General features: G+C 43.7%; 1 protein-coding gene across 1 annotated transcript; it reads left to right on the top strand.

Moving 5' to 3' along the window:
• The first annotated feature begins 6,732 nt into the window (after positions 1-6,732).
• peak1 (pseudopodium-enriched atypical kinase 1) lies at positions 6,733-39,890 on the top strand. Its single transcript, XM_072434535.1, has 6 exons — positions 6,733-6,781; positions 19,531-19,896; positions 20,480-23,524; positions 31,489-31,730; positions 34,315-35,105; positions 35,827-39,890. The coding sequence occupies exons 2-6, from the start codon at positions 19,670-19,672 to the stop codon at positions 37,141-37,143; spliced, it is 5,622 nt and encodes a 1,873-aa protein (XP_072290636.1). The 5' UTR covers positions 6,733-6,781; positions 19,531-19,669; the 3' UTR covers positions 37,144-39,890.
• The last annotated feature ends 32,199 nt before the right edge of the window (positions 39,891-72,089 follow it).

Below are 72,089 nucleotides of genomic sequence, written 5' to 3' on the forward strand. Positions count from 1 at the left end.
ACACCAGTCCAATTTGAGACCGAGACAAGTCCGACTAGAGACCAACACCAGTCCAACTTAAGACCAACACCAGTCCAATTTAAGACCGAGACAAGTCCAACTAGAGACCAACACCAGTCCAATTTGAGACCGAGACAAGTCCAACTAAAGACCAACTCCAGTCCAATTTAAGACCGGTCCAACTTAAGACCGAGACAAGTCCAACTAAAGACCAAATCTAGTCCTATTTAAGACCAAGACAAGTCTTATTTAAGACCAAATCCAGTCCAACTAAAGACCAAATCCAGTCATAAATAACATAATGTGTGAATAAGTACTTATATGTATATTTTGACTGTTTTGAAATAAGATTTGCAAACTACAAGCTAGGAGTTGTTGTTGTTGTTGTTTCTTCATTTTAAAGTGTCAAAATCCCAGTCTTTTTCTTATTTTAACTAAAGCAAGACATATTAGGCTGGTTCCATTTACAAATCTTATTTTAAGCCCATAACTCAAGACATTTCCCGGCACATTTGACCCCATCCCCGATGCTTAGTTGAAATATCCCCTGTGAAACCGCACATCGTGTTCCTGTGAAGTTGCCTCAGTCTTTCGCGATGCCGTTTCTGAGCTCAAAGATTATGGCGGCTCTTGTTGTCGAAACGTGCATTTGTCAAACACAAGCTCGGTTACACACAAAGTATCTCCCGTGACTTTGAAACCGCACGCTCAGGATTGCACTGGATCAGATTTAATGACAACTGTCTTTGTGGAGTCGTTTGTGGGTCGAGTCTTTAGGCTGGTCCTCGACGATCGTCCTTCCTGTTTCACTACAGCTCTGCGAATGAATGACCGGAGGAGGAAAGGAACGGAATTGGAAGGAATAAAAGTTGTATTTTAGGCTGCCCCAAATAAATTGTATGTTTGCTGTAACCCGACGCGACATTTTTCAAGTGGGTCGGTAGATAGGTAAAAACATTTTTTTTCAATTTGAAGGCAAAAAAATAATATCCAAATCGTTGCCATTTTTTTTTTCTGCTAGTGACCCGCAGTGCCCACCAGAGGTCGGGCTTCAACAGTCAATGAGACGTTCTCCTTCGTGTTAAGTTTCATTTCTTGACGGTTTTTGCAACATTTTCGGCTTTGAAATATTTCTAGCTTGTTCCAGTGATACAAAATTATTCAACACGGCGCTTTTTTTGAAAAAAAACGGTTGGCGAGATATAAGACACACAAAAAAAAAATGGACAATTTTGATCAATTTTGACAAAATGCTGATGTATTTTTTTCAGTCGGCTAGTTTTTTACCGGGTCGGTCGGGTTACGGTAGACGGACATATTTTTTTGCTCTGCCTCATTTGAAGGATATTTTTGACGGTCACTTGTGCTGTATTTACGGTTGTGCACATTCGCGTTCAGAATACATAAACGACTTTAATCTGCTGGGGTTTTTGTTTGTTTGTTCATTATTTTTTACTTTATATTTTGCATTGTCTTAAAGGTGCACTATGTAACTTTTCTAGATTATTATTGCGTTGCCTCGTATGGCTTTGAACATTTTTATCGTGCACATATTCAATTACAGGTGTTTTTATTGCTGAAAATTACGGTACAAACATGTGACTTGGTTGTGTTTAACTGGAGTTGGACTTACCGTAATTTCCGCAATATAAGGCGCACTGGATTTCAAGGCGCACTGTCGATGAATGGTCTATTTTCGATCATTTTTCATAAGTTGCATTAAGTGAAACAAAACGTGTACCACACAAAATCTCTTCCAGGTCAGAGGTCAGAATTAATCCATGTATAAGGCGCACTGGATTGGTTGTTTTTTGAGAAAATTAAAGGCTTTTAAGTCATTTTTCAGTCCCCGTGATATGTTCGTCCCTTCGTTTTCCTCGTAATCAGAGGCTGCGTCCGATTGTCCATGCTCTTCCCTACAGAGGGCACTATCCAGGGCTCACGCCATTTCGTAGTGCCGTCCGAATGTCCAGCAGGTGAAAAACTCCTGTCCGAAAAGTTGTGTCCAGCGATGGTCCACGATGCATTGCGAGATTCGTTCAGTTTGTTGACCGGACACAACTCGACTGAATGAATCAGAAAAGCTGTTAAAACGCACCGTTGACTCGAGAATATGAACGAAACGCTCTTAAATAAACCGTTACGCCGCAAAGTTGCTAGCGTTAGCCGCCTACCTTGGCTCGAGTCGCCATCTCGGGCAAAAAGTTGAATAATCCAGTCCGTTTGTTGTTCAATGTGAGATCGATGACTTGTATTTGTCCATCAATTTGCGCGTGGCGGACGGATTTGACCAGTATTTATTGCAGAAATCTTTTTTTTATCAGAGTTTATCAGACTTTTGTTCCCCTCGGACGCCAGAGTCACTTGACCCGCAGCCAGGAGAAGGTAGCGGGCCTAGCGTCCGAATCGCTCCGTGATCGAGTCGAGTCTGAACGAGGGATCAGGGTGACGAGTGCGGACATTCGGGCGCACGTATTCACGGGTTTCAGAGTGATGCAAATCTAGCACCGTCGCCATAGCAATTAAGTTCTCCAAAACCATAAACGAGAAGCTGAAGGCTGCGTATCGTGTATCGTTTTATAGTTCACTCAACCGCCAAAGCAAGTTCCGGGTTTGGCAATAAAACGTGTCTGATTCGGATATTTGAGCAGTTTACGCAGATTTCCTTTTAGAGTTTCCAATTGTTTACACTAGCGACTGGATCCAAAATGGTGGCAGGCGGCGTATAAGTCACATTCACGCCTTCCAAGCTCCGCCCTCAGCTCACCTGCAACCCGGGGGCAATTGTTAGCCCATGTGAAGACACCGAAATCCATCGTTGAATTGGTTTCTGATCTTTGGTTCCGGAGATGTCAACCGTGTTTGTGGCAATAAAGGCAGAGAAAGAATAACCAAAGAAAGGAAATAAACCGATTGAACGGGCCTCCTGCATCCGGGTACGGAACTCGCTCGGCAACATCGTGCAAAGGGGAAAACATTCGACCCAAATCGAGGCTCAAATACTGAACTTTGGAGTGTGTAAAACAGACGCAGCGTGGTGGAGCGGGAATACAAAGGCACCTCGACCCAATCCGAAGTTACAAATTTTCAGCCAATGCGTGACAAAAGAACCACAAAAACGATAAAGGCCGTGTATCGTGCGCCTACACAACCTTTAAATGGCAATAATCCAAAATGAACCGTGTCGTCATTTGATAGTTAAATTTGCAGCAAACGTGGCGTGTTGGTCAAAAGTCGCACTTAGCGTAGCATCCATAGCAGACATTCAGCAGACATTGAGCGCGTCGCATTACACCTCCAGTCAGTCATGCTTTGAAGCCGCCGCAGACGCTCCATTATGAGAAATCCAAACTGTCATTACGCTCCGACTGCTCACCTGCGGCTCTGTCATGCGTCTGCCAATCGGGGACGAGCGCCGGGACAGAACCGGCCAATCAGAGGGCGGCGTCGTGAGTCCAACACAGGGGAATGTTCAGGTAGAAGTCGGAGCAGCTGTTGTTTACAAGGGAATGAGTTCATCCACGAGGAAAAGAACGGGACGAGCTTTGTTTTGTCCGCAAAGTGCACTTTATTGTGTTGTTTACGGGCGTAATCCTTTTGGAAGACAGTTTGAAGTCATTTTCTGACAACAACAAAAAAAGTCAATATTTAGTTACTAAAACGTCTCAGACACGTCCAGGCCATTTTTCAGTGGTCAAGAGAATTCCTCGAGTCCATTATATCTGTATTGGACCTGTGCTAATCACAAATGCTATTCGTCGATTAGCGTGACAGTAATGGCAGACATAAAGAAAAAAAGAAGAAAAAAGTACAGAGAGGGCGATTCAAGGGGAAATTATTTTTGTTTGACATGTAGCTGATCACCAGAAGAAGTTAAAGATATCAAAAGTAAAACTAAAATATAGCATTAAATCAGTGTCAAAGAATAAAATACTATAAGATAAGATAAGATACTCCTTTAATATCCACACAAGGGGAAATTTGGTTGTTACACTGCAGTAGAAACAGGAGGAAAGACAGATTATAGGAAGTTTCAAAACACACTCTTAATAGAAGTAGAAAAAGCTTCAGTTGTAGTCATCTGGACTCAGTTTGAAAAAAATTGACGTTTCGACTCTCAGGACAAGTTGCCGACTCAAAAACAGAGCAATGTAGTTTATTCGATCCAATGCAGTGAAGAAAGCTGTAAAGAACGGTACATAGGTGAGACAAAACAGCCTCTACACAAGAGGCTTTATCAGCACAGAAGAAACACAAGTTCAGGACCTCAGAGTGCCGTGCATCTCCATCTTGAAGCCTCTAATAACTCGTTTGAAGACGGTGAGGTGAAGGTTTTAAGCAGGGAGAAAAGATGGTTTGAAAGAGAAAAAAAGAAAAAGAAAGACCTTCTTTAAACAGAAATGGAGGGCTAAGGTTTAATCTTTCTGTTATTTATAATGGGTTACTGAACCCCTGGAAAGGTAGAGGACCAGGACATTTAGATGCTAATCAGGTACTCAGGGTGGTTGAGCCAGGGTCTCACAAAGACAAAGAGGATTCTAATAGCCCATTAAGATTCTGAATAGGCTAGCTCGGTAGATACAAGGGGGAGTTTCTGTTGAAACAAACAACTCTTTCTACTTCAGGAAGGCTCCTCCCAATGGGTGGGTCTTACCACAGAACAGTATTAATATCGGAGTTCTCGATCTAAATTCTTTTATTGACAATGACTCTTGGATGAGAGTCGAAACGTCTATTTTTTTTCAAACTGAGTCCAGATGACTACAACTGAAGCTTTTTCTACTATGGAACACGCCTGGACGAATGAGGGATTACACCGACACACTCTTAATAGAACTCTTATGAACAAAACAAAAAAACTCTTATAACAAAACTCCTCTCCTATCTTAATAGGGAATGGAGGGGGGGAAAGAAAATAAAATAAAATAGATAAATAAAAATAAAAATAAAAAATAAAGATAACAATCAGTTAACAATAATAATTATAAAATAATGATAATAGAATAAAATAAAAATAAAGTAAAAATAGCTAGCACAAGACTATAGATCAATAGTCAATAAAGATAATGTTTTCAATGCTTTTTTTCTAGTATTTACTAGACCCTAACCCTAACCTTAAAACGGCGCTAAAACGCGGTCAAATAGCGGCGCAGTTTCAGGAGCCGCGGCGCGCGGCCGGCACAAAAATAACATGGCAGTTTCGGCCGCGCGCCGCAGCTCTGCAGACACTCCCTAAAAATATAGCATTAAATCGGTGTTAAAGAATTAAATACTATAAATCAATAGTCAATAAAGAGGATATTTTCAGCTTTTTTTTCTTGTATTTACAAAAAAAATTATGGCATTAAATCGGTGTCAAAGAATAAAATACTATAAATCAATAGTGAATAAAGAGAATATTTTATGCTTTTTTCCCTTTGTATTTACAATTTAAAAATATAGCATTAAATTAGTGTCAAACAATAAAATACTATGAATCAATATTCAATAAAGAGGATATTTTTTTAATGCTTTTTTCTTGTATTTACAATTAAAAAATATAGCATAGCATTAAATCAGTGTCAAAGAATAAAATGGTATGAATAAATAAATAGTCAATAAAGAGGATATTTTATGCTTTTTTCATGTATTTACTTCTATAAGATCGATCATTAGCTTTCATTTTTTACAATATTAATCTAAAACTGCTTATATTGCGTGCGTTGTATATTGCTTTATTATGGCATTGCTCGGCGGGAAACGTGCTATGAAGTAATTACCAAACGCGATCTTATGTAACGTTTCTACAATCTCATTATGGTGGTGTTCCCGCCCCTGAGGCGATCGTTTCTCTCACACCAGCGCTGATTAAAGACATTATTTCCACTTTTAGTCAGGTAAAACTGTGACTAGATTTCGCTCAACTGTACGTTACATAAGGAGAAAAGCCTTTTACGAAACTCAAGCGTTTTAAACTGATTTCGCAGCGTTTTGGATTGTACGTCTTTTGCGGGTTTGACTGTGTTTGAAAATGCTTGAATTCTCGTCGCTATTTTTATGGGACCTGGAGTCGGCCGCGCGCCAGTTATTTCTTTATTTATTAAGTTTATTTCTTTAACGTGCTTGAAGCTGGAGAGGAGGATTATGGAAGATCTTGTCACTAGGGGGCGATGTATCAATATATGGATCGTGAATGTTGTTTAGAAAGAAAGGCCAAATTTGAACATCGAGCATATAGCTGGAAATTCTTCTTCTTCTTCTTCTTCTTCTTCTTCTTCTTCTTCTTCTTTTTCTTCTTCTTCTTCTTCTTCTTCTTCTTCTTCTTCTTCCTCTTCCTCTTCTTCTTCTTCTTCTTCTTCTTCTTCTTCTTCTTCTTCTTCTTCTTCTTCTTCTTCTTCTCCTTCTCCTTCTCCTTCTTCTTCTTCTTCTTCTTCTTCTTCTTCTTCTTCTTCTTCTTCTTCTTCTTCTTCTTCTTCTTCTTCTTCTTCTTCTCCTTCTCCTTCCCCCTCTTCTTCCTGCGCTCTCATAAATGCTCTTCAGTTGAATCAGTTTTGTGTTTCGCTGGCTCTGAACAGTAGCTTTCTTTCACAACGTCGCCACCTGGTGCCAGTCGAGCAGCAGTGCGCTCGCCGCATTATCCCGCTCGGCTCCAGAGTTCCTCGCCTAATGTCCCGCCCCGTGCTCGCCACAAATTGACTTCATTCTTTGTTTTTCTCTGTGATTTCCGTAGGTCGCTGTAGGAGATCTGCGGCGCTGCACCGTCCAGAGCCATCATGGAGTCTACGGCCTGAATCTAAGTGTCGTGAGTACGATTGTATCTTCATGTTTGTTTGTGACGCTGTGTTGGAAACGACGAGTTTGTTTTGCTCGAGTTCTTTAGTCGTCGCAAATAGAAAAGTGTCAAAAACACACTTTATTTGGATAAATACTGTAAACTCAGGCCTGTCATGATAGTTACTATATCAACGACTTATTCAACATATGACTCATTTACCATGTGTATCTTTTCTTTGGATTTATGAAGATATTTGCGTTGTAGTCGATCTCGTGCGCTGTGGTCGATCTCGTGCTTTGTAGTCGATCTCGTGCGCTGTAATTGATGTCGTCCTTTGTAGTCGATCTCGTGCTTTGTAGTCGATCTCGTGCGCTGTGGTCGATCTCGTGCGCTGTGGTCGATCTCGTGCGCTGTGGTCGATCTCGTGCGTTGTAGTCGATCTTGTGCGTTGTAGTCGATCTCGTGCGTTCTAGTTGATCTCGTGCGTTGTGGTCGATCTTGTGCGTTCTAGTCGATCTCGTACGCTGTGGTCGATCTCGTGCTTTGTAGTTGATCTCGTGCTTTGTAGTCAATCTTGTGCGTTGTGGTCGATCTCGTGCGTTCTAGTCGATCTCGTTGGCTGTGGTCGATCTCGTGCGTTGTAGTCGATCTCGTGCGCTGTGGTCGATCTCGTGCGTTGTAGTCGATCTCGTGCGTTGTAGTCGATCTCGTGCGTTCTAGTCGATCTCGTGCGTTGTGGTCAATCTTGTGCGTTCTAGTCGATCTCGTGCGCTGTGGTCGATCTCGTGCGTTCTAGTCGATCTCGTGCGTTCTAGACGATCTCGTGCGTTGTAGTCGATCTCGTGCGTTGTGGTCGATCTCGTGCGCTGTGGTAGATCTTGTGCGTTGTAGTCGATCTCGTGCGCTGTGGTAGATCTTGTGCGTTGTAGTCGATCTTGTGCGCTGTGGTCGATCTCGTGCGTTCTAGACGATCTTGTGCGTTCTAGACGTTCTCGTGCGCTGTGGTAGATCTCGTGCGTTGTAGTCGATCTCGTGCGCTGTGGTCGATCTCGTGCGTTCTAGTCAATCTCGTGCGTTCTAGACAATCTCGTGCGTTGTAGTCAATCTTGTGCGTTGTGGTCGATCTCGTGCGCTGTGGTAGATCTCGTGAGTTAAACATAGTGCATCTCATTGAAAGAAGCTTTTGGGTTTTGATCTTTATCAACTGCAGTAAAAACTCTCCACCACAAACTTTTGCAGACATTTATACCTGAGCTTCCTCGTGCACAGCCGCTCTCCACACAGTGTATATATATTACACCCGGATACTAGGACACCTTTCATCCACATAATCCTCATAATGCATCATCTTCACACTGGACGTTTGCTTTGACGTATACGACAGCGTGTTCATTTCAGAGCGGCTTTTATTGTGGCCAGCCTAAGGCACATCTGTGCAATATTCATGTCCTAATGCCGCTGTGAACAGTGTGTGAGATGAATGGGTCTTAGATAGCAGGGAAGATAGTTTTGATATTATTCCCCAAGAAGTTTCAGATTGATTCTATCTTGGTTTTATTCAATTACAGCTGCAGTCCATTGATCATACGCTGCTGGAAGCATCCAGATCATTTAGAAGTTGGGTAACACTTCCATACAAAAGTCTGCATCGTGTTATGAACAAAGAAGATCCCACGCAGCGCTCTGAGCTCCACTCACTCTCTACAACATCCTTTTGCTGTAAGAAGAGATTCAGAGTTTGGAGGAAATATGATTCAATGTCGGTGCCGTTTATGTTCCGCAGATTAATATTGGAATCCAGATTAGTTTGGATCAAATAGAATAAAAATAGAAAAGGGCTGAAACAAGTTCATCGAAGTTTCGCAACAAATCGATTCTTGAGTTAATCGTCTTTGCATTCAGTAATAAAATGATCCAAAACATGCAACGCGAGACATATACTCCTCCAGAATGTTCTCAAGCGCCGTCACGTTTGCTTCATCTGGGTCAAATTGAGTAAAAATGCGATACTAACTAATTGAAAGAAAGGTGGATCTCGTGCTTTGCGGTGGATCTCATGCTTTGTGGTCGATCTCGTGCTTTGTGGTCAATCTGGTGCTTTGCGGTCGATCTCGTGCTTTGCGGTGCATCTCGTGCTTAGTAGTCGATCTCGTGCGTTGTGGTGGATCTCGTTCTTTGTGGTCGATCTCGTGCTTTGTGGCCGATCTCGTACGTTGTGGTGGATCTCGTGCTTTGCGGTCGATCTCGTGCTTTGCGGTCAATCTCGTGCTTTGCGGTCGATCTCGTGCGTTGCGGTCGATCTCGTGCTTTGTGGTCAATCTGGTGCTTTTGTGGTCAATCTGGTGTTTTGCGGTCGATCTCGTGCTTTGCGGTCGATCTCGTGCTTTGTGGTCAATCTGGTGCTTTTGTGGTCAATCTGGTGTTTTGCGGTCGATCTCGTGCTTTGCGGTCGATCTCGTGCTTTGCGGTCGATCTCATGCTTTGCGGTGCATCTCGTGCTTAGTAGTCGATCTCGTGCGTTGTGGTCGATCTCGTTCTTTGTGGTGGATCTCGTTCTTGGTGGTCGATCTCGTGCTTTGTGGTCGATCTCGTACGTTGTGGTGGATCTCGTGCTTTGCGGTCGATCTCGTGCTTTGCGGTCAATCTCGTGCTTTGCGGTCGATCTCGTGTGTTGCGGTCGATCTCGTGCGTTGCGGTCAATCTCGTGCGTTGCGGTGGATCTCGTGCGTTGCGGTGGATCTCGTGCGTTGTGGTGGATATCGTGCTTTGTGGTCGATATCGTGCTTTGCGGCCGATCTTGTGCTTTTTGGTCGATCTCGTGTGTTGTAGTCGATCTCATGTGTTGTAGTCGATCTCGTTCTTTGTAGTCGATCTTGTGCTTTGCAGTCGATCTCGTGCTTTTTGGTTGATCTCATGCTTTGTGGCCGATCTCATGCTTTGCGGTCGATCTCATGCTTTTTGGTTGATCTCGTGCTTTGTGGTCAATCTCGTGCTTTGCGGCCGATCTCGTTCTTTGCAGTCGATCTCGTTCTTTGTAGTCGATCTTGTGCTTTGCGGTCGATCTCGTGCTTTTTGGTTGATCTCGTGCTTTGTGGTCGATATCGTGCTTTGCGGCCGATCTCGTGCTTTTTGGTCGATCTCGTGTGTTGTAGTCGATCTCGTGTGTTGTAGTCGATCTCGTTCTTTGTAGTCGATCTCCTTCTTTGTAGTCGATCTTGTGCTTTGCGGTCGATCTCGTGCTTTTTGGTTGATCTTGTGCGTTGCGGTCGATCTTGTGCGTTGCGGTCGATCTTGTGCGTTGCGGTTGATCTCGTGCACAAAGCAATGAAAAAGACGCACAAAAACAAGTAGCAAGTGCTGATTTGTTCACCGCAACTCGCTGCTTATGCCACACTTTTGCTCATTCCGAGTAAGCGCTGACCCAAGCCTCGCAGCGCGTTACATGAGATCTTAGTTTTATAATCCTGTTTTTAATGAGGCCCGTAAGGTGCGATTTCACACTCGACTGTAGAGCGCGGAATCGCTCGGCTCTCGTGTCTCTCCGGGGGGCTCCAGCTTCACGTTTGAGGCGTTGTTTTGAATACTTTTCACCGCTGGAAAGACAAAATATCATATCTGAAACCGCGCGAAGAAGCGTCTGGTCTAGCGGTCGTTTTCGTTGCGTTCTGGTGCACTTTACGGTTTTCTCCGACCGTTCCCACGTCACTTATGATGATGACGCCTCGGATTAAAGGTGCGAGACGTAGAAAAGATGTTCTAAATTAAGACAAAGCAAGAATTACACCAGCTTTATCTCTGGTCTTGTCCTGGTTTATCTCTGGTTTAGTCCTGCTTTATCTCTGGTTTAGGCCTGCTTTATCTCTGGTTTGTTCCTGGTTTATCTCTGGTTTAGGCCTGCTTTATCTCTGGTTTGTTCCTGGTTTATCTCTGGTTTAGTCCTGGTTTATCTCTGGTTTTGTCCTAGTTTATCTCTGGTTTTGTCCTGGTTCATCTCTGGTTTATTGCTGGTTTTGTCCTGGTTCATCTCTGCTTTAGTCCTGGTTTATCTCTGGTCTATGAACAATCACATGAAGAAACATATCATTGTGTTAAAATATTCCTATTCAAAACTGCAATCCTTTTTCTCCCTGTGGCCCTCAGAGGCAACTGTTGTTGTGATTTTGGACCTTACAAAAATAAATTGATTTGATTTGATTTTTTACTTTCAACACCTCAAATATTGTGTTCCGTTTACATGAATTACTGGATAATACTGGATATTGTGCCTGGTCTGATGGGAAAAGCACCTTCACAAACACCATCAGTACCATCGTTCACATTAAAGTACCATCGTTCACAGTAAAGTACCATCGTTCACAGTAAAGTACCATCGTTCACAGTAAAGTACCATCGTTCACAGTCGTTCACAGTAAAATACCATCGTTCACAGTAAAGTACCATCGTTCACAGTAAAGTACCATCGTTCACAGTAAAGTAGCATCGTTCACAGTAAAGTACCATCGTTCACAGTAAAAGTACCATCGTTCACAGTAAAGTACCATCGTTCACAGTCGTTCACAGTAAAATACCATCGTTCACAGTAAAGTACCATCGTTCACAGTAAAAGTACCATCGTTCACAGTAAAAGTACCATCGTTCACAGTAAAAGTACCATCGTTCACAGTAAAAGTACAATCGTTCACAGTAAAAGTACAATTGTTCACAGTAAAAGTACAATCGTTCACAGTAAAAGTACCATCGTTCACAGTAAAAGTACCATCGTTCACAGTAAAAGTACCATCGTTCACAGTAAAAGTACCATCGTTCACAGTAAAAGTACCATTGTTCACAGTAAAGTACCATCGTTCACAGTCGTTCACAGTAAAGTACCATCGTTCACAGTAAAGTACCATCGTTCACAGTAAAGTACCATCGTTCACATTAAAGTACCATCGTTCACAGTAAAGTACCATCGTTCACAGTAAAATACCATCGTTCACAGTAAAGTACCATCGTTCACATTAAAGTACCATCGTTCACACTAAAAGTACCATCGTTCACACTAAAAGTACCATCGTTCACACTAAAAATACCATCGTTCACAGTAAAGTACCATCGTTCACAGTAAAAGTACCATCGTTCACAGTAAAGTACCATTGTTCACAGTAAAGTACCATCGTTCACAGTAAAATACCATCGTTCACAGTAAAGTACCATCGTTCACACTAAAAGTACCATCGTTCACAGTAAAGTACCATCGTTCACAGTAAAAGTACCATCGTTCACAGTAAAAGTACCATGGTGGATACTGGATACTCTGGTCTGACGGGAAAAGCACCATCACAAACACCATCAGTTTCACGCTGTTACAGGGTTAAAGCTTCTGGAGACATGTTTCCATTTGAGCAGAATTCTTCTTACATAATCACAAAGTTGAATTATTGATTGAAGAGATTGGATTTGGCTTTAAGAATAAGAATAGCGTTCGCCTTCATTTCACTTACGTATAAATAATAAAACGGTCGGAGCGTCGGAGCGTTTTGTTGCAGTCGGAGGAATCGAGTTGAACAAACACAAGATAGTTGTGGAATAATAATAGAATAAATCAGAGTGACTGCGATTATTATGATTATTAAAAGTGAAGTCAAAAATTTTCTTTCTTTAGATTTTTTGTACCATTTAGATTATTTTTCATTATTTCTATTATTATTTATTGTTATTGTCATTTATTTATTTACTTTATTAGTTTTATTTATTGTATTTTTTTCATTAATTGTATTTGTTTTATTTCTTTTTTTATTTATTTTGTCCTTCTCCGTCTTTGGTCGACTACAGTTCTAGTGATTGGTTCTTATTGGCTCTTTTGCAACGTAAAGATTGTTTTTGAGTAATAAATGGCCCATTTCATGTAATATATGTCACATTATTAATTGACATCACTTAGAAACAGAATTCTACAATGAAGACGCAAATCAAATCACAATTATTTTGTAGACGTAGATATTGTTTCCAAAATAGTTCAACTCCAGTGCTTATTTATTTTATTTTATCTTATGTTATGTATTTTGTATAGTGTATATATTTCATTTTATTCATTTTTTAATGTATTTTACTTATTTTATCTATTTGATAAATTTTATCAATTTTATTTATTTTAATAGAAGATCATTTAACCCTTGGTGCTCCGTGCGATCGCCCATGAAGAAGCTGGTGTTTTTTTGTATTTGTCCGTCGGCGCTTCCTCCCACGCGACGCTCGTTTCCCGCTCGTTTCCCGCCCGTTTCCCGCCCGTTTCCCGCCGTCTTTCCGGAGTCCAGAGTCTTGTTCTTCCCCAGGGGACCAAACCCAGACTCTCCCATGGCTTTCACTGGACTCTGTTGCCCTGGTGACCGTTGGATCAGTTCAAAGCCATATTAAGGGTTGTGTGGAAGTGTTTTAGTGGCGTCGAGTGACATTCTGTGTAAATACATGTTGTGAGGTCTTTTGTCTGTCGCCAGCAGCAGCAGTAAAAGGTTTCACCAGAGTTTGGGGCTTGGAGTTGTTTAGTTTGGGTTTAGTTCATGTTGAAGCGCAGCACTTCTCCAAAGTGCAAGCGCTTTAAAAGGTTTCACTCAGTAAATGTGCGGGACACTGTCAACTCATCCACAGATTCACATGGGGCATTTTAACTTCTTCTTTCGGTTTTCTTGAAATGCATTTTTCTCACGGAGAGACACAAAGATCAGCCTTCAAAGTCGGTTTTTTTTATTATTATTTTTTTCACTTTTTTTTTTAAACTTTTTTTTATTTTATTAGCATTTTATTTTAAATTGATTTAATTTATATTTAATTAAATGCATATTATTTTATTTAACATTTATATTATTTTATTAACATTTATATTATTTTATATTAAATGTATATTATTTTATATTAAATGTATATTATTTTATATTAAATGTATATTATTTTCAGGGCCAGTGCATCTACCTGCACTTAATAAGATCTTGATGGAACAGAAGGATTTGTAAGTGTCTAATTTTCCGCAGGATTGATTTAAGTTTAAACAAAAATAGGCAAACAGTTTTATTCGTCAGATCTAGTTTACTTAAAAACTTACTATAATATATGCAATATCCCCGCCCCATTTTTCAGATTTAAATGTCATTGTGACATTAGATGGAAATTATAAACCTAAACATTTTTATATTTTTTTTGTGCAAAATTCACAATATATTTATCTTTACTGCTTTTTAGTCCAATGAGTCGTCCGACCTGCAGGCGGCGTTTTAAGTCGTAACATGGTTTGATTGGGCACTTTTGACGGACTTTGAGCAAGTAATTATCAGAAAAACGGTTTGATTTTCCCAGAGTAAATGTACAATATGGTACGCGCGCCATCAACGGTCCGCTCTCCGCGCTTTGAGAACCACCGACTCCACCATTTGTTTTTTTACACACACAGTTACACACACTCTCTGGTGTCTGATTTAGAGAGAGAGAGAGAGAGAGAGAGATGACTAAATACAAGCGTTATCAGGTATTATTACTTGTCAAATAATGATGTCATTTAAATGGATATTTAAACAGGAAGTGATATAATTATGACAATGTATTTTTTTTTTCAAACGATAATAAAAAGGAGACAAATGACATGTCCACACAGAAGGAAGGATGTGTCCAGAAGAAACGCCCAAAGGATGAGCCAGAACCAGACACAATCAAAACCACCAGGAAGTGTGACGTTTGTGAAAAGATTTATACAGTTGGACCTCGTCACCACTTCCTGTCGGGAAACGCCAGCTGTAAATCAAACAGAATCCAAAAGCAGGAACCAAACTGCAGCAAAGACCAGTGAACTGTAAATGCACTTCCATTCAACAGAAGTGACAAAAGCTTGACAAAAACACAGCAAGAAGTGACAAGGAGCGACAAAAATACAACAAAAAGTGACAAAAACACAACAAGAAGCGACAAAAAGGGACAAAAATGTGACAAAAACACAACAAGAAGTGACAAAAACATGACTAAAACCACACTAAGAAGCAGGAACTAAACTGCAGCAGAGACGAGTGAATTGTAAATGCACTTCCATTCAACAGGAGTGACAAAAACGTGACAAAAACACAACAAGAAGGGACAAAAATGTGATTAGAAGTGACAAAAATAACAAAAAGTGACAAAACACATTAAAAAGTGACAAGAACACAACTAAAAGGGTCAAAAACACAACTAAAGGGGACAAAAACGTAACAAGAAGCAACAAAATCATAACTAAAACCACACTAAGAACAGGAACAAAACTACAGCAAAGATGAGTGAACTAAAAAAGCACTTTCATTCAACAAAAGCAACATAAATGTGACAAAACACAACAAAAAGTGACAAATACATGACAATAAGTGATGAAAACGTGACAAAAATAACAAAAAGTGACACTACACAAAAAAACGACAAAAATACAACAAACAGTGTTAAAAAATACAACAAAAAGTGCCAAAAACACTACAATAAGTGACAAAAACACAACAAACAGCAAAAAAATACAACAAAAAGTGACAAACAACAAAAAGTGACAAAAATGATATATATTAAAATAAATCGATAAACAAGTCGATTACCTTATTTAAAGTTTAGTCAAATGCCCCGGCCTAACAGAAGTCAAACAAACAGATGCATAAACTAAGTGCGTACACAACACGCCACTCAGGCGCCGCACAGACGCCGCACAGACGCTTCTCAGAGGAGGGAATAGTTGTGATCGTTCCACACAAAAGCGTCACTTTTCACACTGGTCATCATTATCTTTTGACAGGTCAGGATTTTTGGAGTCTGCATGTTCTCCCCGTGTTACCGTGGGTTCTCTCCGGGTTCTCCGGCTTCCTCCCACCGTCCAAAGACATGCATGTGTTAGGTAAAAATTGGTAACTCTAAAATTGGGCCTAGTGAATGAATGTGAGAGTGAATGGCTGTCTGTAATGTCTATGTCTCTGTGTTGTCCCTGCGACAAGTTGGCCACTGTCCAGGATGTACCCTGCCTAAGGCCCGAAGTCACTGGGATAGGCTCCAGTCACCCGCGACCCCGAAAGGGAACAAGAGGTAGAAAATGGATGGATGGATGGAGGTCAGGATTTAGGACGTTGTTTTGTTCCACAGACGTCCAGCAGCTGTCGCACACTCGCTCGGGTGGAAAAGAGGCGAGCGCGCGGAGACGTAGCCTAGATCACCAGGAATAAAGCTGTTGTCGCTCACGGCGATGGACGTCGACATGAGGAAAGAGAAAATGTCTAAAGAAATGTCAAATCTCGCTTCGGTGGGACATGAACGACGAGGACAACGATCATGATTATTGACGTCACGACCAAAACGACAATAAAATCCGACATTTTCTTTCCTCGTTTTCTCAACACGTCGCCGCTCCACAATTCTTCATGAAATCAAACTTTCTGAACGATTCTTTTAAAGTGCCCCCTACAGGCCGCACAATGCAGTTTAGAATTTATGAAAAATGTTATCACAGAATAGCACATTTTTGAGGTTTATAATTTCACTTCCTGTTTGTAATTGATGACATCACACAAGGAAATTACCCAGCAAACACTGGGCCAAAACCCATCTAATGTCACCATTAATTTTATTTGACAAATAAAGATATATGAGAGCGACTTTATTTTATTGAATTCATGTTTAGAGAGTCAAAAAAGTTGTTTCTTGAATGAGTTGTCCCTGATGTGATGTCACTTCCTGTCATTTTCAACAGATTTTTCCACGTTTTCTCCACAAATACCTGCTCAATTGGTATAAACTATAATTTGTATGTACGACAGGTATAAACACACCAAATAAAGTCAAATTTTAGAAAATTGTAAAAACTTTTTGGAGGAAAAGCTGACCAGAAAGGACCATAGAACATACTGACTAAGAAAATCAGTCAATGTTTTTAAATCTGTCCTATTCAAATAAACCAATCAATAAATACAAATATAAGCCTCAAAATATACGTTTTTTGCCAGTTTTGTAATATTGATTACTTACAGTTGTCAAAAGTATCGGAAATCATATACTAAAATACTTTCTTTTCATTTTTCTTCATTTCTTTTCATTTAACTAACAAAGACCTAATTTAGTTTGAAAATTTTCAAAACTCATTTTCATACATTTGAATGCTTTTTTTATTGATTATGATATTTTTATTGGTCATTTACAGTTGTCAAAAGTATCAGAAATCATATACTAAAACAATTACTGACACTTAAGTGTAGAGTGTAGAGTGTAGTAATTTTAGCAAGTATTGAAAAAAATCCCATAAACCGGACAAAATTTGAACAGTTTTAGAAAAATCTTTAGTTGAACAAAGCTGTTTTTTTGTGTTGAAAATTACATTCTATTGTCTGAAAATAGTCTTTAGTTTGAGACGCTGTTACCGTGACAACTCTGTGTGTATTCATAAATGCTCCTCTTTTGTTTTCTATGTCCCTAAGCCCAATCACGTCCGTCGTCGTTCAGTTTTTATGCAGGTGTTTATTGTTGGATTTCTAGTCGCGCTGGTCCTCGTTATCCACGATCTGTTAATTGACTTGGCGGTGCAGTCGTCCCGCGGGAGGAACTCGTTTGATTGGTGCAGAGCCGTGTCTCGCGGGGCGGGTCCAGACAACTCTCCTGAACGTGGTATTCAGAAAAGTTAAAGGGTTTTGACTGAGGACGATGGGAAGATGTGCAAAGTTTGCCCCCTTCTGGAGACTTTTGAGTACTGCAGTGTAATGTTGTCCACTTGTCAGTAAACTCAAAATATACAAAATACAACAAAAAGCGGCGAAATACAACAAAAAGCGGCGAAAATACAACCAAAAGCGGCGAAAATGCCACAAAAAGCAACCAAAATACAACAAAAGGTGACAAAACACAACATAAAGGGACACTACACAACAGAAAGCGACAAAAATGTGAATAAAAGTGACAAGAACACAACTAAAAGTGACAAGAACACAACTAAAAGGGACAAAAACACAACTAAAGGGGGCAAAAACGTTACAAGAAGCAACAAAATCATGACTAAAACCACACTAAGAACAGGAACAAAACTAATATTGTCCACTTGCTTGGTTTATATCCTGGTTTTATTCTCTTTTTATGTCTCTAAACTGTATGGATTAAACATTTTCAGTAGTTTTGACTTCCTGAGCTGTTGAAATGATGCTTGTGGTGGAATAATATTACTTTTTCCTCCACACAATTCATAAATTAATGGAATATTTCAGTTGCAAAAACAGTTTACACAAGGTTGTCGCTTGCAGTTTGCTCTTTGTATCGTAACTTTGTTTGCTGAGGCCAAATGCAATCCAAATATTACTCAATCCGGCCTCGATCAAATCTACTTAACATGATTGTCATTTATTAATATATAAGAGATTGCGACGACAAGTAAAATACTTTTCGACTGTTAAATGTCGATATCTGTCAGTAGAATAAAAAAAAGACTCAAAATATTAAGTCTTTACTAGTTCACTTCAGTCACATTTAGTTTCAGATATTAAATATAGTGAAAGAAACTAAAATGATACTTTAAAAAACAGAGTACTGTAAAATTTTGACTGTTATGTATAGATTTTTTAACACATAAGTGAAGGTTTCCACGTTGTAACATGAGATATTTACACAGAAATTAATTTAACGTGTGCTTTTTTCCAAACGGTGCCAGTAACACGGCTCGTTAAAGAAATAAAATATACTTTAATCTTCCAGAAAAGTCATTATTATCACCATCTTCATCTTCCTCCTGCAAACGTAAACCACTGACTTCTTCTTCTCACCGTGCAGCAGCTCCGTTTCCTTTTGGGAACTTAAACGCTGGATAAACGCATTTCTCTGTGTGTGTTTTTCACAATAAGAGCGTGTGCCTTATGCAGTAAAAAACAGTAGCAGTAAAGAGTAAACTAGCACGTTCCTGCTCCACTTGTGGGTCAGACCTTTGCTCTTATAGGCCGTAAAAACCCATAAATGAGCTGCATCGTTGTATTGGCCGTAGAGTTCAAAGTGTGTGTAGAAAGTAGAAGTTTAGTCGCTCTGGAGTATAAGTCGCACCAGCCAAAAAATGCATAATTGAGAAGAAAAAACATATATAAGTTGCACTGGAGTATAAGTCGCATTTTTGGAGGAAATTTATTTGATACAATCCAAGACCAAGAACAGACATTTCATCTTGAAATGCAGTTTAAAATAATAACCAATGAGAGAACATGGTGAAAAGGTGTACGTATGCTAACGCTAACACCTTCAGCTACATGACGTATGCTAACGCTAACACCTTCAGCTACATGAGGCACAGACAGAACTGTGGTAAGTGTCTGGTATGTTAACGTAACATATGAACAGTTATTCAGATAACTATAGCATAAAGAACATGCTAACAAGTTTAGCAAAGCATCACTTTTACCCCAAATCACTAAATCCATTGAATTCTTCTTCCTCTGTGTCACTTCTAAACAACTCCACAAACTCCAGAGGAAGAGGAAGTGCAGATTCTTCTTCTGCGTAGCTTAGAGCCTAGAGCGCCCTCTTGTGGTTGTCAGTGTGAAAATAACAAATAGTATCACATATAAGTCACATCACGGCCAAAACTATGAAAAAGGTGCAACTTACGGTAATACGGTAGTCTAAATGTTACACTATTCCAGATTTACTACCATTTCTGCCAAGAACCACTCCTCAACTAAAGGGATTCCACCTCCAACTCTCTTTTAAAAATGTTAAATATGATTCAAATTAAATAAACTCCTCTTGACGCCGTTGGGATCATTCATATTCCGTCTCTTCCTCAGGTGCAGCGGGCTCCTGTGTTCACCTGAATCCCTCATTATCCCTCGCCGCTCGGCGCAGCCTGCGGTTTGATGGAGGGCTTTCCTGTCCACTGACCCCGCCCCACGCCCCCCTCCCCATCACCCCTCCCCCCCAGCAGCCATGTCCGCCTGCGGCGCGTTCACCGAGCACGTGTGGAAACCGGGCGAATGCAAGAACTGCTTCAAACCCAAGAGCCTGCACTGCCCGACGGCGAGCGCGGGAGCCAGGCCGGCCCCGGAGCCGCGATCTCCCGGGACGCACCCGCAGGGTCTGCCACCGGGGGGCACCAGAGCGAGCACCGGGCTTCTTCCGCACAACGCGCAGAGGGCGGGCAGCGGGTCAGCCAGGTCGGTTGGACTGTCATTGCATTACATCTGGAACCTTGACTTGTTTGAGGTTTTAACCATGTCGTAAAATCGTCCCCTCAAACCCGGAGTCGTATTTAGCTTTATTAATTAATCCTGCTTCTCATATCCTTCGTTAAGCTTCACTAAAACACTTGATTTCCATAATGTCAAAAGTAGATATCCAGAGAAGGACTATAATGGTTTTTAACTTGAATAAACTTAATGATCTTTGGGTAAGTGTAGCAAATCGAATTGTGGTCTACACATGTATTGAGCAGGGGTGTCTAAACTATGGCTCGGGGGCTAAATGCGGCACTCAGACCAATTTTTGTCGGCCCTCAGGCTTCCTGCTAAATTTACCCGAATAACGAAAATTGTACTTTTTACTGTGAAATTGGAAATCTTCTGCCATCATAACTTAAATGACTATCGGTCACTTCATGTAGGCCCTCGACGTGTGCATCTGTTTCAAAAGTTTGGACACCCCTGGTATAAGAGCAACATAATCGTTTAACAAGATCTGATTGATTACTCGAAATAGCACAAGTCTCATTCAAACTGTTTTATTTCTTTTCCACTTCAGGACAGGACAATTCCGACCTCCTGTGGCCAAGAAGCCGACCATCGCCGTGAAGCCCACGATGATGCTCCCGTCCTCTCCGACTTCCCCGTTGTCGCCATCGTCTCCATCGTCGGGACTCGATTCAGACGGAAGCGTAGTCCAGTCGCCCACAAACGCCCAAGTGGAACTGGGCAAAAGCTCGGCCTTCACGGTATGGAACCACAACGGACTGAACCAAAATAGGCCGAGTAATAACAACAACGAAGGCGAAGGAGGACGGCGGGAGATCGAAGGCTACGGACCGTTTAGCCCGCGAACGCCGAGCGGGAATAACAATAGCAGCGGATTGACCGATGTTTTAAAGGAAATCGCCGGTTTGGGGCCTGGTTTGAGTTCGCCTCCTCTTTCTAAAGACTTGTTCTGGGGGCGAATAAATACATCGTATCGGAAATCGTTGGAAAGAGGGCTACCGGCTGCAAGTTGTTTAGCCATGGGAAGTAGCATTAGCGGAGGAGACGGTTTTGGCGGTCCTAGTTCGTCGCAAAAACGCGTCTCGCTAAGTGACAGTACGGAGATCATTAGCCGGGAGGGAGGGCGGTTTTGTTACCCAGATTTTTCCAGCGAGGACGACGACGACGACGACGATACCGAAAGGGACGACGAACACGAAAGCTGGGACGAGAGTGACGAAGAGCTGCTGGCGATGGAAATTCGCATGAAGGGTCAGCCGCGCTTCGCCAATTTCCGAGCCGCCACGTTGTCCCCTGTCCCATTCGCGGCGAGTAAAAAGTGGAATACTGTCCCGCTGCGAAACCGGTCGCTCCAAAGGATCTGCGCGGTTGATTACGATGACAGTTACGACGAGATTTTGAATGGTTACCCCTCCATGAACTCGAACGGGAGTCTCATGCCATACGAACATCACGATTTGCAAGGGAGTGGGTTTCTTTCCAACTCCGAGACCACGACCTCTCCCGAATCGTCTTCTTCCCAGACCGAAGACTCGCGGACGACTTTGAGCAGCGGTAGCAGCGCCCCCTGTCCAATAAAAAACGGTTTGCAGTCGCCTATGTCGCCAAACGGTCAATGCACTTCTCCAAAAAGCCCAGTCAAAGTTACTGAAACGCACACGTCAGTTTTGGCGATTAGGTTAGAGGATAAAGAGGGACAAGAGGGTGCACCCATGCCCCAAGCCATCCAGGGACAACCTGTTACAATTAGTTTTAGTCCGACAGAGGAGAAAGCGAAGCCATACCGTGTTGTCAATCTAGAAAAATCCCTCATCTGTAAGCCTTACACCGTAGTGGACGTATCCGCATCCATGGCGAGCAAAGATGAACAAGTTTGCAATTTGTCGCCGAAATCTCCCAACGTGTCGAGTCCCACCGTCCCGACGCTACTACCTAGGACCTTTTCCGGCCAGCCACTTTCGCCAACCTCTCCATCTTTCGCCATTTCGCCAAGATCACCCATTTCCGTGGCACCGATCCCCACCTCCCGCAAAAAGACCGGCAACATACGCTACCAGGAAGTGTGGACGTCGAGCACGAGTCCAAGACAGAAAATCGCCAAAGTGGATTTCGGAAATGGATGCAATTCTGGAGCGTCCGTTGCCGCTCAATATTACAATCACAAATCCGCGCCGACCTCTCCTATCGCTGGGGTGTCCTCGTCGCGCACTGTCCCGGTCAAGTCTCCAAACTTATCCGAGATCAAATTCAATAGCTTCAACAATGCGGGGATGCCTCCGTTCCCCATCATCATTCGTGACGAGCCAGCCTATGCGCGCAGCTGTAAGAACGCTGTAAAAGTCCCCATAGTGATCAATCCGAGCGCTTACGATAACTTGGCCGTGTACAAGAGCTTTTTAGGAGTTTGCGGCGAGCTGCCCCCACCTAAGGGTGCCGGGAGTCGAGTGGCGAGTCACACTTATGAAGAAATCGGGTCATCTGAAAGTGTCCAGTCTTCATCCACCGACAAAACGATCTCCGGTAGAGGAACATCAGAGGGAGCTTCGTTTGAGGACAAGAAATCGCAACCAGAATTTGCCGCGGCGTCAAACGTACAGGCGAGGTGCAATGTAGAGTCTAGCACCGTGTCCAGCACCAGCTCTAAATGTGGCCGCGTTCAACTCATCTCTTTGACGAGTTCGCCGGCAAATTTGGCCATTGCTAAGAGTAGTCCGAGTGCTAGTGCGTCATCGAGGATAACGGTAGATTGCAAGAAAGATGACAATGATTTTAGTTGGACGTATCGGTCTGCGGGGAGCCACAGGGAAGAGGCGAGTGCTGTGCTTTCGCAAATCGTAACGTCAATCCAGCCTCCACGGACGCCCCCGGATTCGCCGACATCCGCGGACAAAAGCATGGAAGAGTTGTACTCGCTTCCTCCCGACGCTATGAAAGACACGCTGACGAGACCGAAATCGCTCTTTACCGCCGCCGACGTCGGGTTAAAGTCCAAAAAAGACACGCCGCCTAAAGTATTGTCCAAATCCCAAAGCGCATCGGCGTCGGTTTCCCTCTCTAGTCCGAAATCGGAGCAAACTGCACCCTTCCCTCCGCCCAGATCAACGTCGTCGCCGTACCATGCCACCAACATACTGCAACGGCATTTCGCCAATTGGACTAAGAGTTCGGGTTCTCCTTCGAGACGGACGGAGGGTGACGGAGATGGACGCGGCGGTTCGGAAAGCTCCAAACCAAAACGCTGGATATCTTTCAGGAGTTTCTTCAAGAGGCGGAAAGAGGACGACGAGCAGAAAGAAAAGGGTGAAAAGGCGGAAAAGGAGAAGGGCAAGTTGGTGGGACTCGATGGGACGGTGATACACATGCTGCCGGCTCCACCCGTGCAGCAGCACCAGTGGTTCGCGGAGGCCAAGCCAGAAGATCCGAACCAGAAACCAACGATAATATTCACCTATAAACCGGAGAGTGGGCCGGGAGAAGGAGAGCTGAGGATTGAAGAGGTGCCAGAGACGGCGCTGCTGAACCCGGAAGACGGTCTGAAGTCTGCGAGTCCGAGAAGAACGCCGTCGCCGTCCAACACTGGAGGAGAACCAGCCAGGTATGCCACGTTTTACATGTCAAGGGCTGAGAAACTAGTCATAGGATTCAACTTCCTGTTAATAGGCAACATATTGAGGTGCGGAGTCGGAGCTTTAGCGACATATAATCGCAATTGTTGTTTGGGAGGTATGAAAAATTCGTCTGTATCGTCTGGAATTGAAACTTTTAAAAATGACCTAGTTTCATCTCCAAAACAAGCGTATAAAGTGATATTTCTGCACTTTTGTTGTTAAATGTGTGGTCCGTTGAAGACATTTACAGGCACGTTTTAGCACGTTCCCGATGCATTTTTAAAATATTGTTTGAATGTCAACATTTTGATCGACAAAATTACATCAGTTTTATATTTTTTTCAGGAGAGAGAAGTGACTTTTTGTAACTTAAGTTTATTCAAATCAGTTGTGAAAATAAACACTCCTTCACAGAGAGGTTATTATTTTATCAAATATTCTGTCCTTGGAGAAGTGACTTTTTTACCTCCTTAAAAGTTCAGAATAGGGCAGGGAAATCGGGAAGTCTTTTTAAATGTTTTTCAAGACATTTGTGTTACCTAATTTCCCCGATAAAGCTGGTGGTAAAAGAAAGGACATCAGTCGCTCTATAATGATAAACACTGACACTAGCAAAGAACCTGCACATACTTTATATTGATTTAACTGTCCGAATAGGCGATAGTAGCAGTTAACGTATATCATCATCTATAGGGCTTAGAATATATACTCTCAGGTCACTGGACTGACTCGGGATTCTGTCTTGCGAAGTCATTCAGTAAAAAACATTTTTACTCACCAACATAGACATTTTGGTACCTAACACTATTCATATTTTATTAAATGTGGCAACAACATAAATGGAACAGTATCTAAATGTGAAAAGCTCCCGGTGCCTGATTTTTTCTACTTTTAATACTCCTTTTCCTGTACTTCCTCTCGCCTCCTTCGCGCCCCGAGCTCCGTGAACTCTTTAAATATTACACCGCTCAACGCCGTCAAAACTCGGCCCAAATCTGTCGACTTTCCGCCGCGCTTTTGCTTTTCCCCTTCACATCAAACGTTTCGGGGGCGTTCCTTTGTTCTTAAGTTTGTCTCGCTCTAAACAACAAACACATATATTTGCATCCGTCGCTATTTTTAAGCTGCACCCAGAGATATTGAACAGCATGGCATTAAACTCATTGATTTTCACAATGCAGGTCAGATCTGTGGAGAGGTGACTGCAGTTTGTTAGAGAGGTTTTATGACGTTCTTGTGGACTGTAGGGCTGTAATCGGCCAAAGAAACTCATGGTCGACCTCAGACTCGCTCTGTCCGTCAAGCGGTCATCAGAAATGGGCGTGGCATCGGCAGAAGATGTGCGACTTTATGATTTATGATCCAACCGTATATACGACACGAAAGTCACAGACGAGGCAAGAAAAGTATTTGTATTGAGTAAATTCACACATCAATCCCAATTTTACAGCTTACAACGCACTCCGAGAGGAAAAATTACTTAGTGCGTCTTTACGTGAAGTTTATTTGAACGAAAAAAAACAATAAATCAACTAATTGTGACTTGTCGACTATAAGAAATTAATGTATTTTGACTGTACAAATGTACTGACTACAACACAAAAAAGCCTTTTTATTACGGCGACAGTGGCTCTATTAAATGACAAAAAAATACATTCAGTTGTTTGTTTTGTTTTTTCTGTAAATATTCTCTATCTAGAAAGAAGCCTTCAGTCGTTCTGGTTAATAATGTACCGTATTTTCCGGACTATAAGTCGCAGCAGCCAGAAAATGCATAATATTGAAGAAAAAACATAAGTAAGTCGCACTGGAGTATAAGTCGCATTTTTGGGGGAAATGTATTTGATAAAATCCAAGACCAAGAACAGACATTTCATCTTGAAATGCAGTTTAAAATAATAACAGATGAGAGAACATGGTGAATAGGTGTACGTATGCTAACGCTAACACCTTCAGCTACATGACGCACAGACAGAACTGTGGTAAGTGTCTGGTATGTTAACGTAACATATGAACAGTTATTCAGATAACTATAGCATAAAGAACATGCTAACAAGTTTACCAAAGCATCAGTTTGACCCCAAATCACTAAATCCATTGAATTCTTCTTCCTCTGTGTCACTTCTAAACAACTCCAGAGGAAGAGGAAGTGCAGATTCTTCTTCTGCGTCGCTTAGAACCTAGAGCGCCCTCTTGTGGTTGTCAATGTGAAAATAACGAATAATCTCACATATAAGTCGCTCTGGAGTATAAGTCGCACCCCGGCCAAAACTATGAAAAAGCGACTTATAGTCCGAAAAATACGGTATTTAAACAAGTCGACTACTAAAATATAATTGTTGTTATATATTGTACATTATAATAGTGTTAGTTGCAGCCCTGAATAAATATAGTATAGTTTATAGTGACGAGTGAATGAAAAATACTTTAAATCGTGTTGCAGCCGTAATAATGTATTTTACAGAGACAAGTGAGTCATTTTCTGAGGGAAGTTGTGTGCATTGTAAACTATTGAGTTACTGATAAAAGCACCAGCCACGGCTCCACCTTTAGCTCCACCTTCTCACATTTCTCACCCTTTAACCTTTTGTTTACTGTGAAGCTGTTAATGAGTGATGAGCGCGAGCCTTCGAGTCAGACGGGCCTTCGCTTTTCAATCAGGAATGCGCCCGAAACGACGCCGTAAACAGAACCCGTATTACATGCATTCGGAATTAAATGAAATACTGATGTAAACCAAGTGGTGGGAGTCCGAGGCTTAAGGTGAATTTGAAAAAAAAACTCTTGATATATTCGTTTGAAACTTCTTCTGTCGTTTAAGTACATATAACCTGCGATTTAATGTGTAAAAATTGCCAAAATTTCACACATTTTGAAAATTTTAATCTGAAAAATGGATAGAGCCTGGATTAAATGTATTTCTTAATTTTATTGACATACCTGTATTGGATCCAAAATTAAATTATACTGAGGGTATTTTGGATATTAAAAATCCCATGTCCCATGTAAATCTATGAATAAAAGTGGATTAAATTAAATAATACAACAATTTTATTTTGTTGCAGATTGGCCCGTTTTAAAACAAAAATAGTCTGTAAATCAGGCGAGATTTTAGTGTCATTCTTATCTCCAACTTCCCTTCACCTTACACCGTGTTGTACTCACTTCCCACTTGTTTTATTGCTGTTTTCGAGCGCCGAGCGAAGGGTTAACTCGACAGGAGCGCTCCGATTGGCTCAGAGCGAGTGCGCGCTCCCGTGTTCTGTCGGGACACTGCCTTTTACACAGGTGAAGACGCTCAAAGGAACCACTTCTGAGGCCGAAAACGCAAAAACAACCAAGGAATTTACTTTATTTTTTTACTTTTTTGTTTTCTACAATTGACTTAAGGCGAAATAATGTGACGTCTATAAAGCTTTACAAATGGGGAGTTGCGTGAGCCAGTACAGTGGGTAAGTCGCCATTCAAAGTGCTTTATTTCCCAATTGCGTTGACGTGGTCGGTTTCTGTGGCTTTAGGGCTTGTGTTTTAAGGATTTGCCGCTATGACAGAGCGAAAGTTGTGTCGTTTGAGGGGTTTTTTGCGAGGCAGATCTGAACAAGTCAAGTCCTGACCCCCAAACACGCAGCAAGCATCGAGGTATTTACCAAGCGAAGACGAGGGGAAAGTGTCTGAGCGGAAAAACATAAAACTCATTTCTGACATTTAAACTGAAACGGGAAAAATCTCACGTGAACGAAAGTCGCGTTTTTTTATTTTTTTTATTTTTTATATGTATATTTTTGCTTTTTGACGAGACAAACAATGACAACAGCAACACACAAATTATACAGAAAAAAAACAAAATATACAACTAAAAATACAACAAAAATACAACAAAAAATACAGCTAAAAAATACAACTAAAAAATACAACTAAAAATACAACAAAAAAATACAACAACTAAAAAAATACAACTAAAAATACAACTAAAACATACAGCTAAAAAATACAACTAAAAAAACAACTACAACTAAAAAATACAACTAAAAAAATACAACTAAAAATACAACTAAAAAATACAAAAAGTTGCATTGTGAAGTGTCATTATTCTGCAGTCAGGCTCAGTCAATTATCAAAAGAAAAAATAAGAGGAAATTTGTTGAAAAATGTTGTCTTGCTGCTGATACTTATTATAAAAGATGTATTTCGTATGCCATAAGTCTTTAAACTGTCTTTAAACCTATTTTTCTGTTGTTGTTTTTTTTGTATATTGTATTTTATTTATGTATATCGCTTTGCATAATAAAATATTAAAAAATATATATTAAAAAAAATACGCAGTCAGGCCAGGACCAACACTTTTTTTTTTTTTTTTCAAATGGATAAACGTACGAGAACAAACACAGAGATTGAGGACAAGACCAAAAAAGAAAATATATAAACCAAAATGTGTAGAGATTCACCAAAATCAGAACAAAAAATAAAAATCATAGCTTGTAAACCCCCCCAAAAAACGCCCCATTTAGTCCACAGTCTGTCGAATTTGTCTATTTTCAAATTACAAATGTTTTTATAACAAAAACGGCGGGATCGCCAAATCAAAATGACAAAAGGAATAAACGGTTCGTGGATTTTTGTCAGTCTTAAAGCGCCACCTACAGGTCGGAGGACTCATTGAACTAAAATGCAGTCAAAAATTATACAAATGTTATCGCAGAATAGCTTTGTTTAGGTTTATAATTTCACTTCCTGTTTGTAATTGATGACATCACACTAGGAAATTACCCACTGGGCCAAACTCACCTAATGTCACTTCTTTTTTAATGTTACAAATTAAAATATATGAGATCAACTTTATTTTGTTGAATTAATGTTTAGAGCGTCAAAAAAGTTGTTTATTTTTGTAAATTCTGCATAAACTTTGACTGGAATGAGTGTCCCTGGTGTGATGTCACTTCCTGTCATTTTTTACAGATTTTTTAACATTTTCTCCACAAATACCTGCTCGATTGGTATAAAACTATAATATATATGTACAACAGGTATAAATACACCAAATAAATTGTACAATCCTGTAAAATCCTGTCATTAAGTCTTTTTTAACTGGCAAAATGTGTGGGGAAATACTGAAATGTGAAATGGACGATGAAGACGATAAACATTACAATCCCGACGACTGGACGCGGTTACGTTCAGAAAGTATGCAGTATGGATTCTTTTGAGCCGATCACATTCGCCAATTTCGATATTTATATTGCGAATTTGACGGCGCGATGGTCCCGCCCTCTTTTACGGTCGACAAAGAGACTCTTAAAAGTGTCTGGTTCGGTTCAGACGAAAAGCCCGAGGGGGAAAACATTCAAGCAGCTTTTTAACTCTGTCGTCTTTCATCACGGAGCTGTCAAAATGTGTGGAATGTGCTCCAACTTGTGCATTAATCTGCCGTTCACACTTCATTTTTTTAAGATTTTAAATATAATTCTTATTTCAGCCTAACCACGGTTCGTAATTGCTGTAAAATTAAAGGTGGAATGGACGATTTTTTTCAGCAAATTTTTTATCATATTCCCTCGTGGCGTGGATAAATCATTTGTCCTGCCACGTATCAATCATAAAACGCACCTACCGCTCACCTGCAGCCGCGTGCTGTTCGTACCCACGTTTCCGCGTGCCTAAGCGCATGGATCTATCATAATATAGTTCCCTCAGTGTACGGGGCAAAATGAAGACGGAGAAAGACAGTTCGAGCTGACGCAGAAGTGGACAGAAATCTACGGGAGACGAGAGATGCGATGCGCTCTGTTGCGCTAATAAACAAACGCACGTGTGTTGTATCAGTCCGCACGGGGGAGTGCGCATGCGCACTTCCGCCTGCGTTCTCAAATCGCCGAAAAATCGTCCATTGCGCCTTTAAATCCAGGACTAAAACAAATTCATCTTTACCGTGCGTTTGTTTTTTATGTGTTGTTAAATAAAAGAAAAATAAATGTAATGTTTAATTAGTCACAGCTAATCAGCCTGTGAGATCATCGTCAACTAATTTAATAATTATTTTCTGAACTACAGTAAGACTCTAAACAGGCTGTGTGTTGAGAGAGTTTAACGACAAAGTAAGAATAACCACAAACTGACACAGGAAACGCATAAACAGAGTATTTTTTTTAATATTTTTTCCCTCCGTAAATATCTTCCACTTGGACGGTCTCACTTTAGCTTCATCACTTTAGCTTCATCACTTTAGCTTCATCACTTTAGCTTCATCCGGGTCAAATTCTGTAAAAGTCTGGTATTCACGGGGTTTTCGGTGAAACAAGACAACGAATGGCTTAATCAAAAGAATCTGTAAACAAAATGATCATTAGTTCCAGCTCTATTTAAATACATTTCTCTCGTCTTATTTGAGAGGTTTAGAGGTTTTTCACACTCTGTACTTGGGCCTCAAAACCCCTGCAGCGGCCCTAATAGATGGATCCCTCTGGAACGTATGAAGGCATCACACAAAATCTGACAAAGATCGGAGACTGGACTGACATGATCTGTAAATAGTCTGAATGCTGCTTCTGTCTTGTTTTGTTTCTCGTTCTGTGTGATTTTTTTTTTGTTGTATTACAAAAATACAAAAATTGAAATTGAAATGGAAAAAAAAGAAAATCTGGACTAAATGGGACTATTATTTGAACGCTTTTGTGCCTTAAGCTTTTCTTTTCACGGAATGCCCTTTTTTGTCATCTCTAAAGTATGGTTATTTTTAAATGTCCTTATTTTTTTCTGTTTCGTTTTCATTTTGTTTGATTTTGAGGCGTCGTCAGTTTAAGTCAGGATTCACCACAGGCTCAGTTCTGATTCAGACGTGATTTCCCGCCGTCTTTTCTCTTCTCGTGTAACTCACATTTATGACGACAAAATGAAATGACCCACATTACTTCCTACGTGACACCAGTTATTGAGTCATTTGGGACACATCAGCCAAAAAATACATAATAGAGAAGAGAAAACATTTATATGTCGCATTTTTTAGGGAAAATGTATTTGATAAAAGACCAAGAACAGACATTTCCTGTTGAAATCCAGTTTAAAATAATAACAGATGAGAGAACATGGTGAATAGGTGTACGTATGCTAACGCTAACACCTTCAGCTACATGACGTATGCTAACACTAACACCTTCAGCTACATGACGTATGCTAACGCTAACACCTTCAGCTACATGACGTATGCTAACACTAACACCTTCAGCTACATGACGTATGCTAACGCTAACACCTTCAGCTACATGACGTATGCTAACGCTAACACCTTCAGCTACATGACGTATGCTAACGCTAACACCTTCAGCTACATGACGTATGCTAACGCTAACACCTTCAGCTACATGACGTATGCTAACGCTAACACCTTCAGCTACATGACGTATGCTAACGCTAACACCTTCAGCTGCATGACGTATGCTAACGCTAACACCTTCAGCTACATGAGGCACAGACAGAACTGTGGTAAGTGTCTGGTATGTTAACTTAACATATGAACAGTTATTCAGATAACTATAGCATAAAGAACATGCTAACAAGTTTACCAAAGCATCAGTTTTACCCCAAATCACTAAATCCATTGAATTCTTCTTCCTCTGTGTCACTTCTAAACAACTCCACAAACTCCAGAGGAAGAGGAAGTGCAGATTCTTCTTCTGCGTCGCTTAGAGCCTAGAGCGCCCTCTTGTGGTTGTCAGTGTGATAATAACAAATAAAATCACATATAAGTCGCTCTGGAGTATAAGTCGCACCCCGGCCAAAACTATGACATTTTATTTTAGTGAATGATTTAGCTTTTTTTACATCGACATCAAACAAAAAGAACCGAGACAGATCGTACCGGCCGCAACCCTGCGCCGCTTTGACCGCAAACGCACATAAACCTCACTGAACGTGCAGAAACCTCACACTGAACGCTTCGTTTTGTCTCCGCCCACAGCCAGGTCCCTCTGAGCGCGTTCCGGACTCGGGACGCGGGCTCCCGGGACGCGGGCCCCCGGGACATCACGCCGCTGCCGTCCAAAGTAGACCTGGGGCTGGTTCTGGGCCAGGACCTAGTGAACCAGGCCCTGGCCAGCGCCGCGGCCAGCGAGGGCAGCGCCAGTCTCTGGGAGGAGGAGCCGTCCAACCGCTCGCACTCTCCCACCTCCAGCCAGTGCAGCGCCACCTACAGCAACCTCGGTGAGACGCACCTCAGGACACACTCGCTCGCGGTATTTGTCGACCGAAATGTGCACTTAAAGTCATTCAAACTGCTTTATAGAACAGAAAAACATGCATTAAAATCACTAAACTAACGGTTAAAACATAAATAATCATTATACATTTGACTTTAAAAGAAAACAGAGCAATCTTTTGATCTACACCTTCATTTGCCTTAATACAACATGGACAAAATAGACAATTTGTTCGGCAATTAACACTTTGTTCATGCTTTATTAAGACTTATAAAGGTACTTATTATACTTACCATAAAGTCTTAACAAAGATGCTTATTCCTCCTGTTTTTGTATTCCAATATAGACAAATAAGTCCAAACATAAGTATATTATAAGTGTATAACTGTATTAATAAAAACAACGCAAGATAAATATTCAGAATTTCAAGTTGTGATGTTTACTTTGACAATCTAACTTTATTCATAGAGCACATTAATAAACGTGATATTGTCGACCAAAACAACAAATCAACGTTACTGTTTGTGCAAAAAAAAAGTGCGTTTTTCAATTAGAATTAAAAACAGAAAGAGACTCGACAACGGAAACAAATGTGCCTTGTTTTTCTCATAGTTTTTGTAGTAAAACAATGGATTATCATTTAAAAACATCACCTAATCTCTATATATTTAAGAAACGGTGTAAAGCAATAACAATCAAATAATATGAATTAAATAATACATTAAAAAAATTATTATAATAAATTGAAGTGTGGCATTTTTTTTTCAAGAAATGGGCAGATATTTATGAGGTTTTTTCCTTCTCGGCTCCTTTTTGATTGTGATGGTAATTTATATTAACGTAATGACATAAACATTTAAATTAATGAATAAATAAAGTGCAGATCGGTGAGAAATTAAACAGTGACATGTTTAATTTTCTTTCATTCCCGTTTTCTAATATGTTACAAGTTTGTGATCGGCAAAAAACACAAAATAATATTAAAGCGCCCCCTACAGGTCGGACGACTCACTGAACTAAAATGCAGTTAAAATACATTTATTTAGAATTTAGCTAAAGATTATTATTACGAATTGTTCATTGTTTTTTTAACAAAACACAAAATTACCAGAGATTAAAAAATGAAAAGAAAAACACAAATCAACTGAACATAACTACAAATAAAATCCCGGCACAATTAAATTCAAATAAATTCCCTTCCTGTTTGTAATTGATGACATCACACCAGGAAATTACCCAGCAAACACTGGGAAAAACTCATCTAACATCACAACTTTTTTATTCAAGAAATAAAAATAAATGAGAGCGACTTTATTTTGTTGAATTCAGGTTTAGAGAGTCCAAAAAGTTGTTTCTTTGAGTAAAATCTGCATAAACTTTGACTGGAATGAGGTGTGATGTCACTTCCTGTCATTTTCTACAGATTTTTCACCGTTTTCTCCACAAATACCTGCTCGATTGGTCTAAAACTATAATATATATGTACAACAAATAAATGTGACAAAAACTGACTGATAAAATAACTTTTTTTACATTCAGGTCTAATTTTGAGTTGTTTATTGAACAAAAATACTTAATTTTGCTTCTAAAATTGTCACAATTATTATTTGTTTGGTTCTTACGATTATGTTGTGACCTGAATAATCATGATAAATTAACCTAATAATCATATGCAAACCTATACTACATCAGGTTACTACTTAATATACACGATTTACCACATTTTTCTGATATTTCTTTAGATCCAATCCCTAATTTCAACTGTAAAATGCATAATTATGTGGGTTTTTGATTTTTTTTTGGTCAGACAATAGCATATGTGTGGGACACTGGATGTGGAGGTGGAAGAACAGAAGGACGAGAAACGGATCAGTTTTGTGTTTTGTGTTTCCTTTGATTCTGCCCATTTGGAAATGCGGTGTACATTTGTGACAGAACTTTAGTGTTTACGGCGTTTTAATCGTCCAAACGAGCGTTTTCAAGAGCTTCAAACAGACTCTGCATGAAGCTTATTTGAACTGTAAGTACTATTTCAGTCATAGAGTAAATCAAGCGTGTTCCAGTTTTAGTCCTGATCATTATAGTTCAACACATTTATTTATCACTGGTTTAGACCTGGTTTAGACCTGGTTTATTCCTGGTTTAGACCTGTTTAGACCTGTTTAGTCCTGGTTTAGACCTGTTTAGACCTGGTTTATTCCTGGTTTAGACCTGGTTTAGACCTGGTTTAGACCTGGTTTAGTCCTGGTTTAGACCTGGTTTAGACCTGGTTTAGTCCTGGTTTAGACCTGGTTTAGACCTGTTTAGACCTGGTTTAGTCCTGGTTTAGACCTGGTTTAGACCTGTTTAGACCTGGTTTAGTCCTGGTTTAGACCTGGTTTAGACCTGGTTTAGACCTGTTTAGACCTGGTTTAGACCTGGTTTAGTCCTGGTTTAGACCTGGTTTAGACCTGGTTTGGACCTTTAGGTTTGATCTTTATGTCTTTGAACATGTCGTTTCCATGGTAACGCTTATGTCGAGAGGGCAAACCGACCCGATGTACAAACCCAGCCTCTCGTCTTGACCCCGCCTCTCGTCTCGTTCCCAGGTCAGTCCCGCGCCAACATGATCCCGACCAAGCAACCCCGCAACCTGAAATCGTCCAACGACACCCTGGCCTCCCTCGACCTGGACGACCCGCCCCTCCCCAGAGCCACCCCGCCGCCGCTGCCCAAGAAAAACGTGCCGCGATCCTCCACCGAGCCGAGCCTCGGGCAGCGCGGCGCCAACGACCCGCGGCCGCCGAGGGCCGGGGCCGAGGCCAAACCGGGCGGCGCCAACCTCAGCGTCGCCAACCCGCTGTACGACCTCGACTCCACCTGGGAGACGGCGAGCCAGAGTTCGTCGCTGAGCTCCGAGCCGCACCGCCCGCAGGACCAAGAGAGCGGGGACTCTTTGGAGAGACCCGGGCGCCACAGAGGCCGTCCCGTGAACAGCATGTCGTGTCTGCTCGCTCAGAACCCGGCGCCCAGAGAAAGGAAGGGCTACTTGAGTACGGAGTGCCTAGCGGGACGAGCCAAGACCGCCGGTAAAGGCAGGGGCGCCGGGAGCGGGACGCCCAAACAACCGCCCACGCAAAGGCCGGCGCTGTACAAGGGGCTGGACAGCTGGGACGAGGTGGTGGGTCGGATTAGGGGGCTCCACGCCGACACGTTGAGGAAGCTGGCGGCCAAGTGCGAGGACAGGTTCATGGCGGGGCAGAAGGACCACCTGAGGTTCGGGACGGACAGTTGGTCAGACTTCCGGCTGGTGGCGGGGCAGCCCTGCTGCGGGGCGGGCGACGCCGTCTACTACACCGCCTCCTACGCCAAGGACCCCACGCTCAACTACGCCATCAAGGTGAGAGGGCGGGGCGTCTGCCAGTCGGGCAAGGGGCAAGTACGTTTTTTAAAACTAAATCAGGGCTAAACCGGGACTAAATCAGGACTAAACCAGGACTAAATCAGGACCAAATCAGGGCTAAACCTGGACTAAACCAGGACTAAATCAGGGATGAACCAGGACTAAATCAGGGATGAACCAGGACTAAATCAGGGATGAACCAGGACTAAATCAGGGATAAACCAGGACTAAATCAGGGATAAACCAGGACTAAATCAGGGCTAAACCAGGACTCAACTTGTATTTACCTGGTAGATTATTTCCTGAGGTGGGACCACATTCCTCAGTTGTCAACAAAAGTACAACATTATGAAACACATGGAAGGAGAAGGTCTATTTCTTTTCTTTTCAAAAGGTAAAATTCCCTTCCTGTTTTTTGTTGTTTTACCTGAAGCTACAAAGCGAGTGAAGAAGTGTGAGTTTGTTTGGAGGTGTTTGAGTCTGTGGCCTCTGAGAGAACGTGTTGAAACAAACAGAGAGCAGCACATTCCAGGAGAATGACACAGTGTGAGAGGTGAGGCTCGGTCAATAAAAGCTGCATAAATCAGGCCACAGACCACCAAGGTCAAAGTCAACGCTCTGGACTGAGATGAATCACTTCCTGTTGTGACGTGCAGAGGACAGGAAGTGGACCCTCCTCACAAACATGATGTGTCTGATCTCGTCTTTGTATCCACAGATTTGTCGGAGCAAAGTGAAGGAGACGCAGCAGCAGTTCTTCCACAGTTTGGCCGTGAGACAGAGTCTACCTGTGCACTTCAACATCCAGCAGGACTGTGGACACTTCCTGGCTGACGTCCCGGGACGCCTGCTGCCCTGGGAGGAGGAGGAGGGGGAAGAGGAAGAGGAGGAGCTGAAAGATCAAGAAAGTGATGAAGCCAAAACCACGGACTCCAAAGAGAACGGTGAGGTTGAGGACGCGTCGTGGAGCAGTGGACTGACCTGCGGGTCTCTGAAGAGCCGAGTGGTGGTCATCACTCGGGAGGTGCCCTTCCAGACCGTGGGGGACTTCGTGCAGGACGCCGTGTCCCGTCACACCCTGAACCCGGAGCTGTACGAGCGGCAGGTGTGTCTGCTCCTGCTGCAGCTGTGCTCGGGCCTGGAGCACATGAAGCCCTTCCATGTTACGCACTGTGACCTGCGCCTGGAGAACCTGCTGCTGGTGCACAGCCCGGGCTCCGGCTCCCAGGAGCCCTCCGAGCCCAACAACAACAGCAGCGGCTCCACGGCAAACCTGTCCAGCTCTGCCGCCTCCAGCGCCACCTGCCCCGCCCGCCTCATCATCAGTAACTTCTCTCAGGCCAAACAGAAGTCTTCTCTGGCGGTGGACCCTGGCACTCTGAGGGACCAGTCCCGCCTGGCCCCTGAGATCATCACGGCCACTCAGTACCGCAAATGTGACGAGTTCCAGACCGGGATCCTGATCTACGAGATGCTGCACCGGCCCAACCCGTTCGAGGAGCAGCCGGAGCTGAAGGAGCGGGAGTACACGTGGGCCGACCTGCCGCCCCTACCCGTGCGCTCGCTCTACTCCCAGGGCCTGCAGCGGCTGGCCCGCCTGCTGCTCACCGTCAACCCCACCGAGAGGATCCGCATGTCGGACGCTCGCGCCTGTCTGCAGTGCCTGCTGTGGGGTCCCAGGGAGGACCTGTTCACGGCCCTGGGCTGCAGCACCGCCGGCGCCCTGTCGGGGGCCTCCCACTGCGAGGCCACGCTGCAGAACTGGCTGGACCTGAAGAGGACTCTGATGATGATCAAGTTCGCCGAGCGCTCCATGGACTGTGGCAGCGGCGTGGGGCTGGAGGACTGGCTCTGCTGTCAGTACCTGGCCTTCGCCTCCACGGAGTCGCTGAGCCGCGTGGTGCACATCCTGCAGCAGCCACAGGGGGGCGCTCACAGCCAGACTCACAGTGGGCCCGCCCCGCTCCACAGCAGCAGCAGCAGCAGCAGCAGCGGCGGCGCCCCCCTCGCTCACACGACGCCCTCCCAGCACTGACTGTCACCACAGAAACAACCGGGACTCACTCTGTGGAAAGTCCCCCCAGAAATCTGCCATTTTATCCGAGTTTTCTCATTGTGGTTTTCCAGATTTTTACAGCAGTTCATGAAATGTTTAGAGCGTTTTCTTTTGTTTTTTTAGTCTATGAACGAAAAGACTGACGAATGAAGAGAAAGTATTTGATATGAAGGCAATAAAAACACATTTATATTTAAACGTTCTGACACAAACCAAAGATTATGAGCCAAGCTAGAAAATGTACTGTAAAAAAGAGTCTGTTACAATTGTTAATCTTCCTTGAACAAAAGCGTTTCATTTTAGTTTGACAGAATCCGAACAAATCTTTTACGGACGTTTGCGGCACATAAACGGACTCATTTCAGCCGATTTCTGCAACAAAAAGAGAGAAAATGCTGAGCCCTTTTTTATCTTTAGATGTTTTTATAGCTCATTCTGTGAAAGTTGGATTTTGGCGTTACAGAATATTTGCACATTCTCTACAACATATTTAACGGAACTTTGATCGTTTGAACGTTTTCGGACCCGATTCACCTTCAAACCACTTTTTTAGTTGTAACAGACACACATTTCAGTTTTTTTGTATTTTATTCGCACAGTTTCGATTATAATACACGTTTCAAACCTACGTTATTCCTTTTTCTTTCATTGACCTGATCAAAAAAATACATTTGTTTTTTATAGTTTCAACCAGGACTTTTGTATTCATGCTTTTTATCCCCAAATGTCCAAAAAAGTGCCCAAAATGTCATAATTAAAGGTGCACAATGTAACTGGAGCTACTCTTTGACGAGCCTTAATACAGCGTGAACAAACACTTACCGTATTCTCTGCACTATAAGGCGCACTGGATTATACAGCGCACTGGATTATAAAGCACACGGTCAATGAATGGTCTATTTTGGGTAATTGTTCATATAAAAGTCGCTATAACGGACTATAAAGCGTATTAAGCCAGTCTGATACCGCTAAAACAAACGTTAGCCTATCCACGACAACTCGCAGCCTCATTCAGTTATAACGTGTCAAATTCTTCATCTTCAGTGTTCGAGTTTAACAGTCGGGAGTCATTTTGGGGTCCTTATTTAGGTGTCCTTATCACGCCACGTTGTTCCTGACTTTGGCTGCCCTAATGTTGTAGTAATAAAGTAGTTTACATTTGGACAGAGCGCCCTGTACCACGCAAAATGGCTTCGAGGTCGGTAAACACACCCAGAATTAATGCATAATATTAAGCGCGCTGGGTTGTAAAGCGCACTGACTGTTTTTGAGATCATTAAAGCCTTATAAGTTTTAAGTGCGCCTTATAGTGCGGAAAGTACGGTAATGAATCATGAACAAACAGTGAATGAAGAAAGAGGAAAGTACTGCATGAATACCTTATTTATGAAGTAGTAACTAAGCCTGGATCGTTGTTATTCATGCTTTATTAGGTCTAGTTCAGTTATTATTAAATGGAATTGCTTTTTACTCGTTTCCATGGAGATGTGAAGTGCTTTGCCTGAAATGTTCCACAGTCTGGGTTTAAAACATATCCATCCTGCTTTTATTCAAGTGAGTGCATAAATGCATGAATGTGAGCGGTGTCGCCTCGCCACGGATCTGCTCTGTAACTTGGCCCGGTCACCTCTCCGTTTCCATGGAGATAGAGAAGTTTAATGCAATGCTAAAAATGAAAAGGAATGGATTTGATACCGATTTCGACGCCACGATGATAATTAAAAGACACAATTACATTTTTTTTAGACAATACGCTGTCATTTTCTGTTCTCGCGCTTGTTTTTTCCCACACATATGATTTTTTCCAATATTTACACTTGTTCAAATTAGCATCTTTAGGACTTTTTTTGCATCAATAAGCATCTGATTCCTGTGATTTTTTTTTTTTGGGATATCGGAACAGCTTTGTCGTTTGCGTCGATGCGGAAGAAACGACTGAACTATTCCACCAAAAGAGGTTCTTAATGTACTTTACGGAACGTTCCGGGCAAAGCAAAAGTACCGTGTCGTGTAGGAGAGTCAGATTTACACTGTGCACTTTTTATTTTACCTCCAAACTCACCGCAAAAAAACACTCATCCAACGTGAAGCTGTCGTTATTCACCATCTTCTCCGTCGTCCATTTACTTCCGTTACACAATCTTTTCTACGATAACGCCGTCCGCTTCAAAGGTCCATCACTTCAGGGATCGGCGCCATTTTTTTAAGGCGATCGCGACGGTCAAAAGTGCAAAAAGCGTGTGCGCGTTTCCGTTGCTGTGGGTTTTGTATTGAGGGATGTGTGTGGACCGCACTGGTGGCCGTCCTTTGTGTGGAGAGAGAGAGAAATCCTTTATAAAGTCTAGTGTGTAGCGTTTATATCGAAATAACCACCTGTTAAAATAGTTTGTAATTTCTATCACATCGGCTCGTTTTGTTTGAAAGAATCGCTCTGGCGTTTCACCAATGACGAAAGGGTTACTCAAGACTAATATAAATGACTGTACAGTATTTTAACCCCCTGTAAATGTTTGGGTACGTCGAACCACTTTGGCCTAAAGAGGGCGCCGTTGTAACACGCGTACGACTTGCTTAAAGAGAAATATGATGAATGTTTGGGTTTTTTTCTTCTTCCTCTTCATTTTATTTGTCACTGAAGCGGAGAAACAACAGCTTTTTCTCGGAGGCTTGAAGTGTACAGTGTGCGTTCTGACCTGCCCACGCTATGACAATATGAACACAATAAATGTATGTTTTTAGAAATGAAATGCTGCACTTGTGTTGAATTTGTTGCTTAACATATTCATTTTATTACTTTCATAGATAATAAAAACAATTCAAATGAATCCAATAAAAAAATTAAAATATTTTTTTATGTTTATTGGATTTATTTTTATTTTTTTAATTATTGGATTCATTTTATTCAATTTATCCATTTTATTTACTAGTATTTTATTTATTTGGTCAGGGACATGTTACGGCAGTTTCCTGTAAACAATGATCAAGTAATGAGTAACCAGGCAATAACTTGAAGCAGAAACAGAGTCTCTCGGTCTCTCTCAAAAGGTGGAAGTTTATTCTCGTGCACAGTGGATAAACACCCTCTCTCTCCCTAAGACAAGGTCGTTCTGTCCCTACCTAACTTTACAATTTACAAAGTACACCTTTTATAGGTGGTAACAAACATAACATAATCACAACCCAAATCAGCTCAAAAAGAGATAAACCAGACTTATCACGTCTGTGACGGTTCCAGCCATCTCTTCAGAGGTTTAATCAAAGACCATTTCCACACCGAATCCGGTCCAGACGCAATAAAAAAGTCACATCTCAGAAAAAATATTTCAGGCGTCAGACCAAATAACTTAAGGAAAATAACAATCACAAATACACAAATGAATAAACACGTAAAATGTGGACTGCTAAACATTAGAGCAATTTCCTCCAAATCGCTCTTAGTTAATGAATTAATTAGTGACTATAACATAGATCTTCTAGCTCTAACTGAAACGTGGCTTCAACAAGACGACTACGTCAGACTAAATGAGCCCACCCCACCCACCCATGTTAACTTTCAGACCTCCAGGAGCACAGGCCGAGGTGGTGGTGTGGCAGTGATCTCACACTCAAGCCTACTCATGAGCCCTAAAACTAACAATGCATCTCACTCATTTGAAAGCCTTATGCTGTCAATCACATGTCCAAATATGAAAAACCAAAAAGGAGTTTTGTTCATAGTTATCTACCGACCTCCTGGTCCCTATTCAGAGTTTTTAACAGAGTTTTCTGACTTTATATCAAACGTAGTGTTAGCCTGGGATAAAATAGTTATAGTTGGAGACTTTAATATCCACGTGAACATGAGTGATGACGCTCTCAGTAATGCCTTCAGCGCCTTGTTAGACAGCATTGGTTTCACTCAGAATGTAAATAAACCGACTCACACTCACAAGAACACTCTGGATCTTGTCCTAACGTATGGAACAGAGATTAGTGACCTCATTGTCCTCCCTCAAAACCCTATATTGTCAGATCATTTCCTAATTACCTTTCAGTTTATTCTTAAAGATCATCCAGTCCCACAAAATAAAGTTATAATGAAAAGGACAATATCTGAAAAATCTATCTCAAAATTCAAAGAAATAATAGAGCCAATATTCAGTGACATGTCATGTGATCCTGCTGAGAACAGTTTTAGTCCCAGTTTAAGTGATCAATTTGTCGACTTGACCATGAATTCTCTGAAGTCTGCTCTTGACGTTGTCGCGCCGTTAAAACAGAAGGTCATTAGGCCAAAGCGCGCCTCCCCATGGTACAACCAAGAACTGCGTTCACATAAACAAAGAGTTAGAAAGTTAGAGGGATTATTTCGTCGCTCTCACACAGAAGAATCCCTAAAAGCATGGAAAAGTTGCCTGCTGTCCTATAAGCAGGCTCTGCGTAAGGCCCAAACCAGATATTATTCAAATCTAATAGAAGTCAACAAAAGTAACACTAAATTCCTTTTCAGCACTGTAGCTAGGCTAACAAACTGTCACAGTGCAGTAGAGCCCTCAATCCCAGCTACACTTAGCTCTGATGATTTCCTCCTATTTTTTAATAATAAAATAAAAACAATCAGAGATAAATTAGATGAAATTACCCCCGCTATTAGCCCTGAACTAGCCCAAGCTGTAAATCTAACGTCCCATATAAATCCACCTGTAAACCTAGAAAGGTTCACAGCTGTTGATCAAGCAGAGATAACTTCAGCCATTATGTCCTCTAAAAGCTCAACTTGTGTCCTAGACCCCATTCCAAGCAGACTCCTCAAAGACATTCTCCCCCTAATTATAGACCCTATTCTTAATATAATAAATACTTCACTCGAAAGTGGCTATGTTCCACAGTCCTTCAAACATGCAGTCATTAAACCTCTTCTGAAAAAGCCTAATCTAGATCCCGACCTATTGGTAAACTACAGACCTATTTCAAATCTTCCCTTCGTCTCTAAAATCCTTGAAAAAGTTGTAGTAAAACAGCTTTGTCGCCACCTGCAGGACAATAACTTATTTGAAGTTTTCCAGTCAGGGTTCAGAGCCCACCACAGCACTGAAACTGCACTAGTTAAAGTCACAAATGATTTGTTATTAGCCGCTGACGATGGACTGGTCTCAATCCTGGTTCTGTTGGACCTCAGCGCAGCGTTTGACACCATCGACCACAACATTCTACTGCAGAGGTTAGAATGTGATGTAGGTGTTGGAGGAACAGCCCTCAGCTGGTTTAAATCCTATCTATCTGATAGGTTCCAATTTGTTAATGTAAACCAGAGCTCCTCACCAAGCTCTAAAGTAATTTACGGTGTGCCACAGGGTTCGGTACTCGGTCCAATTCTGTTTACTCTTTATATGCTACCATTAGGCAACATTATCAGAAAGCATGACATTAACTTCCACTGCTATGCAGACGACACTCAGCTGTATTTATCAATGAAACCTGATCAGAGCGATCAAGTAGACAGACTTAGTACTTGTGTGAAGGAGATAAAAACCTGGATGACACTAAACTACCTGCTTCTTAACCCTGAAAAAACCGAGGTCATTGTGCTTGGCCCTAAGCATCTACGAGACGCTCTATCTGAGCAGATAGTCACACTGGACAATGTCAGTGTAGCCTCCAGTTCTACTGTAAGAAACCTTGGAGTCTTATTTGACCAGGAGCTCTCATTTAAAGCTCATATAAATCAAGCTTGTAAAACAGCCTATTTCCATTTGCGCAACATCGCCAAAATCAGAAGAATCCTGCCTAAAAGTGATGCCGAAAAACTTATCCATGCATTTGTAACGACTAGATTAGACTACTGTAACTCCCTGCTTGCAGCGTGTCCTAAAAGCTCCATAAAAAGCTTTCAACTGGTTCAAAATGCAGCAGCAAGATTACTAACAGGAACAAAAAGAAGAGAGCACATTACGCCAGTGCTGAAGTCTCTTCACTGGCTCCCCGTCGAGTCCAGAATCAAATTCAAAATTCTACTCTTGACCTACAAAGCCATAAATGACATGGCCCCATCCTACCTCAAAGATGCTATAGAACCATATCATCCAAACAGAGCTCTTCGCTCTCAGAATGCCGGCCTTCTGGTGGTGCCAAGAGTCTCTAAAAGTACTGTAGGAGGTAGAGCGTTTAGCTACCAAGCCCCTGTGTTATGGAATCAGCTCCCGACCCATGTTAAATATGCTGACACAGTCTCTTCATTTAAGTCCAGGCTTAAAACGTTCCTCTTCGAAATCGCTTATGGTCAGAGTAGTTAGGAACAGAAAGATAAACCCACAGCTTCAGCTACGCTGCCCTAGGAGTAACTGTGCTGGGGAAGTATGACAGCTTGAGCACTATCCTCTTCTTCTGACTACTTATGCTATCAAACAATATTTATTTTTTAATTCCACTTGCAAACTGTTCACCGCCTTCTTTTTCTTTCTCTCACTCCTGAGGACCTGTGGACCCAGATGTCCCTCTCCTGGTGAAGTGGTCCCTGCCCCATGTGGACGGTCCCTCATCTGCCTGAAGAGTGGCTCCAGTTCGCCTCAGTCGGTCCCTCATCTGCCTGAAGAGTGGGTCCAGCTCGCCTCCGACGGTGCCTCATCTGCCTGAGGAGTGGGTCCAGTTCGCCTCCGACGGTCCCTCATCTGCCTGAAGAGTGGGTCCTGCTCGACTCCGACGGTCCCTCATCTGCCTGAAGAGTGGGTCCAGTTCGCCTCAGTCGGTCCCTCATCTGCCTGAAGAGTGGGTCCAGCTCCAGTCTCCTCGTGTCCGTCTGTCCGTCTGTGAGAGTCGGATCTCTCCTTCACTGGAACTCCTCCAGGTTTCTACGCTTTTTTCCCAAAGAGGTTTTTTTTGTAGTTTTTCCTGGCCGAGAAGGAGAGTCTAAGGACAGAGGACCCTGGGACATCGTCCCTCGCCACCACAGACATTGTCTGACTTCATCGCCACCACAGACATTGTCTGACTTCATCGCCACCACAGACATTGTCTGACTCACTCGCCACCACAGACATTGTTGATTCATTTCTCCCTGTGGCCCTCAGAGGCAACTGTTGTTGTGATTTTGGGCCTTACAAAAATAAATTGATTTGATTTGATTTGATGAATTGATGATTAGGAGGTGCCGGACAGTAGATATTCAGTATAATCAGGACCTCATATTCTTATCCCATCTGCACACAGGAGAACAACAAAGATATTAATTCCGTGACATGTCATGGCCTAAAACAACATTAGAATGACATGACATGACCCATTTTCTGCCATTGCAATACCACTCTTTTGATTATCTTAAACCCCTGTTTAATATCATATCATCAATCAATTACCAATCAGAGAAAATAGTAATTAATAATTAATAACACAACAAAAAATGAATAATAACAATAATTAGATAAATTATCAAAAAAATAATAATAATAAAAATGACCAATTTAATGATTAAAAACACTAATTAATAAAATTGAACCCTTGAAATGAGTAATTAAATAATAATATTAATAATAAATAGATAAAATTATTAATAAAAAATATTAATAAAGTTAACCCCAGCTCCCCCATCCCGAGACCCCCTCCACCGGCCAGGAAAAAACTACCAAACCTCTTTGGGATAAAAGTAGAAAACCTGAGTAGGAGAAAACTACAAAACCACTTTGGGATAAAAGTAGAAACCTGGAGGAATTCCACTGTGAATGGGGCTCAGGACGGACAGGCTGATGCTGACTTCTGGGGGGGGGAAAATGCTCGATTAATTTCATCAAAATAAAGATTTCTGTCTATCTGTTGTCTTCATTTAAGTCATTACAATTTCCCTTTGAATCAGTGATTTCAAAAACAGTTTAAAAGAAATTAATAAAACTGTTAAAGTTTTATTTGCCTCCGCTCTTGTTTATGCCGTTACTGGCTTAAGGTCTCATTCCCTTGATGATTGAATCATCATCTGAATCACTAATGTAGCCTGTGTCTTGCTTAGACGCGTCTCTATCTGGCCCTGGAACCTGAACAGACACACATTGAGCAGAAACCATTTTACCCATCACTTTGAACAAACATGGGAGAACACAAGAAAACAGAATCAAGATTACCCCTACAATAATGCCAAAATTTATGAGCACGTCACGCCAGGAACTAAGAGCCCATCCTAACACAGAAAAAGGGTGAGTGGCCGTGACAGTTTCTGTGATAAAATGTGAATATATGAGTATATTTCTGTGATGTATTTTATCTGCATAATAGTGATATTTTATCTGCATCATTAGTCTAAGAGAAGAACGGGTGTGTGACAAACTGCATTTGTGAAGGGGTCGTAAAGATGGGCCAAAGAATGTTTACCCGAGGGGGGGGAGTTGCATCCCCCCTTGCAGGCTTTATCTCTACGGAAAAATACCAAGTGCCTTGATGTGAGGCTGACCAATGAGAAATGTGACCCGCCTATTCCAGAATATCTAATAAAACCAACCAGCATGGGAAAAAACGAGGTGAGACGCGGGGGTGAGACGCAGGAGGGTCAGCCAGGCTCCTTACAACGGCTTGGCTGACACAGTCCCCGCGTTTTCTCCCATGCATGCCACACAAATGTCTGACGTTTCTGTGTCGTTTCATATTCTAGGTTGAATTGTGTTCTCGATGTGTTACGGAATAGCATCGGTGTATGTCTAATTCCATGACATTTTCTGGTCCTTCGAGCCGGATGACAAGCAGCCCCTTCGCGGAGATTGACGGGTGAATCGGTGAAGTCTGTGCACAGCTGAAAGAAGTCCACTTTTCCCGTGGCCGCCCATCGCACCTCAGTCTCCGCGAGGAGAGCGCGTCGTTTCGAAGCAGCAGGAGAACACAGGCGACAAAGAAGGTCAGACAAAAATTTTGTGTGTGAAAAAGAGTTAGCCATAAAACGTTTTTATGCATTAGTTTGATATTTACTGGAAAAATATTGTAGGCTTATGGACGAGATAAGTTTCTCACATAAAGCAAGGCAGTTAGGTATTACTGAGGAAATACCCAGTTTCATATTACTGAGGAAATACGCAGTTTAGGTATTACTGAGGAAATACCCAGTTTAGGTATTACTGAGGAAATACCCAGTTTAATATTCCTGAGGAAATATGTGTGAATGTAAGCGCTGTGCACGAGCGAAGTAAGTAAGAGAGAAGTGTGAATGTGTGAATGAGGATTAATAAGTGATTAACTAACAAGTGTGAATCACAATTAATCATACAAGGGTCACAAGGCGTTATTCTGAGAGATCTAAAATTTGCAGTCACGGGTGAATCTTTAAACACCAAGCATTATCTCCGGTGGAAAATCAATAAGAAATTCTACTAGAAGCTTGAGATATGACGTGACTGTAAAGCAAGTAGCATTTCTCTCAGACGACCGAGACCACATAATGCCAGAATTATCACCCCAAACTGTAAAAAGACAAAGGAAAAGTCATAAGAGGATTTTGGAGGGAGACTTCCGGTGTGCTCAGATGACGTGGCAGAGAGGGGGAGATAAGGGGGGTCAACAAGACAGGAGAAGAGAAAGCAGTTCAGAGGACGCTCTGAACTGATGAAATAAGTAAAACTAAACTCAGCTGGTTTTAAATTTTAGTATTTCAACAAATTTAGGGTTTTGTTTGATTGACAACAAACAATTATAAATATTGTATTAAACTTGATAAGAGATGAAGATTAATTCAGATTTTCATAGATGGCCAATTTTTTGGGGAATGTGATCACAGACAGGACACTTCCTGTCCCCGACATAGAAGACAAAAGTTGTGTTTTTACGGTATCGTGTTTTTTGTGTGCACCAAACAAAGCCACGTTTTGTTTTGTTTTATTTTTGGACTTGACAAAATTATCTTTTGGACTTATTATGTAACCATAATGCATGACTAGATGAAAGTACAGGACGAAAAGACAGAAGTGTTTTTAAATTTAGGATCAAATGCAGGCACAGGCCTGGAAGTGATAATATGGGTAAATGGGTGACTACTGATGTTTTTGGACATAGAACGGGTAGTAAGTAAAGTGAAAGAAAAGTTATATCAGTAACTTATTTATTTGTATTATCATGAGGAAACCTCGTATTGCATGTAGACGTAAGTGAGGGAATAAGTTAAATAGTGACGTCCGATGTCCTCCTTGGAAAGACATGAATGGGTCATTAACTAAAGGCAAACGACACCAAGTCATAAAAAAATAGTCAGAGATAAGGGGCTATTGACTGGCAAAGACTCTGGAGGAGTGTAGAGCAGCGTAACGCAGGAGAAGAATACATTTTATGAGACCCGCAGATTACCTGAAGATAGTGAAAACTAAACAAGGGGATGGGGTAATCAATACATGAGTTTAGAAGCAGAATGACAGGGACATTATGAAGGATAACAGGGGAATCCCAGGGGATGCAGTGTCTGATAGTTATATCAGAAGCAATTAGAAAGTAAAAGCAGGCTACAAGTGAGGGTAAAGAGTAAGTAAAAAGAGAGAAAGAAAAAGCAGGTTTAGAAATTTGGAAATGGGTGTTTCCTCCGTTACAAGAGGAAGACAGAGAGAGAGACAAGGGGAAAAAAGGGTTGATACAAAATTATGTGCCTTATAACCAAGGGGAAGGTTTAGGATCATTTTGATTTTTAATACACATATAGACTTGTGCTCCTCCTTGAACCGACACCTTAACGTGGTGGAGGGGTTTGAGTGCCCGAATGATCCCGGGAGCTATGTTGTCGGGGGCTTCATGCCCCTGGTAGGGTCTCCCAAGGCAAACAGGTCCTAGGTGACGGGTCAGACAAAGATCGGTTCAGAAGCCTCTTATGACGACGACACAATCAAGGCAGTTCACGTCGCCCGGATCGGCGTCACCGGGGCCCCATCCTGGAGCCAGGCCTGGGATGGGTGCTCCATGGCGAGCGCCTGGTGGCCGGGTCTTACCCCACGGGGCCCGGCCGGGCACAGCCCGAAAGAGCGACGTGGGGCCGCCCTCCCGTGGGCCCACCACCCGCAGGAGGATCCATAAGGGGCCGGTGCAGAGAGATCTGGGCGGCAGTCGACGGCAGGGGCCTCGGCGACCAGATCTCCGGACACAGAGACTAACTCTGGGGACATGGAATGTCACCTCGCTGGGGGGGAAAGAGCCTGAGCTTGTGCGGGAGGTTGAGCGATACCGACTAGATATAGTCGGCCTCACCTCCACGCACAGTTTGGGCTCTGGAACCCATCTCCTCGAGAGGGGCTGGACGCTCCACTTCTCTGGTGTTGCCCGCGGGGAGAGGCGGCGGGCTGGTGTGGGCTTGCTGATAGCCCCTCAGCTCAGCCGCCACGTGTTGGAGTTTACCCCGGTGAACGAGAGGGTCGCGTCCCTCCGCCTTCGGGTGGGGGACAGGTCTCTCACTGTTGTGGCGGCCTACGGGCCCAACAGCAGTGCAGAGTACCCGGCCTTCTTGGAGTCCTTGGGAGGGGTACTGGACAGTGCACCGACCGGGGACTCCGTTGTTCTACTGGGGGACTTCAACGCCCACGTGGGCAATGACAGTGACACCTGGAGAGGGGTGATCGGGAAGAACGGCTTCCCCGATCTGAACCCGAGCGGTGTTCAGTTATTGGACTTCTGTGCTAGCCACGGATTGTCCATAACGAACACCATGTTCAAGCACAAGGGTGTCCATCAGTGCACGTGGCACCAGGACACCCTAGGCCGGAGGTCAATGATCGACTTAGTTGTCGTGTCATCAGACCTCCGGCCGCGTGTCTTGGACACTCGGGTGAAGAGAGGGGCAGAGTTGTCAACCGATCACCACCTGGTGGTGAGTTGGATCCGCTGGCGGAGGAGGAAGCCGGACAGACTTGGCAGACCCAAGCGCATTGTGAGGGTCTGTTGGGAACGTCTAGTGGAGCCCTCTGTCAGTAGGGTATTCAACTCGCACCTCCGGGAGAGCTTCTCCCATGTCCCGGGGGAGGCTGGGGACATTGAGTCCGAGTGGACCATGTTCTCCGCCTCCATTGTTGATGCGGCTGCTCGGAGCTGTGGTCGCAAGGTCTCCGGTGCCTGTCGTGGCGGCAACCCCCGAACCCGGTGGTGGACACCGGAAGTAAGGGATGCCGTCAGACTAAAGAAGGAGGCCTATCAGGCCACTCTGGCTTGTAGGTCTCCGGAGGTCATCGACGGGTATCGGCAGGCCAAGCGAGCCGCGGCTCGTGCTGTCGCAGAGGCAAAAACCCGGGCCTGGGAGGAGTTCGGGGAGGCCATGGAGGAGGACTATCGGTCGGCACCAAAGAAATTCTGGCAAACCGTCCGGCGCCTCAGGAAGGGGAAGCAGTGTCTCACAAACACCGTTTACGGTGCGGGTGGAGGCCTGCTGACCTCGACTGGGGATGTCGTCGGACGGTGGAAGGAATACTTTGAGGATCTCCTTAATCCCTCAGTCACGTCTTCTGAAGAGGAAGTAGAGACCGGGGACTCGGAGGCTGGCTCATCCATCACCCAAGCTGAAGTCACTGAGGTTGTCCGCAAACTCCTCGGTGGCAGGGCTCCGGGGGTGGACGAGATCCGCCCTGAGTACCTAAAGTATCTGGATGTTGTAGGACTGTCTTGGTTGACACGTCTCTGCAACATCGCGTGGCGTTCGGGGACCGTGCCTCTGGACTGGCAGACCGGGGTGGTGGTCCCTCTGTTCAAGAAGGGGGACCGGAGGGTGTGTTCCAACTACAGAGGGATCACACTCCTCAGCCTCCCGGGTAAGGTCTATTCCAAGGTACTGGAGAGGAGAATCCGACCGATAGTCGAACCTCGGATTCAGGAGGAGCAGAGTGGTTTTCGTCCCGGTCGTGGAACACTGGACCAGCTCTATACCCTCCATCGGGTGCTCGAGGGTTCATGGGAGTTTGCCCAACCAGTCCACATGTGCTTTGTGGATCTGGAGAAGGCTTTTGACCGTGTCCCTCGGGGTGTCCTTTGGGGGGTGCTCCGGGAGTACGGGGTCCGGGGCCCTTTGCTCAGGGCTGTCCGGTCCCTGTATGACCGGAGCAGGAGCTGTGTTCGCATTGCCGGCAGTAAGTCAGACCTGTTCCCAGTGCATGTTGGACTCCGCCAGGGCTGCCCTGTGTCACCGGTTCTGTTCATAATTTTTATGGACAGAATTTCTAGGCGCAGTCAGGGGTCGGAGGGGGTCCGGTTTGGGGACCACAGGATCTCATCTCTGCTGTTTGCAGACGATGTTGTCCTGATGGCTCCATCAAACCCGGACCTGCAACATGCACTGGGACGGTTTGCAGCCGAGTGTGAAGCGGCTGGGATGAGAATCAGCACCTCCAAATCCGAGGCCATGGTTCTCGACCGGAAAAAGGTGGCTTGCCCTCTCCAGGTGGGTGGGGTGTCCTTGCCCCAAGTGGAGGAGTTCAAGTATCTCGGGGTCTTGTTCACGAGTGAGGGAAGGATGGAGCGTGAGATCGACAGGCGGATCGGTGCAGCGGCTGCAGTGATGCAGTCGCTGCATCGGACCGTTGTGGTAAAGAGGGAGCTGAGCCGAAAGGCAAAGCTCTCTATTTACCGGTCGGTCTACGTTCCTACCCTCACCTATGGTCATGAGCTTTGGGTAGTGACCGAAAGAACAAGATCGCGGATACAAGCGGTCGAAATGAGTTTCCTCCGCCGTGTGGCTGGGCGCTCCCTTAGAGATAAGGTGAGGAGCTCGGCCACACGGGGGGAGCTCGGAGTAGAGCCGCTGCTCCTCCACGTCGAGAGGAGCCAGCTGAGGTGGCTCGGGCATCTGTTCCGGATGCCTCCTGGGCGCCTCCCTCGGGAGGTGTTTCAGGCATGTCCCACCGGGAAGAGGCCCCGGGGAAGACCCAGGACACGCTGGAGAGACTATGTCTCTCGGCTGGCCTGGGAACGCCTCGGGATCCCCCCGGAGGAGTTAGAGGAAGTGTCTGGGGAGAGGGAAGTCTGGGAGTCCCTGCTCAGACTGCTGCCCCCGCGACCCGGCCCCGGATAAAGCGGCAGAAGATGGATGGATGGAAATATAGACTTGTTAGAACAAACTAATACAGAATGTTGTAAAGCACCACATGAGCAGGTGTGAGAGATTGAGTTTGGAACTTACCTGAAGCACATATAGAAGATTAGCACATATTACATTAGATGGGCGACTTTATTCAGGCCACACAAACAGAGGAGATGTGAAATTTGATGTTAATTATGTGAAGAATTCTAAGTTGTGAACTGACCCTTATGGCCAGCTCAACGGGGGAATTATTGAGACAATTATTATTGTTTGATGTATTTGTATTGCACACACACACACACACATACGCGCGCACACGTGGAGACCAAACATTTAGAGTTTGAGACATTTAGATTTTTAAACATTTGGAGTTTGAAACAAATGGTGGTAAAACAGATTTACAAGTTACAGATCGCAGAGGCAGTGTCGGATTACAGACACACAGGGTGGGGGCCCAGCGCCGTGGAAGGGGGGCTCAGCCAGGGATGTGACCTGAACTGTGAAAGGTCAAGAGGTGACATTGCGGAGTGGAGTGACAGACGCAATTCCATCTCTTCCTTGATTACATCTTGGATTAGTGAACGTTGTAAACTATCTGGATTATTGAATTTTGTTTAAATGTAGAAGTTTGAGAAATGGGCAAGGCCATTTATCAAAAGGGGGGATGTACGTGTAAACAAATATTCAGAATCAATAATTACAAAAAAAATTGTAAACAAGAAAACTGTTTGAAATACACTGAATTGTCGAAAAGACTTTGTTTATCACCACAGCAGAACGTGTTGGAGATGTGGTGTTTACAGAGACGGAGCCAAGTGGACAGCCAAGTGGACGGAGCCACATCGTGTCGTCCTGACCATTGGAGGGACGAGAACATGGGTGCTCTCATGGGAAAGTGAGAGAAATGTCTGGACAACACAGCACCAGATCCATAACATCGCAGACGCAGGACTTCGTTTGTATGAGTTTTGTCCAGAGTCTACGGTAGAGTACAATACTCTGCTACGATGAACGAGAGCCAGAGGCTACGGTGCGCAGAGTACCATACTCTGTGGAAAAAGAATCAACAGTTATCGTCATCACAAGTGATGACGATAATATGGGTGCTGAACACCTGTATTATGCACCGGACAATCGGGACAATCGGGACAATCGGGACAATCGATCAACATACACAACTGTGTATACCGGTTAATGGAATATAGAGGGAAGAAAATAAGTGATCAACTTGAAAGGTTATGAAATGCATAATGTATAATGTACAATGTATAATTGACATGACAGAAGCTGAAGAAACACAATGGCATATTATACAGCCACAGTTGTTTACACTAACTAAGAGTTTTGTATCTGCTACTGTTAGGTTTGGGCACTTTTCCTCCCTATTTGTTATAATAATATTTTATCTGTTCAGTTTTTGTCTAATGATCTGTTTAGTTTTTTTCATTAGATTGGCTCCCGGCCGCGGGTGCGCGCCCTGGAGCCTTTAAATGGAGACCGGATGGGCTCATCGCGCTCTCTCTCAGCTCGGCTCCGCCCATCCCGCTACGGTCCCGCTTCGTAGACGCACTCGGCTCGCCTGCTCCCAGCTGGCTCTCACTAGCTATAGCACTAGCCTGTTTTGTTTGGCCTGGTGGGACCGGTAGTCCCATTTTCGCTTTCGTTTGGGGCTAGATAGGGGGTTTGGTGTGTCCTTATTTTTGTGCTTTAGGTAGAGGTGTCGGCACCGGCTTCGACGGCCCTATACGGGGTTGGCCCGGTGTCGCTCCTATTTTATTTCTGTTTGGCTGGCCCACCAGGTCCATCTTTCTTTTTATAACTTTGGGGTGATTTTTAGGGCACGGGGGTTCGGGAGTTCGCATTTATTTTGGTGAAAAACCTAATAAACTTGTTGAAACTTGCCTTCGTCTCCGTGTCCGTTTAAATATGTTAAACCTCTCTTCGGGGTCATAACAGCTACAACATAACTACATGTAATGTTAATGAGATTATGAATTGAGATGGGAAATGTACCAGTTCATATGTGTCATAGGTGTTACCAAAGCGAGCAGCGGGAGGAGGTCTCTTAAGGAACCAAGAGAGGACGTATGGTGGTGTGGGGACACTTGTGGGACGTTGTGCCTATGTATCCCTTTTGTGGCCAGCCATGGTCATAACAAAGATCAGCATCACCCAGAACCATACCGCAGGGTCAAGGTCGAGAGGTTAGTGGACAATCTGGTCCCAGTAGCACCTGATACTACGTATTTGATTCTATTGGGGTGTCCAGAGGTCCCTGACGAGTCAAACTGACTGACCAGAGAGCTGCGGGTTTGAGGGCTTTCCGCTTGTACTTCTATATTTCCCATCACACCGCACAAATTATAGACAAGATAAATGGTCTGTTTGTCAAATTACAGAGATTAACCAATCTGACTCAAAATTTAGGACAGTAATGCTGTAGAAATGTGGGCCGAGAGAAAAGAAGTGTGTTCAATGTTGAAAAATGTGCATAACTTTTTGAGTGTAAAAGTGTCATTTTAACAACAATATGAAAGACATTGGGGTGCACGGTGGCAAAGGCGGTTAGCGCTCTTGCCTCCCAAGAAGGAGATCATGGGTTCGATTCTCGGACCAGACCAACATCACATGATCTCTCTGGGTGGAGTCTGCATGTTCTCCCCGTGTTACCGTGGGTTCTCTCCGGGTTCTCCGGCTTCCTCCCACCGTCCAAAGACATGCATGTGTTAGGTAAAATTGGTGACTCTAAATTGGCCCTAGTGAATGAATGTGAGCGTGCTGTCTGTAATGTCTATGTCTCTGTGTTGGCCCTGCGACAAGTTGGCCACTGTCCAGGGTGTACCCCGCCTAAGGCCCGAAGTCACTGGGATAGGCTCCAGTCACCCGCGACCCCGAAAGGGAACAAGCGGTAGAAAATGGATGGATGGATGGATGAAAGACATGTTGAAAACTGAAATGAGTAATGTGTTTGGCATATGAGACAGTAGACTAATGCTTTGATAAACAGGAGGGAAATGTGATAAAATGTGAATATATGAGTATATTTCTGTGATGTATTTTATCTGCATAATAGTGATATTTTATCTGCATCATTAGTCTAAGAGAAGAACGGGTGTGTGACAATCTTTATGTATCATAAAGATGGGCCAAAGAATGTTGCCCCGGGGGGGGGAGTTGCACCCCCCTTGCAGGCTTTATCTCTACGGAAAAATACCAAGTGCCTTGATGTGAGGCTGACCAATGAGAAATGTGACCCGCCTATTCCAGAATATCTAATAAAACCAACCAGCATGAGAAAAAACGAGGTGAGACGCAGGAGGATCACGTAAGCTGCTTACAACAGCTTGCGTGATCAGTCCCCGCGTTTTCTCCCATGCATGCCACACAAATGTCTGATGTTTCTGTGTCGTTTCATATTCTAGGTTGAATTGTGTTCTCGATGTGTTACGGAATAGCATCGGTGTATGTCTAATTCCATGACATTTTCAGACTCCATGAGATTACGGAGTTTGGTCAAGTTTGCGAGTCCCTGTTGGATCGCACCCCCATCCTCATCATTAGCAGGAATGTAAAGTTTAGTAAAGTGCACACCCCCCCACTGGAGGCCGTTATCTGATCCAGCACAATACGATTTTGAAGTGCTACTGCGCGAAGTGCATCTCCTCTCTCTCTGCCTCGAAAGTAGCTAATGTTGTGTTTATAAAAGCAGTAAATCTATAGCTAAGAGTCTCCATACGCAACATCAGTTTACCCACTCCCACACTTGGGAACAATGCAAATAGGACCTTTTCCCCCGTTGTCCAAATTTTATGGTCATCTGGCACGTCAGACCCCCAAACAGCGTCATGAGATGCCAGATCCCTTTGTGTCTGGGGTGTGTGATGTGGTATGCTGGATATTATGTATGAATGATCTGAAGGAATCACAGCTGCGCATCGGCCAACCCATCCCGCCGGAAGACATTCATACATGTAATATCCACAAAGAAACATGTACTCCTCTTTTGGAACGGTCCCTAAAATGTCTGGAACAGTGTAGTAAGGTGCACATGTGGTTTTGGGGCCCGCCTGAGAATTATTCAAGTGGGTGCTCAAGTGGGTGTTGTTCACCAGATAAGTGCACGGGACATACACTGTGGAACAATATAAATCAGGGATTTGCCCTACCTGGAGTGGTTAAAGTTCATATCCTGGACCGATAGATAAGGTGGATGCAATAGTCTGTGCAAAGCATGTAAATTTAGAGCCAGGTGGAATGTGGACTGGTCCAAAAAGCGGCCCTAGTTTTACATTTTTAGGAGGTCTGATGTGAATCTGAGGTCGGAACTTAATCTTGCGTGGGAGAAGAGGAATCACCGCTCTCCACGCAGACCAAACTATCCTACTCAGAAGTTTAACATTATCTCTAGAAATTAGAGTGCCAGGTAACATGTTGGATAAATTAGGCACAGGGAGAGGGAGCACGTGTGGAGAGTTGGTTGCCATGGGCATGTGTGTACATACATAACAATCTCTCCGCTTGTGACTGTCGGCTACATATTTAGCATATCGATACCAATAGTTTAGTGTATAGACGGTGGAATGGTTATAAGTGTCTGTGAGAGACTCGATCTTGGATGTGTCGTCATAGTGCAGTGTACGAGTGTTACGGTCTACTCTGTTTTCTCTGTGGGGCCACATCCAGCTAGGCAGAGTGATAAACCATATTATTCCCAACGCCAGAACTATTAACAGACCCAGTGCATAAATCATTATTCTATAGTTCAGCAACCTGATGTTGAGCTCGACCTTTCTGTCGGTCGGATACCATTTAGAGCTCTGACGCTCCGGGGGACTCCTCCCCCCAGGAGGAGCCGGGTGAGCCTCAGGAATCATGAAGACAGTATTTGTGTAGATATCTCCGCAGGTGTGCTGAAGATGGCTCGGCAGTGAGAAGCGTGAACCCAGGTGCCCCGTTCTGCGACTTTCACTGCGGTGTGAGTGATGAGGAGGACCTGGACCGGGCCAATCCACCTTTTGGAACACCACCTTTTCCTCCTCGGCTCTCGGATCAAGATCCAGTCACCTGGTTTGAAGTTGTGGAGGACAGCTTCTGCTGCCTTTGGGAGAGCGGCTTTCACCTGTGCAGAAATTGAGGACAACAGGTCATCCAATTCTTTACAGTAAGCTAGCATTGAGTCGTCATTGGGTCGAGGCCTATGTTAGGTGGGCGAGCAAACAGGATTTCAAATGGACTCATGTTACATCTTGCCTGTACTCGCATTCTTATGTACATCAACGCCAGTGGCAGTGCCTTAACCCAGGAGAGTCCAGTTTGCTCACATATTTTGGTCAGTTTTGTTTTGAGTGTCCCGTTACATCTCTCGGCGAGACCACAAGATTCTGGGTGATAAGAAGTATGTTTTCGGAGATCGATGCCCAGAAATTGACCCACCTCCTCTATCACTTTTGCTACAAAGTGGCTGCCATTGTCACTTGAAATTTTTTCAGGAACGCCCCAGCGTGGCACAATCTCTTTAATCAGAGCTTTAACCACTGCGTTGCTGGAGGCATGTTTACAAGGAAACGCCTCGACATAAAGTGAAAAGTAAAATGTAAAGATGTCAACAAACACTAAACAGAATTTCTTGCCTTCTGATGGATTAAGCTCAATCAAATCCATTTGCATATGCCCAAAAGGTCTTTCTGGCGGTGGGTGTGCCGCCTGTGGAATTTGTCTTGCTCTACCTGGATTATTGTTTAAACAGATAGCACAAGATTGACAATTTTTGGGCATAAAAGGTAAAACCTTTCATGAACCAATTCTGTCCCACAGCCGTCACCATCCCCCCTTTTGACGCATGGTCCCGTCCATGTGAGATCAGCGCCATCTGCCTGAAAAAATGTTTAGGTAAACAGGTTTTTTTGTTAGGCCCAACCCAAATGCCATCACACTTCTCAGCCCCCGCCTTCTTCCACACAGAGATTTCCTCTGACGTGGAGAATTCCTGCATGGCTGATAAGGACTCTGGAAGAGAAGTGTTATTAGACACAAAACATTCATTTTGCTCTTGTCTGCAGAGATAAGCTGCCTTGTCCGCTCTGCTGTTTCCCTGTGAAATTGGGTCAGTTCTGTTAGTATGAGCTTGACATTTGCATATAGCAATATCAGATGGGAGCAAGATCGCCGTCAGGAGTTCCCCAACTTGCGTGCAGTTCAGAATAGGCTTACCATCCGATTTCAAAAAGTTCCTGTGTCGCCACAACCCCGCCCAGTCGTGGCATACACCAAACGCATAGCGAGAGTCTGTGAAAATTGTGACGGACTGACCCTTCGCCAATGTGCATGCGACTGTCAGAGCCACCAATTCTGCAGTCTGTGCAGAGAAATGAGAGGGCAGTGGGCCTGAGGCCGCCACATCCCACTCAGAGCATACTGCAAAGCCAACACGGTTCTGTCCCGTGTTGGTGTCTCGAGATGCTGATCCATCTACATAAAAAACCAAGTCAGAGTTAACAAGTGGCTCCTCTTTCAGATCCGGTCTCGGGGTGCACACCTGTTCGATTGTAGAAATGCAACAGTGAGCTTCGCCCTCTTCAGGGGTGGGCAAGAGGGTGGCAGGGTTAAGCTGTGTGCATCGTTTTACTGTGACGTTAGGTAATTCAAGCAAAACTGTGTTGTACCTGAGCCATCGGGAAGCAGAAAGATGCGAAGTTTTCTGTTCCAGCAGGATCAGAGAGACAGCATGTGGCACAAGCAGCGTTAGCTCAGCATAGCCCACCAGATCACGCGAGGCCAAGACTGCTTTTTCAGCAGCCGCCACCACGCGTAGACATCGTGGCATGCCGGCTGCAACCGGGTCCAGCTTAGCAGAGAAAAAAGCCACAGGTCGCAGGGAGCCCCCGTGCGCCTATAAGAGGACAGAAGTCATGCAGCCGTTGCGTTCGTCAACAGTCTGTGTGAAAGGTCTTGTTGGGTCAGGTAACCCCAGAGTTGGAGGCTTCTGTAAAGCCATTTTCAACTCACAGAAAGCTTTGTCTGCTTCCTCTGTCCATGTCAGTTTGTCATTAGTCCTAAGGCCTTTTCCATGGATTAGTGCACCTAAAGGAGACTCCATTACAGAATAATTTGGGATGAACTGTCGACAATATGAACACATTCCTAGAAAGTTTCTTAGTTATTGGTTTCGGAATATTCTGAATGGCTGAAACGCGCTTCGTAGTAATGATTTTGCCATTTTTAGATATCACATGACCCAGAAATATTACTTCCTCTTTAACATACTGCAATTTTGAGAGACTGGCTTTGTGGCCTTCTGCATGCAAATGTTTGAGTAAGGTCACCGTATCTTGTTTACATTGGTCCTCGGTTTGCGAGCACAACAATATGTCATCCACATATTGTAGCAGGCAGCTACCTGGTGCCAGTCGCAAGGGAGCCAATGAATCTCGCAGCGCTGCATTGTACCATGTTGGAGAATGCACGAACCCCTGACACAGCCTTGTCAGAGTCCAGAGTCGATTCTGAAACTCGAAAGCAAACCAAAACTGCGAATCCTGGTGAACGGGGACAGAGAAAAAAGCATTAGCTAGATCCACAACTGTGAAATATTTTGCCTCTGGAGGAATCTGAGATAAGATAGTGTATGGGTTTGGCACCACAGCCACGACAGGTTGAACAGCTTCGTTCACTGCTTTCAAATCGTTTGTAAACCTCCATTTCTCTGGTACCCCAGATTCGCTTTGTTTTTTAACCGGAAATATGGGGCTCCGTACCCCCCCCCGATTTACAAGGAACTATTACTCCCGCCTCCCTCAGGGCTTCAAACACCGGAGTAATACCTTCAACCGCCTCTGGGCGCAGAGGATATTGTGGTCTACAGGGGCGAGCGTCAGATTTCGGGGTGATCACCACGGGCTGACAACCTCGAATCAGGCCGACATCAGTTGGACTCTTAGCCCACAGGTCAACCCCCACCTCTCTTAGTTCCGGTATCGCCTCTGCCCCAACCTGAGATAAAAAACAATCCGCTCCCGGAGCAGCGTATCTCTTATCAGTGGAAACACAGCGAAAGGAATGCAGAGGCGACTGTAAACACACCCGCCATGCGCCTGAAGACCGTGAAAATGTCACATTAGAGTTTAGAACACTATCCCAGTCCTCCGCCATAAAACATTGATGGACAAAATCCTGTACCTCCCCCCAATTAGCATTCTTTGGTTTTGATAATGCTACGTACAGATTTGAGTTTGACAGGCTAAAGTTTTTAAGTGAATCGGGGAGTGACACGGAGACAACAGAAAAGTCTCTACCCCAGAATAAATGTTCAGTCTTTAAAAAGTCCTCACAGCATTCATTCCAACAAGCATCAAAATCACATTCTATTTCTGTTGCATCTGTGGGCAAACAAAACGAGCACTGCAATTCTCTCACATCCTTGAAATCAACATTCTCATTGTGTGTCACTTTCTCATAGGCTAATGAAATTAACTTAATTGAGGAATTTGGGGACAATTTCCAAAAATAGTCATATTCCGGAGCCTCTGTACGCTCTGCCAGAAAATTTAAACCATGTACCAATTCTCTGTTATTTGTGACCTGCAGGCCGTCTGATGTGGAGATAAGGCAAATTCCTAATCGACACATCAGATCCCGTCCTATCAAGTTCACTGGACACAAAGGGGAATAGAGAAATGAATGTTTGAACGAGTGACCACCGACATCAAAACATGTTAAAGGAGATGTGAAATGCTCCTACGTTGTCTCACCAGAAGCTGATAATGAAAATGTGTAACGACCCCCCAGCCGAGGTTTTTTCGTTAGTGCAGAACATTTAATCACTGAATTTGTAGCCCCTGAATCCACCAAAAAAATCAATTTTTTCCCCGTTAACATTCAATTGGTAGTCTGGAAATTTAGCTTTAGCTTGACTAATTTTAGAATAGGTACCCTCCGGTACCACTGCACATGCCTCAAGATGTGTGTGAGTTGTGCCAGGTGCATGTTACCCTCTTGCAGGTGTTGTTGTGGGTGTTGTTCCGGTGCGTGTGTCATTGAGCCAGTCGTCTCTGCTGCGTGCTCGGACCTGCCCCCTTCCGCCCCCGCCAGTCAATCCGACCCCCCATAATGTCCAGGAGCTGGAAGAGCTAAACATGGTTGAGTGGGCAGAGCTTGTTGTGATCTGAGTCCATGATTGGCCATGGGCAGTTGTCCGTTAGCATAGTAAGGTCCAGGCTGCATAGTGGGGAGAAAATGTTGTGGTCTGGGTACGTGGGGGGTCGGTGCGTGATTTGCTTTGGGAAGTTGATCGTTAACATAAGGTCCGGGCTGCTGTGGTGCAGCTGTGCAGTCTCTGGCAAAGTGTCCGAACTATCCACATGTGAAACACGCCCCCCTACGTTGTTCTCGTCTCCCACGCCCACGGCCGCGTTGGTGATGCCCCTCTGGTCTACCGGAAAAAAGTGTCAGTGTGGCCTCGTGTTGTTCCGTAGCCCGTTTCTCTTCCTTTTTTTTTTGTGTCTTTGAGATAAGCTTTTGCGCATGACGTGCATATCTGCACAGGTCATCGAGCTTGGGCTGGTCAAGTCCACCAATATACAACTTTTCCACTTTGGAAAAATGTCTGGAAGGATGCCAGGGCAGAGGGCCCGACAAAGGCTTTCTTCATATGCTGAGCCCGGTGTGTCTACCATGCCACTCTTTTCTTTATACAGAACGGAGAATCTATGAAAATAGTCGTCTGTGGTCTCGTCTGGCTTTTGTTTACACCCCAGGAGGGCTTCAGGGTCATATTTGATTGGAAAGGCCTCAGTGATGGCCGTATTCAGCCCCTTTATAGCCGCAATGTATCCCACATTGTGTTCATAGACTGGTTTGTCGGCCCGCATGTCATTAGGTGGAATGGCTCCTTTAATTTTTGCAAAATCGCTAGTCCTCAGAGCAGATAGTAAAATTTTTCTACATTCTAACCCGGAAGGTCTTAGCTCTTGGCAAAATTCTTCGAATTATCTAGCAAATGTAGTCCCATTGGGCACTGGGTCAGGCAGGGCTTTGGAGTTGGCCAGGACCTCTTCTGGGCTCCAGGGTCTATAAACAAACATCTGTCCCTCCGGGCCTGCCACCTCCACCATTGGCAAGGACATGTGTGGTCCAATATCTTGTCCTGTCCGTAGAAGGTTAGTCCAGTCCTTTCTACTTGAGCAGGTTTGGGTTTTTTGTATTTTACTTGCGTTGGCTCGATGCCCCCTGTGGCTCCGTCCTCCTCGAGTTCTGGTGGTGGGTTTGGGTGGGGTCGACCGCTGGGGTAGGCGTCCAGGTCGGTGTCGAGCAGCGCCGCAGAAAGACTGGTCAAATCTGGATAAAGAGAAGGCATAGACGAAGTGATCCGTTCTCCCAGTTGTGGCGGTGTGAGTGTGAGTGCGTGTGTGCGTGGGCGCGCACCAGCCGTGTGTGTGCTGGTGTCTGCTATGCGATAAGGGTTGGCAGCAGTATGTGAATATTGCGGCGGTTTTCGACTCTCCTTCTTCCTCACGTTCAACCTTCACAGTCAATTGTTTACATAGTCTCTTTCGCTCACGTGACTCAGCTTCCGTCTCCCACACTTTTACCCACTTCTCGTGTTTCCGCACCCACTTAACCGACTCACTTGATACTTTTTTAGATTTTAACAGCTTCTCTTGTGCTTCCTCTAAGTTTGTTTTAAGTTTTGCAATTTGACTCATGCTTAAAGACCCTCCTACTGGGAACCCATATTTTTCAGTCCAAATCGGCAGGCATTCTAAACACTCCGCCCCATACTTGTTTGACATTATCAACATTACTGGTGTCTCAGGAATTTTTACACACTTCGATTGATTTTTCCCCATTTTGTAACCGTACGTTAAGTCAAAATCACACGTCTGTGTTATGCTAAATCGTACCTTCCACTCTTCTTTAGTCTAGGGTCCACCACTCGCTAAGACTATTTTTACCCCAGGCAAAACTAGACTATAAGACAATTTTTAAATTGCTTTAGCTAGTGAAATAAGTGGGCTCTTCTCTGCAGTGACCTTCTGCCTTCTGATTATGGTTATCTCGAGTGTGTTATAAAAACAAACAATGTCCTCCTACAGACACCAGTAAATGTAACTTTAGCAAAATATCACTAGAAATATTCAAAACCGATCCGAAAGTAAAACAAAGTACAACAAAAAATTACAAAAACAGATTAATACCCTATGATTCGACCTAGTTGAGAGAGACAAAAAAAAGACTCACCGCGGTGGTTGTTTTCGAATCCGAACGTCGGCGCTCCTCTCCCCCGGGCCGGTGACGCAGGCCTCCAGTCTCAAACCGTGGAGAATGGAGGCTGGAATGTGGTGTTCCAGGTGGCCAGCCCTGCTTCACACAAACCCCGAAAAGATGGACCGCCGCCGAAGGATCCGTCGTTCTTAGAGGCCAAATTGTTACGGCAGTTTCCTGTAAACAATGATCAAGTAAAGAGTAACCAGGCAATAACTTGAAGCAGAAACAGAGTCTCTCGGTCTCTCTCAAAAGGTGGAAGTTTATTCACGTGCACAGTGGATAAACACCCTCTCTCTCCCTAAGACAAGGTCGTTCTGTCCCTACCTAACTTTACAATTTACAAAGTACACCTTTTATAGGTGGTAACAAACATAACATAATCACAACCCAAATCAGCTCAAAAAGAGATAAACCAGACTATCACGTCTGTGACGGTTCCAGCCATCTCTTCAGAGGTTTAATCAAAGACCATTTCCACACCGAATCCGGTCCTGACGCATTAATTGATGATTAAGAGGCGCCGGACAGTAGATATTCAGTATAATCAGGACCTCATATTCTTATCCCATCTGCACACAGGAGAACAACAAAGATATTAATTCCGTGACATGTCATGGCCTAAAACAACTTTAGAATGACATGACATGACCCATTTTCTGCCATTACAGACAGTAATAAACATTTCTGTAAATATGCCAGAATTAGCCAAAACAAGCCAGGATTTTACATAGAAGTTAGAAATATATACACTATTTACACTATAAGACACAGACACGTCAATCATCCAGGTACAGACCGACTCATGAAGGAGCAGATACACGCCCGGCCTGCAGGGGGCAGCAGAGAGCCATTGTTTTAACAGAAACTTGAAAGTGTGTTTGCATTTCTGATGGTTGTGGGTTTGAGGTTCAGTTCAAAGGGTTATACTTCACACACGTGGGTAAGAGTGACGATGGTGAAGACACTTGGCGACATCTGGTGGTCAATATCACAACTGCAGGGATTTTAAACGTGTTTCTGATCAGGTAAGTTTACTTGTACCACCCACAATATGATCATGAATGAGCTACGAATAATAAAAGTCTTGATCTCACGATATGAAAGAGGCTGGTGCACATGTGTCGCAGGGCCGGCCGCCTTCAGCCACCTTCATTCGCCTTCAGCCGCCTTCAGCCACCTTCATTAGCCTGCAGCCGCCTTCATTCGCCTTCAGCCGCCTTCAACCGCCTTTAGCCGCCTTCAGTCACCTTTAGCCACCTTCAACCGCCTTTAGCCGCCTTCAGCCGCCTACAGCCGCCTTCACTTCATTAGGTATGATCACCAGGGCCTCATCTGCGCCTCATCTGCATCAAGGTCCAGGGCCTCATCTGGACCTCATCTGCATCAGGTACGATCACTAGGACCTCATCTGCATCAGGTACTATCACCAGGGCCTCATTTGCATCAGGCACTATCACCAGGGCCTCATCTGCGCCTCATCTGCATCACGGTCCAGGGCCTCATCTGGACCTCATCTGCATCAGGTACTATCACCAGGGCCTCATCTGCGCCTCATCTGCATCACGGTCCAGGGCCTCATCTGGACCTCATCTGCATCAGGTACTATCACCAGGGCCTCATCTGCGCCTCATCTGCATCACGGTCCAGGGCCTCATCTGGACCTCATCTGCATCAGGTACTATCACCAGGGCCTCATCTGCATCAGGTACTATCACCAGGGCCTCATCTGCATCAGGTACTATCACCAGGGCCTCATCTGCGTCTCATCTGCATCACGGTCCAGGGCCTCATCTGGACCTCATCTGCATCAGGTACTATCACCAGGGCCTCATCTGCGCCTCATCTGCATCACGGTCCAGGGCCTCATCTGGACCTCATCTGCATCAGGTACTATCACCAGGGCCTCATCTGCGCCTCATCTGCATCACGGTCAAGGGCCTCATCTGGACCTCATCTGCATCAGGTACTATCACCAGGACCTCGTCTGCATCAGGTACTATCACCAGGGCCTCATCTGCGGCTCATCTGCATCACGGTCCAGGGCCTCATCTGGACCTCATCTGCATCAGGTACTATCACCTCCCAATAATTAGCCATCTTTTCTGCGTTTACATCACAGGTTGGGGGGTTCGGCAATATGACAACAACAACAAAATCACAACATAACAAAGGGTCCAATGGATTCCTCTGACGTCTGAACCCCGCTACAAGCTCTACATCCTTTCACAGAGGAATGTGGCTGTGGACCTCTCAATCATACAGAGCCGAGCCGATCACACAATAGATTTCCGTCGAGCAGTAAATGGCTCGAGTCTTGATTAAAAATGGATTAATTGTTCAGGCCGAATCAGAGGTTGCCAAAATGTTTGAGGCCCAGACCATCAAGCTATTGAATGAGCAACAATGGACCCCTCACTTTATCCACAACAAGCAAATGGTTCCACTACTAATGCTGCTACACTTCATTATTAGACTATTCATAATCTCTTCCGTCTTGGGCTGGAATGATTAATTAACTAATTGTGACTGGTCGACAATGAAAAATATTCTAGCCATAGTTTGATTGTAATCTGGAATAAACAGACTCTTAAACACATACGAAAATACCTTTTTTATGTCAAAGATGGGCAGTATTAATTCTACATGTAAAAATAATCATATTTTTTCTATTTCTGTAACTCTTCAGTCCCCATATTTCAACCATTATTTGGTTAATAATGTGTATAAAGTCTCAAACGTACAATTACGACTAGTTTATGAATCCAAAAATGAATGGCTGACTCAGTGGTTGCCGCCCTACTTCTCTCACATGTCCATAATATATGTTTTTTAACTTTTGACCATTCAAAAGAGAGCAGCAGATTTTAGAATTGTTAATTGCCATGGCAACTGTCCTAGTTCACATGTTTCTTCTTCTTTGGTGTTTTATAGCGGTTGGTATGTATTCTTTAGACTTTATTTTTTAGGCTTCTTTATTCTTGAGACTTTATTCTTTAGACTCCATGGAATGTCATCTCCATGCCGATCTGTGACATCACAGCTTTCTGCACGGATCAAAGACTGATCAGAACGTTGCTCATTCGTCCCCGGTATTCGCAGAGACAAGACACTTGGATACCAACCACTATAAAATGCCAAAGAAGGAGAAGAAGAAGAACAAGTCACGTTTTGGAGCAGAGCAGATTACAAACAAGAGACTCTTTTACCACGAACATGGAAAGCTCTATAGGATGCGTGATGTCCTTACAAAATAAGATGGGCAGCTACAAGCATGAAACTTGTGAGCTTTTTGAACTGGCAGCAAAGCATGGCTTGCCAGCAAAGTTCTCCAAGGTGAAGGTAGAAGGCCCGATCCACAATGCAAAGTTCACCTTCCGTTTAACGGTTGGTGATTACGTCGCAGAGACTGAAGGACCAACCATAGTTATTGCCAAAACCCTGGCAGCACAACAGCTTCTGCCAGAGCTGCGTCGTCTAGCTCTTCCACCCAAAAAGAAGAGTAATTTGAAAAGGAAAAAAGGCACTACAGTCAATCGAAAACAACTACCCGTGTTTCAACCTGATCAAAACCCGATGGACTGCCTGTTTACTCTGATGACGAAGCAGCGACGAAAGCCACCTGAATACACTTTAGTGGATGTGAACAAGGAAACGACTCCTTGGATCTTCTACGTCCAAGTGATTGTGGCTGACCAAACTGTGGTAGGAGCAGGCTACACCAAGAAAAATGCAAAGAGAGCAGCATCCGCCAAAGTGCTTAATTATTTTGGGTACAACTTCGTCTATTCCGACCCACAACCAAATACAGAGGAAGTGCCACTGGATCTTCAACTGGAGAACACACCTCCAGTCACCCAGAATTTCTTCACAGAGGAGATCAGAGAGAGCAATAAGCCACTGGAGGTGATAAAGGATGACGCTTGTCCAGCTCCGCAAGGGAACAAATCTGAGGAGGAAATCCAGTCCCCAGCAGTGGATCTACTGCAGCTGCCTGTAGAGGTTGTCCAAGAAGGACCAGCTGAAATCCATCAGGACGACACCTTCACTGTTTCAGCAGGTGACATGTTCCATCTACTGCCTCCTGATGTTCTGACCAAGTTGGCAGAAATGGACATTATCCAGGACAACAACGGTGCAGTCCAGTGGTGTGAGCTTTCACCGCAGCCAGGTACTGAAGATGTACCTTTAGATAGTGGAGAAGCATCTGAAGCTGCCCCAAGCAACGAACGTGAAGATGTACCTTCAGATAGTGGAGAAGAAACTGGAGCTGCCCCAAGCAACGAACAAGAAGATGTACCTTCAGATAGTGGAGAAGAAACTGGAGCTGCCCCAAGCAACGAACGTGAAGATGTACCATCAGATTGTGGAGAAGCATCTGAAGCTGCCCCAAGCAACGAACGTGAAGATGTACCTTCAGATAGTGGAAAAGAAACTGGAGCTGCCCCAAGCAACGAACGTGAAGATGTACCTTCAGATAGTGGAGAAGAAACTGGAGCTGCCCCAAGCAACGAACAAGAAGATGTACCTTCAGATAGTGGAGAAGAAACTGGAGCTGCCCCAAGCAACGAACGTGAAGATGTACCATCAGATTGTGGAGAAGCATCTGAAGCTGCCCCAAGCAACGAACGTGAAGATGTACCTTCAGATAGTGGAAAAGAAACTGGAGCTGCCCCAAGCAACGAACGTGAAGATGTACCTTCAGATAGTGGAGAAGAAACTGGAGCTGCCCCAAGCAACGAACGTGAAGATGTGCCTTCAGATAGTGGAGAAGCATTTGAAGCTGCCACAAGCGACGAACCTGAAGATGTACCTTCAGATAGTAGAGAAGCATCTGAAGCTGCCCCAAGTGACGAACCTGAAGATGGGAACCAGGGAGCTCCATCAAAATCAGAGCCCCAGGAAGTCTGGGAAGAGTCTGAAGCTGGCTGCAATGAAGATCTGATCATCACTCTTATAGCATCTGTTACAACTCGAGTTGAACAGGAAAACCAGACGAAAAACAGACCAGCTGCGACTGCACCAGATACCAGCGCCAAACCTGTGAGGAGCAATCCACCCTCTCCCTCTGGTGGACGCCCAGTGTCTTTCATCCTGACACAAGCCATGATAAAGAAAATGTTTCATATGGTTGAATGCTCCAACCAAGATGACATGTTCCAAATGGCCATGAGGCTCAATGGGACGATCAAGGAGCGCCTCAATGTTAGTGACCAATGTGATATCAGTTTTAAAGACCTGCAAAAAATTGGGAAAGCGGCGGCCAAAGACCTCAAGAACACTTCCGCAGGTGCCCTCCGGCGGGCAGCACAAGCTCGAGACACTGTAGCGTTTGAAGAATTATGTGCGTTTCATCTCAACAAGGAGCTGATGAACTTTCAGACCCGCCCAAAGTCTACACTGTCACGAATCCTCTCCCGACTGTGGGAGGCTTTAACCTGTAATAGAATCTGCTGCTAAAATTACAGACCATTTTGAAGAATGTTTCCTACAGGATGCATCTAAATACAAAAAAATAAATAGTGCATAGCAAACAGTAATCCCTCATTTGTCCAGGAGGGATCCACTGTAGAAAAAGATTTTGTTGACGTTCTTGAACTTTTGTATTTCATTTAACAAGTAATTTTGTGATATTAGATATTAGAAAATCTGATACTAATTGATACTAAAACTAGTATCAAAACTGGATACACATTAGAACATTTATCAATACTCACAAAAATCGCAAACAGAAAAAACTTCTACATTTTCTGAACATTTGTAGAATGATCATGAGTTTTTGAAGAACGAGTACAACACCTCAACTCTGGTCGTGTTCTGGTCTTTTATGTTTCTTTGTTCAACATTTTATGTTTAAAACACTGGGGGGGAAATGAGAACAAAGCAAAGAAAATGAGTACGGTGCAGATGAACATATGTAATTACAGTGTAAGTAACAGATTTTAGCAAAGTATCTCTCGTAATCATCATCAGGTTTATAACAAGACTTTTACACTCAACATAATTAAGAAACATTTTGTAAATGGGACAGCCAGGAAGCTTATAGTTGCAGCTCATGGATTAGACATATTAATAAAACATTTTTTACAAGAATAAACACTCTAAAACACGTATGAAAATGCCTTTTTTGTAACAAAGACTGGCAGTATTAATTCTACATGTAAAATAATAAATGTTTTTTCTATTTCTCCAACTCTTTCAGTCCCCATATTTCAACCTTTATTCGGTTAATATATGTCATATGTCGAGTCAGAACCCTGCCTCCTTCTCTGACGACAGGTGCGTGAAGTGCAGTGTAGTGGTAGTTTTGGAGGCCAGGGTTACGGAGTTAGAAGCACGGATCCGCTGTTTAGAGGAGCTTAAGTCCAGTTATAGTTCGGTTCTAGCGCGAGGGCTACCGGACCGCGCTGCAGGGCGTAGCATTAGCATTAGCAGTAGCAGTAAGGCCGAGCTCAGCCCCTCAGCGTCTCCCGTGCAGCCGGGACTAGACCAGGAACAGAATAGGGACCAATTTGTGACAGTTCGGAGGGGACAAGGTGCTAAACGCCGAACCTTAGAGCGCCGTGAGCTTCACGTCTATAATAGGTTTTCTCCCCTCAGCGATCACACGCCCGCTGAACACACTAGAGAAACTCTTGTAATCGGGAGTTCTATTGTTAGAGACGTGAAGCTGCCAGCTGCTAGCGTTAGGTGTTACCCGGGGGCCAGAATGGGTGACATCGAAGGAAACCTTAGGATCTTAAAGCGGAGTAGGACCCGTTTCCGGCGAGTCGTGGTTCACGCAGGCGGTAACGACGCCCGGCGGAGACAATCAGAGGTGCTCAAAGTTCAAGTAGCCGCGGTGTGTGACCTAGCGAAGTCGATGTCGGACACTGTAATATTTTCTGGTCCCCTGCCCAATCGGATCAATGCTGAATTGTACAGCCGTCTTTCAGCATTCAACAGCTGGTTATCCAGATGGTGCCCTCAAAACAACGTTGTCTTTATTGATAACTGGAGTGCGTTTTGGGGAAAGCCCGGGCTCATACGCAGGGATGGCATCCATCCGACTTCGGAGGGTACAGCCCTATTAGTTCGGAATTTGACCGATAGTCTTAGTCGTGTTAAGTGACCATCTAGGGATGAGCCCCAGGTGCAGAGCAGCAGTTCAAGACGCTCCTCTGTCGCTGAACTCTCGCCCGTTCTGTTACATGTGAAGTGTTCAGATTCAAGACAGATAGAGACTGTGTGTGTCCCTCGTGTTCCTCGTACAAATAATGCCAAAAAGTCACATCTCAGAAAAAATATTTCAGGCGTCAGACCAAATAACTTAAGGAAAATAACAATCACAAATGACACAAATACACAAATGAATAAACATGTAAAATGTGGACTGCTAAACATTAGAGCAATTTCCTCCAAATCGCTCTTAGTTAATAAATTAATTAGTGACTATAACATAGATCTTCTAGCTCTAACTGAAACGTGGCTTCAACAAGACGACTACGTCAGACTAAATGAGTCCACCCCACCCAGCCATGTTAACTTTCAGACTGCCAGGAGCACAGGCCGAGGTGGTGGTGTGGCAGTGATCTCACACTCAAGCCTACTCATGAGCCCTAAAACTAACAATGCATTTCACTCATTTGAAAGCCTTATGCTGTCGATCACATGTCCAAATATGAAAAACCAAAAAGGAGTTTTGTTCATAGTTATCTACCGACCTCCTGGTCCCTACTCAGAGTTTTTAACAGAGTTTTCTGACTTTATATCAAACTTAGTGTTAGCCTGGGATAAAATAGTTATAGTTGGAGACTTTAATATCCACGTGAACATGAGTGATGACGCTCTCAGTAATGCCTTCAGCGCCTTGTTAGACAGCATTGGTTTCACTCAGAATGTAAATAAAGCGACTCACACTCACAAGAACACTCTGGATCTTGTCCTAACGTATGGAACAGAGATTAGTGACCTCATTGTCCTCCCTCAAAACCCTATATTGTCAGATCATTTCCTAATTACCTTTCAGTTTATTCTTAAAGATCATCCAGTCCCACAAAATAAAGTTATAATGAAAAGGACAATATCTGAAAAATCTATCTCAAAATTCAAAGAAATAATAGAGCCAATATTCAGTGACATGTCATGTGATCCTGCTGAGAACAGCTTTAGTCCCAGTTTAAGTGATCAATTTGTCGACTTGACCATGAATTCTCTGAAGTCTGCTCTTGACGTTGTCGCTCCGTTAAAACAGAAGGTCATTAGGCCAAAGCGCGCCTCCCCATGGTAGAACCAAGAACTGCGTTCACATAAACAAAGAGTTAGAAAGTTAGAGGGATTATTTCGTCGCTCTCAGAAGAATCCCTAAAAGCATGGAAAAGTTGCCTGCTGTCCTATAAGCAGGCTCTGCGTAAGGCCCAAACCAGATATTATTCAAATCTAATAGAAGTCAACAAAAGTAACACTAAATTCCTTTTCAGCACTGTAGCTAGGCTAACAAACTGTCACAGTGCAGTAGAGCCCTCAATCCCAGCTACACTCAGCTCTGATGATTTCCTCCTATTTTTTAACAATAAAATAAAAACAATCAGAGATAAATTAGATGAAATTACCCCCGCTATTAGCCCTGAACTAGCCCAAGCTGTAAATCTAACGTCCCTTATAAATGCACCTGTAAACTTAGAAAGGTTCACAGCTGTTGATCAAGCAGAGATAACTTCAGCCATTATGTCCTCTAAAAGCTCAACTTGTGTCCTAGACCCCATTCCAAGCAGACTCCTCAAAGACATTCTCCCCCTAATTATAGACCCTATTCTTAATATAATAAATACTTCACTCGAAAGTGGCTATGTTCCACAGTCCTTCAAACATGCAGTCATTAAACCTCTTCTGAAAAAGCCTAATCTAGATCCCGACCTATTGTTAAACTACAGACCTATTTCAAATCTTCCCTTCGTCTCTAAAATCCTTGAAAAAGTTGTAGTAAAACAGCTTTGTCGCCACCTGCAGGACAATAACTTATTTGAAGCTTTCCAGTCAGGGTTCAGAGCCCACCACAGCACTGAAACTGCACTAGTTAAAGTCACAAATGATTTGTTATTAGCCGCTGATGATGGACTGGTCTCAATCCTGGTTCTGTTGGACCTCAGCGCAGCGTTTGACACCATCGACCACAACATTCTACTGCAGAGGTTAGAATGTGATGTAGGTGTTGGAGGAACAGCCCTCAGCTGGTTTAAATCCTATCTATCTGATAGGTACCAATTTGTTAATGTAAACCAGAGCTCCTCACCAAGCTCTAAAGTAATTTACGGTGTGCCACAGGGTTCGGTACTCGGTCCAATTCTGTTTACTCTTTATATGCTGCCATTAGGCAACATTATCAGAAAGCATGACATTAACTTCCACTGCTATGCAGACGACACTCAGCTGTATTTATCAATGAAACCTGATCAGAGCGATCAAGTAGACAGACTTAGTACTTGTGTGAAGGAGATAAAAACCTGGATGACACTAAACTACCTGCTTCTTAACCCTGAAAAAACCGAGGTCATTGTGCTTGGCCCTAAGCATCTACGAGACTCTCTATCTGAGCAGATAGTCACACTGGACAATGTCAGTGTAGCCTCCAGTTCTACTGTAAGAAACCTTGGAGTCTTATTTGACCAGGAGCTCTCATTTAAAGCTCATATAAATCAAGCTT

The sequence above is a fragment of the Eucyclogobius newberryi genome, unplaced genomic scaffold (genome assembly GCF_026437365.1).
Source record: "Eucyclogobius newberryi isolate DKJ021-1_F unplaced genomic scaffold, fEucNew1.0.hap1 SCAF_7, whole genome shotgun sequence".
NCBI lineage: Eukaryota > Metazoa > Chordata > Actinopteri > Gobiiformes > Gobiidae > Eucyclogobius > Eucyclogobius newberryi.

What these genes read in the sequence shown, in the direction of transcription:
- peak1 (XM_072434535.1), top strand. Translation starts at nt 19,670, where the DNA reads ATGTCCGCCTGCGGCGCGTTCACCGAGCACGTGTGGAAACCGGGCGAA. An exon ending in GCGGGCAGCGGGTCAGCCAG is followed by an intron (nt 19,897 to 20,479) that starts GTCGGTTGGACT and finishes TTTCCACTTCAG; the next exon opens with GACAGGACAATTCCGACCTC. An exon ending in CGCCACCTACAGCAACCTCG is followed by an intron (nt 31,731 to 34,314) that starts GTGAGACGCACC and finishes TCTCGTTCCCAG; the next exon opens with GTCAGTCCCGCGCCAACATG.